Source organism: Thalassophryne amazonica, chromosome 10 (genome assembly GCF_902500255.1).
Source record: "Thalassophryne amazonica chromosome 10, fThaAma1.1, whole genome shotgun sequence".
Taxonomy (NCBI): Eukaryota; Metazoa; Chordata; class Actinopteri; order Batrachoidiformes; family Batrachoididae; genus Thalassophryne; species Thalassophryne amazonica.
Window position 1 is genome coordinate 113,842,580 of NC_047112.1, and position 72,089 is coordinate 113,914,668.

At 42.5% G+C, this 72,089-nt stretch overlaps 1 protein-coding gene across 1 annotated transcript; it reads left to right on the forward strand.

The window, feature by feature from the left end:
- The first annotated feature begins 6,362 nt into the window (after window positions 1–6,362).
- Window positions 6,363–45,862, forward strand: LOC117519381 (60S ribosomal protein L5). Its single transcript, XM_034180726.1, has 8 exons — window positions 6,363–6,456; window positions 6,895–6,964; window positions 7,033–7,148; window positions 14,818–14,952; window positions 15,639–15,841; window positions 26,327–26,504; window positions 31,912–32,000; window positions 45,708–45,862. The coding sequence occupies exons 1-8, from the start codon at window positions 6,454–6,456 to the stop codon at window positions 45,805–45,807; spliced, it is 894 nt and encodes a 297-aa protein (XP_034036617.1). The 5' UTR covers window positions 6,363–6,453; the 3' UTR covers window positions 45,808–45,862.
- The last annotated feature ends 26,227 nt before the right edge of the window (window positions 45,863–72,089 follow it).

The window sequence follows — 72,089 nt, forward strand, 5'->3', positions numbered from 1 at the left end:
GCAGCGCAGTGCCTTTAATACCTATGGCATGCTCTAATCTCTGTAATAAAATTTTATGGTCAACAGTATCAAAAGCAGCACTGAGGTCTAACAGAACAAGCACAGAGATGAGTCCACTGTCCGAGGCCATAAGAAGATTATTTGTAACCTTCACTAATGCTGTTTCTGTACTATGATGAATTCTAAAACCTGACTGAAACTCTTCAAATAGGCTTCTAGTGTAATGAAACTTATTCCCCACTGCTGGGTAGTCCAACAGGGTAAATGTAAATGTTATTAAAAAATGATCAGACAGAAGGGAGTTTTCAGGGAATACTGTTAAGTCTTCTATTTCCATACCATAAGTCAGAACAAGATCTAAGATATGATTAAAGTGGTGGGTGGACTCATTTACTTTTTGAGCAAAGCCAATAGAGTCTAATAATAGATTAAATGCAGTGTTGAGGCTGTCATTCTCAGCATCTGTGTGGATGTTAAAATCGCCCACTATAATGATCTTATCTGAGGTCTGAAAATTCACAGAGAAACTCACAGTAACGACCAGGTGGACGATAGATAATAACAAATAAAACTGGTTTTTGGGACTTCCAATTTGGATGGACAAGACTAAGAGTCAAGCTTTCAAATGAATTAAAGCTCTGTCTGGGTTTTTGATTAATTAATAAGCTGGAATGGAAGATTGCTGCTAATCCTCCGCCCCGGCCCGTGCTACGAGCATTCTGACAGTTAGTGTGACTCGGGGGTGTTGACTCATTTAAACTAACATATTCATCCTGCTGTAACCAGGTTTCTGTAAGGCAGAATAAATCAATATGTTGATCAATTATTATATCATTTACGAACAGGGACTTAGAAGAGAGAGACCTAATGTTTAATAGACCACATTTAACTGTTTTAGTCTGTGGTGCAGTTGAAGGTGCTATATTATTTTTTCTTTTTGAATTTTTATGCTTAAATAGATTTTTGCTGGTTATTGGTGGTCTGGGAGCAGGCACCGTCTCTACGGGGATGGGGTAATGAGGGGATGGCAGGGGGAGAGAAGCTGCAGAGAGGTGTGTAAGACTACAACTCTGCTTCCTGGTCCCAACCCTGGATAGTCACGGTTTGGAGGATTTAAGAAAATTGGCCAGATTTCTAGAAATGAGAGCTGCTCCATCCAAAGTGGGATGGATGCCGTCTCTCCTAACAAGACCAGGTTTTCCCCAGAAGCTTTGCCAATTATCTATGAAGCCCACCTCATTTTTTGGACACCACTCAGACAGCCAGCAATTCAAGGAGAACATGCGGCTAAACATGTCACTCCCGGTCTGATTGGGGAGGGGCCCAGAGAAAACTACAGAGTCCGACATTGTTTTTGCAAAGTTACACACCGATTTAATGTTAATTTTAGTGACCTCCGATTGGCGTAACCGGGTGTCATTACTGCCGACGTGAATTACAATCTTACCAAATTTACGCTTAGCCTTAGCCAGCAGTTTCAAATTTCCTTCAATGTCGCCTGCTCTGGCCCCCGGAAGACAATTGACTATGGTTGCTGGTGTCGCTAACTTCACATTTCTCAAAACAGAGTCGCCAAAAACCAGAGTTTGATCCTCGGCGGGTGTGTCGTCGAGTGGGGAAAAACGGTTAGAGATGTGAACGGGTTGGCGGTGTACACAGGGCTTCTGTTTAGGGCTACGCTTCCTCCTCACAGTCACCCAGTCGGCCTGCTTTCCCGGCTGCTCGGGATCTGCCAGGGGGTAACTAACGGCGGCTAAGCTACCTTGGTCCGCACCGACTACAGGGGCCTGGCTAGCTGTAGAATTTTCCACGGTGCGGAGCCGAGTCTCCAATTTGCCCAGCCTGGCCTCCAAAGCTACGAATAAGCTACACTTATTACAAGTACCGTTACTGCTAAAGGAGGCCGAGGAATAACTAAACATTTCACACCCAGAGCAGAAAAGTGCGGGAGAGACAGGAGAAGCCGCCATGCTAAATTGGCTAAGAGCTAGTAGCTACGCTAAGCTAGCGGATTCCTAAAAACACGCAAAGTGAATAATGTGTAAATAATTTAGAGGTGATTCAGCAGAAGGAGTGCTTTACTTAAGGCACGTAAAGATTACACTGGGAAACAAATCGTAATCTAGATAACTAGATCAATCTAACTGCGCAGATTAAACAGCTAACAGATACAGAAAAACACCGCTGTGCTCCGGAACAGGAAGTCATACAATACCGCAGTGAGAGCCAACCACCAGTAGAGGCCTACTACATGTCGACACACAGACATACACATCAATATACTATTCACTTATAATTATATTTATATAGTACCAGATCACAAGAAAGTCGAATCAAGGCACTTTACGCCAGTAAGGACTAACCTTACCAACCCCCAGAGCGAGCACTAGGCAACTGTGGTGAGGAAAAACTCCCTATAAGGAAGAAACCTCAAGCAGACCAGGCTCTTGGGGGTGACCCTCTGCTTGGGCTGTGCCATATATACCTATATACATACTTATATACTTTACAAACATCAATATATACATACATATACACAGTCACTTATATACATATACACCTACCCATATCTATATATCTACATACGCATATACATACCCACACATTCAAATATACAATGAGTCCCACTTATAAATTGAACATTCCATATAAATCAAATTATATTTGCTTCTTTATGATACTTAGACATAATGTTCTTTTTGAGTAGTTTCTTAAATCTTACTAAGGTACTACTCATTCTAACCTCTGTTGAACATTTGTTCCATTTCCTCACCCCAACCACAGACACACAAAAACCCTTTACATTTGTTCTTACTGGTGGTTTCATAAAAATTACACAACCTCTTAAACTATATCTGGATTCCCTCAATCGGAACAGACTCTGGACATGTCTCGGTAAGGCTTGGTTTTTCGCTCGAAATAAAGTTTGAATTGTAATGTAATCGACCAAATCTATGAATTTTAATAAATTTAAAGACACAAATAGAGAATGAGTTGGTTCACGATATTGTTTATTGCAGATGATTCGTATGGCTCGTTTTTGCAAAAGGAATATTGGATTGGTATTTGATTTGTAAGTGTTTCCCCATGACTCAACACAATATGTCATATATGGTACCATCAGAGAACGATATAAAGTAAGTAACCCTTCTTGCGGCATTAGGTCTTTGGCTTTATACAAAATGGCTATAGTTTTTGACAATTTTGATTTCACATAATTTATATGTGGTTTCCAGCTAAGTTTATTATCAATTATAACACCTAAAAATGTATTCTCTGTTACTAACTCAATTTCCTTATTGTTTATAGTTAAATTTTTACATTTGGGTGCCTGTTTATTTCCAAATATAATACATTTAGTTTTCCCAAGGTTGAGTGACAACTTATTAGCGTCAAACCAAACCTTAAATTTTTCCAGTTCTTTCTCCACTATGTCCAGAAGCTGTTCAAGATTTTCACCGCTACAGAACACAGTTGTATCATCCGCAAAAAGGACACATCTCAGTGAACTCGACACCCAACTTATATCATTTATATAGATTATAAACAACAAAGGACCCAGCACTGAGCCCTGCAGCACCCCACATGTGACATCCCTGAGTTCAGAATTTGTATTATTGAATTGAACATACTGAAATCTGCCTTGTAAATAACTAGCTATCCATTCATATGCCAGACCTCTGATTCCATATTTCTGCAGTTTAATTAATAGTATTCCATGGTTAATTGTGTCAAACACTTTCTGTAAATAAAAAAAAAAACACCTATTGTGTATTGTTTATTGTCAATTGCAGTTGCTATACTTTCCATAAAGTCCATCAAAGCATGTGATGTAGTTCGAGACCTTCTGAATCCATATTGTTCTTCACAAATGATGTTATGCTTCAAATCATTTAATCTTTTAGCAAATATTTTTTCCAAAATTTTGGAAAATTGTGGCAGGAGTGATATAGGTCTATAATTAGAAAATGTGTGTTTGTCACCAGTTTTAAACAGAGGAATTACTTTGGCTATTTTCATTTGAGAAGGAAATTTACCAGTACTTAGTGACATATTGCAAATATAATTGAATGGTTTTACTATACAATCAATAACTTTTTTTAATAAAGCCATATCCAAATTATTAAAATCAGTCGATTTCTTACTTTTTGAACCATGAACCAGATCAAGTATTTCCCTTTCATGCGTACCACCAATGAACATTGAAACAGATTTGTTAAACGTTGAATTATTTACCCAGAAGTTATTAGTTGATGAGTCAATTTTACTGGCAAGATTTTTACCCACATTAACGAAGTATTCATTAAAGTGTTCAGCAATAGACTCGTCGTTATCAATCGTGATGTAATTGTTACTCTGAAAAAATGAAGGATAATCTCTAGTTACTCTATTCTTTTTTACTATTTCATTTAATATGTTCCATGTGTTTTTGATGTTATTTCTATTTTTGACAAGTAACTCATTATAATATATTTTTTTACTGAGTCTCATGATATTGATTAACTTATTCTTATATGTTTTATACTTACTTTCAGCTTCCTTAGTTCGTAGTTTTATGAAATGTTTATATAGTAAGTTTTTCTTTTTACATGCCCTCTGAAGCCCCTTAGTTATCCATGGTTTGTTGCTATATTGATTTCTATATATTTTGTCAACAAATGGACAGTGTTTATTATACAAACTGGAAAAAATGGAGATGAAAGCATCATATGACCTGTCAACATCATCAATCAGACAATGGATTAATAATTTTGGAAACGGAATGGGCCAACAAACCTGGGAGCTAGTTTCCTGGGCAGTCCTTTAAGCGGTTAAATGGCAGATTGAGAGCCAAACCTTCTGACCAGGCTCATACAGTGGTGCAGGAGTATGTCTACGGTCCACAGCAGATTTGAAGGCCAGCGATGATTGCAGCAGAGCTCTTCTTGCCCACTCCCAGGTTCGTTGGCAGCGGAGAATGAGACTGAGTGCAGATGGAACAGGAGAAGTGGACACTGTGGGTGGAAATAGAGAGGGTTGACCATGAGGCTGGGTGTTGTGAGGCGAGAATGTGGAGCCCTTTTTCTAGTTCCTGACTGAGTCTTTCAGACTATCTATTGGCCTGTGGATGGTAGCCTGACGTCAAACTGGCAGTGACCCTGAGGAGACGGCAGAACTCCCTCCAGAAGTTCAACTCAAACTTGGGTTCCTGGTTGTACACAATATCCTGGGGAAAACCATGAAGTTTGAACACTTGTGAAAGCATAACTTCAGCTGTTTCTTTAGCTGAGGGGCAGGGGAATAAAATAAACCATTTTTGACAACCTATCTACCACAGTCAATACCACGATCTTGCCCCTAGAGGGCGGAAGACCGGTTACAAAATCTACCATTATGTGAGACCAACGATGACAGGGTACAGGCAACGGCTGTAAATAACACGCAGGTGGACAATTAGATGACTTGTGAGTATCACAAAATTGACAAGCATTGATATATTCCGTAACATCCTTTGACGAACCAGGCCACCAGAATCTCTGCTGAATTACATAATATTTTTAATACCTGGGTGGCAGCAGAAGCGACTGTCATGAGCCCACCTGATCATGTCCCCCCTGAGAGCAGCTGGAACAAAAAGTTTGTCATTAGGACAACCCGGGGAACACGAACATCACCTGCAGCAGACTAGACTTTTGGACTCAATTTCCCAGGTTCATGCCGAAACGAAACAAGACGCTGGTAAAATGGTTCCCGGATCAGATGTTGTGTCAACCAGATTGCCCTGATGGGATAATGTGTCCGTTTTTTTGAGCCCAGCCGATATGAACAAATTTGAAATGGCTGAGAAAGATTGCCCACCTAGCTTGACGAGAGTTGAGATGCTTGGCTGTACGCAGGTATTCTATAATTTTATGATCGGTGAAAACCAAAAACGACATCTGTACCCCATCCAACCAGTGGCACCACTCCTCCAAGGCCACTTTCACTGCCAACACTTCACAGTCTCCGATGCTGTAGTTGCGCTCAGCTGCGGTCAAAAACAACAACAACAAAACCCCAAAGTGTTCTGTAAAACTGTCAGGTAATGGAATGTATATTTTATGGCAAATGAGATTCCATATAAAAGCGATATTTATGTTTAATTTATGTTTTTTAAGTTTTTGAGAACTGACTTTCTTATGACACCTAAAGAAAGCAAATATATTACCATATTATGAAAGTGAAATGTCATGTCTGAGCACAGCCACAATTACAAACCATTCTCGAAAAGTGAAAGAGTTTTTCATAATGTTAAAAAAAAAGGTTGAGTCTCCGGAACAGTAGGGGGCAGTAATGGATTACTTACGGCATGTCGTTTCCTTGACTTTTTTAAAATGCGCATGCGCGCTATAAACTTCCTTTTCCCGGTGCAGCGGCGTCCAGCCCCCGTTTGTGGCTCCGTGCTCCTTTTTAAGGAGACATAAAGACTGCAAAATGGTTTGTAATTTCTCCCGATATGTACCTGCATCAGTCCTAAGGAAGTCAGTCTTGTGCCTTTTGGGGTCAGATGTGAAAAAACATGTCACGTACGGTCAGATGGAGGTAGATTAAGTCTGGTTAACGCTAATGCAGGGCTCTTTAACGTGGCCTAATGGCTGCCTTTACAAACCTACTGCTTCCTGAGTAGTATTTCTGAAGTGGGACGAGCTCGTTTGTAGCCCTCCATGACCTTAAAGTTTCATGTCCGTACAACTTCACAGACTCCTTAGCATTCATGCTAATATTCTCGTTGGTTTCCATGGGCTCTGCTGTTAGCATAATGTTAATAGTCTATCTGGTGACAATGACAGTACTGTTAACTTTGACACAATGTGGAAGTTGATCTTTAACCTTGTTGTCATGTATGTTGCTGATTTGCTGCACGTGTTGTTGCAGGGTTTTGTCAAAGTGGTGAAGAACAAGGCCTATTTCAAAAGGTACCAGGTCAAATTCAGGAGGAGGAGAGGTAATTGACACATTCACGTGTGCTTTCTGTTTTTCTGCGACTCTGTTTAATTTCAGTTTACTTTATAGAGGGAAAGACTGACTACTTTGCTCGCAAACGCCTGGTTGTGCAAGATAAAAACAAGTACAACACACCTAAGTACAGGATGATCGTCCGCTTCACTAACAGAGACATCATCTGCCAGGTGAGTGAAGAACGCACACGTTAGGTGGACTTCAGTGCTCCGATTGTGACATCGAGGTTGTTGCACGCCACTGATGTAAACATTTGCATTTCTCACCATTTCTGGGTCTCGTCGAGCAGAGCAAAGACGTGTCTGTGTTGACTTTCTGTACTTTTTGTTAGAGGATTTTCACATGCTGTCAAAACTCCGTCCACCCTTGGTAACATTGTGTTGATCATTCTTACCCACAACATTATTGTTGCTGTGGCAGTTTGTCTTGGTTGTGATTTTGAAGAGCTACTTTGAATAATACAATATGTCAGTGCTGTTAAGACATTGTCATGGCTTACTGTATAAAAGCACACGCTTTGTGGGATCGGTGCAAAGATCACACCTTATCCTACAATTTTATCCTAAAGTATAACGTTGAATTTATTTCACAGAAGTTGGCAAATCAGTTGCCTCACTTTACTCAAGACAACTTTGAAATACACATAATTAACAGTATATTAACAGTATATTCATTTAATGTGGATTTTTACTTCAGATGTGACTCAACTTTTTCTTCGGGTTTTTCTGTATGTTTCTCCATCTAAACGAAAAGACATCAGTTTTAAAAAAAAATCTGGTTATTGATATGGTGCCTAATGCACGATCATCGATAAAGCATGACATCATGGCATTGGTGCTTTACAGGGAGGCACTTGATGAATTTCAGGCCCAAAAACTAAGGTTAGGGTTGTGGATGAACCGTGATGTTGGGTTCTTTAAATAACAATTGGTGCAGTGCAAACACCAGTTTGTGGTTTGTGTGCAGTACCACATCAAAAGCAATGGGGAAAAAAACAACAACAACAAAAACAGTGTGTCTTAATAAAAGATAAATCCCTTCGGCTGTTCCCTTGTTTGCACTCGGGGTCACCACAACAAATCCAAGGTGGATCTGCATGTTGAATTGGCAAAACGTTTACACCACATGCCCTTCCTGATGCAGCTCCACATTACATGGAGAAACATGGCAGAGGTGGGGTTTGAGCCAGTCGCTGACTGACACCCCCCCCTCCCCCACAAAAAAAACAGTCTGCCCTGCCTTCACTGTGCATGCATAACTATGGAGCGTCAGCAGCGTCATTTCAGAGCATCAGCAGCGATTCACCGATTATTACCTTGTTTCTGCTTAAAACTGCACTCCAGTCATCATCTCTATCTATCTCAGTGACAGATATCTGACGCTTTTGTACAACAATCATTTCCACATAAATTGAGCATTATTTCATAATAAAAGACAGGAGACTGATGAGCGCACCACAGCAGCACATCTGAGTCTGACGTACTGCTGCTGAGCCTGTATCATTTTGGAACATCAGTAGCAATTCACTGATTGACTAGTTTCTGCTGACTGTGGAATGATTTAAGAGCGTTTAATTTGTCATCTGATGGTTAATAATCACATTATTTCCTTTGATCGCTTTGGGTGTAGAAAGTCAGACTCGGTCAGTCTCAGATGCATGCGCAGTGAAGGCAGGGTGGACCAAATTTTAGAGGGGACCATTCTGTTGGCATCACGGGGAACCTTCCACACTGAAACCATGTAGACTAAACACTTGGCCATCACCCCTGCCAAAAGCTAGCTTATCAACATGCGTTGTAAGATAGCTTGTTGTTGAAACGTTATATATCACGATATAAACTTAACTGTTAAAATTATGTATTTCTGAATGGGTCCCTTAGCAGATCAATAAAAAGACAACCAAAAAAACAAAAAGATATAATGTAACTTTGAAAACATTTATTGTGCAGATCTCAAAATTACAGGTACAATTTGCCGGAAGGTACATCTAAGAAGCTGAGATTTGATGTTTTGGTGAAAAAATTAAATACATTTATGGTCAGTGAAGTTTCATCTCTTGAACACTAGATGGCACAGCCTCTCTGAATACATGAAACGCTTTCAGGACTGTCACTTCCTCATTTACAAACCTCAACAAGAAACCACCAAAACATTTTATAAAAAAAATACTTAATTTACTCATATTTGAAGGCAGTCTGGATAAATTGACATTACCTGGATCATTTTGTCTTTCTAATCTGGTTAAAAAAAATAAAAACCCTTGTGGCACTTTCTCAAATGTTTGATTCAGGTCCTCCAGTGCGTTGGCTGAAATAAATAAACGACTTTGCAAATATCAGCCACAGAACAGGCATCTTACAAATTTACATGAACAGCAGTGAGAGTCAACCTCAGCTCAGAACACCCCTCTCTGCTGCAGCAAACTGGTTCACACACACACAGCCACTTCAGAGCAGTTGTCTTGGATCGAAAAACTCCGCCGGCGTTATTGCAATTAGTCTGTGGAGTCCAAATCTCTACTGTCGGCCAAAATTATACGGTGTACCTGTTAAACTGGCTATACCGTGCAGGCTTAGGCAGTAATATGATCTTTGTTTTAATTCATATTTTCTGTCAATTACAGAGGTTGATCACTTTATTAATTCAATTGTTTGATTGCAAGAGATTTACTGCCCTTATGTAAGCAACTAGTATTGGGCAGTTTATTTGGTGCTTGCGGAGTTGTCATTTTGTTTGCGAGATAGTGGTGTCATAAAATGTTTTTAGATTTTTGATGAGTATTGCAGTGACGAAAGTTTTCTGGAAATGACTGGACATCTGGGTTTTTACTCACGAGATGAACTTCTCTGGGTTATTTTGATAACATGCATCAGAATCCATTCATTCAGTTCTACCCCCAAACAGTTGATGGCGGTAATGTGCTATGTTGGGTTTGCAACCTGCCAATCTCCAAAGAAGGGTTATTTTGTTTTGGGTTTGGGAATTTATTAAGTCATATTTTGGGGGACTGCGCTGTGATTCTCCTAAAGATTTCCTTTTTGTGGACATGAAAAGTTATGAGCTGCGTTTTTCCTCCAGTAATCATACATTAAGTGGACTAAATGGGTGATGCTCCCAGCTGCTAAAATTTTTTTTTACTATCAAGTAATCAAAGGAAAATAGCACTGTGCTGTTTCATATTTCTTTATATTTTAAGAAATGTATTTCTTGTCCCACATCAGAAACATTTCAGCATTTGCTGAATGAATCTACCAGACTAAAAAATGTACACATTTCATACTATTTTGACTAAAAATAAATGCCCAAGGTTCCTTATAATGTTAATAAAGAAACGCCCAGTGTGAAAGGGGCTTAAGCGGTTGTTGATGAGTGAGCGAGTGTGAGTAATCATCTCTAGTGCTAGTTAATTGTTATTGGTGGCGCTCCAAACATACTTTGTAAAGTTGTGTGAGCATGTTAATTTTCTGTCTTGTGTTAATGTTGGAACTATTAAGACAAAATAATGTTTTAACATGACTTTTAAAGATTTATCTCCAAGTCTTATTTAAGTCTTATTGACTACACATCAGTTCGCATATGAAATCCACTTTGTCATCTCGTAAATTGTTCTGTTTGAGGGTTTTTTTTTTTTCTCAACGGAAAATTGGTGTAAATGATCAAAAGCCAGTGAATTGTCTTCGTAGATTGCATCCTCAAGTCTCCTGAGTTTTTAACATTCTCTAAGGGCTTGTCCACATGGAAACGGAACCTTCCTTATACGATCTTTTTCTTTGTCATTTTCAAAGTGTTCCATAAAAACTTCACCTTTTCAATAAATATCTTTGTCCACACGAAAATGTTCAAAACACTGTAGTGCATACGCCAGGCCTGTATATGGCCCTGTAGTACTTATACAAAAAAAAAAAATCAAAGAGAAGACATGGTGCGTGTTTGTAACTGGTGTAAGGAGCTAATCCATGTAGCTGCAGAAGCTAGAACTTTTCAAAGCAGCACACAGAGTAAATATAAAGTCTTAATCTGTAGGGATGTGAATCATACATGATTCAGTTCCGATTCTTGGGGTGACGATTTGATTCAAAGAGCTCTGAAAAATAATTGTTACTTAAAAAATTTTTATGTTTAAGAAAATGCAGCTTTGCAAGGTTAATCAAGTGATTCTAGATGTAAATTTACTTATCTGCTTTGCTCGTTCGTTGGCTGGCAGTTTAGTGAAGCGCTGGTCAGTAGTCGGCAGAGACCGCTGCTCCCCTCTTTTAGCTCCGGTTGATGGTGTCGCATGTGGGCTTGCGGATTTGAAGTATTTCTGAAGTACTTGACTTTCATTTTGCAGATTTTGCACACTGCATACGTCATGTCAAGCTCCTCCTTACGCAGCAAATAATAAAATCCAAAATGCGCCCAAACATTTGCCTTCAGCAAAGACTGTGCTGGCTGAATTAGCTCTTCGTCCGCCATGCTAAGTTGCAGCTCACGAATGTTTGAAGCACGCCGGACCCCCCCCCCCCCCCCCCCCGCGTGTACGCTGTAGTATGGAAACCGTTGCCTGACAAACAGTACACGCAGCGAGTAAGCAAGAAAATGTTTTAAAAAATGCTTTTTAAAAATCGATTCTTGGACAATTTAGATAGATTCAGAATCTTAATAAATAAGAATCGCGATTCGGACGTGAATTGATTTTTTTTTTTTTTTTTTTTTTTTTTTTTTTTTTTTTTCCCCCCCCCCGGCACCCCTATTAATCTGATCTGTTGCCTGCTTTGTGCTAGATTCATCATCACAGCCTGACAAAAGCATGATGCTCTTGTTTTGGAAGACCACATCTGGAATACTTTAATTCCTTATCATGGAAATTACTTGTGAATAAATCCCTTTGGCATTTGTCTGCAACAAGTGCATTTCTTAGCATGAGTCGGTGTCGCCGATCCAAAGTCCCCTCTGCCTTCACTGCGCATGTGTCATTTCAGAGCATCAGCAGCAATTCAGAGTATCACCTCGTTTCTGCTTAAAACAGCTCTCCAGTCATCTTTGACAGATATCTGAAGCTTTTGTACAACAATCATTTTCACATAAATTCAGCATTATGTCATAATAAGATGGGGGAGCGATCAGAGCTCGACAGCAGCACGTCTGAGCCTGACTCTCTATGTCCAAAGCCATCAAAGGGAATAACGTGATTTTTAACCATCAGATGACAAAGTAAAACCTCTTAAATCATTCTAAAGTCAGTTTTAAGCAGAAATGAGGTGATATTAGTGAATTGCTGCTGATGGTCCAAAATGACGCATGCACAGTGAAGGCAGGGGGGACCGATTTTAGGGGGGGGGCATTTGGTCTGCGATGCCAGTACATGCCGGTGCTTTGTCGCTCCACCAACAAGAAGAAAAAATAACTTGAGTTAAGAGCTGAAAGTCCATTCTGCAATTATTTAATTTGTATCACAGCACTCCATTTATTCATGATCAGCACTCACCACAGCCATCTGCAGTTTAGTCAGTGTACTGCTAACGATGAAAAATAAATCCCATTAAGGAGTCACCAAAAAAGAACACTGTCGCCTTGAGGTCGACTGGTATTTTGCTAAAAGGTGAACAAGAGAATATCACGAGGAATGGCTACCATGTAGAGGGACTGACAAGTTCTTTAGATGATCACATTGTGTGTTAAAAGAAGATAACCACAGGGGCATTTTGAAGACAATACTGTGAAAAGACATGTTTAAATGTTGTGATTTGACCCAGTCTTTTCATCATAACATCACTCAGTGACATCTTGCCTGAGCAATCAGAATATCTTTGGAGAGCACTCACTAAGACCTTTCATTTGATGTACCACATGACATGTTTCACTCAAAAATAAAATTTGACCTACGTGTAAGCCACATTTGACCTCATGACAAGCCCTGAAGGTCAAGGTCATGTGCTTTTCTGAGGCAGCAGCACTTTTACAATGCCAACCCCTATAGTTCTCTGATGTTTGAATGAAAAAATTCGAGACAATGCCTTGAGGAATGTTCATCTCCCAAGCTTGGTCTTTGACCATATTGTGACCTTCTTCTTTGTCCTTGACCCCAGTTTTTTCACGTCAAGAGACGTTTTCTTCAAGTTTCTACATGCCCATTTTGAAAATGATCTAAGATGATTTGGACGCTTTTTCACACCCGTAAATGTCAAACTTTTGCACTATTTTTCTCATCGTAATGTCCCCAAATCAATTCATAATGTAAAATGTTTAATATAAGTTTGATATCTCAATCCTCTCACCAAGCCCTATAATTTGGTGTATTACATGACATGTTCTACTGAAATATGAAATTTGACCTACTTGTAGGTCATCTTTGACCTCCAGGTAAACCGTGAAGGTGAAGGTCAATTGCTTATTCCAGGTAATGACTTATGGGCAAGGCCATTCCTCATATTCATGCAAAATGTGGAGGCAAAAAAGCACAAATTGCTATAGAGTACTGACTGTACTGCAGCTAGAGTACTGACGGGGACTAGAAGGAGAGAGCATATCTCACCCATATTGGCCTCTCTTTATTGGCTTCCTGTTAATTCTAGAATAGAATTTAAAATTCTTCTTCTTACTTATAAGGTTTTGAATAATCAGGTCCCATCTTATCTTAGGGACCTCGTAGTACCATGTCACCCCAATAGAGCGCTTCGCTCTCAGACTGCAGGCTTACTTGTAGTTCCTAGGGTTTGTAAGAGTAGAATGGGAGGCAGAGCCTTCAGCTTTCAGGCTCCTCTCCTGTGGAACCAGCTCCCAATTCAGATCAGGGAGACAGACACCCTCTCTACTTTTAAGATTAGGCTTAAAACTTTCCTTTTTGCTAAAGCTTAGTTAGGGCTGGATCAGGTGACCCTGAACCATCCCTTAGTTATGCTGCTATAGACGTAGACTGCTGGGGGGTTCCCATGATGCATTGTTTCTTTCTCTTTTTGCTCTGTATGCACCACTCTGCATTTAATCATTAGTGATTGATCTCTGCTCCCCTCCACAGCATGTCTTTTTCCTGGTTCTCTCCCTCAGCCCCAACCAGTCCCAGCAGAAGACTGCCCCTCCCTGAGCCTGGTTCTGCTGGAGGTTTCTTCCTGTTAAAAGGGAGTTTTTCCTTCCCACTGTAGCCAAGTGCTTGCTCACAGGGGGTCGTTTTGACCGTTGGGGTTTTACATAATTATTGCATGGCCTTGCCTTACAATATAAAGCGCCTTGGGGCAACTGTTTGTTGTGATTTGGCGATATATAAAAAAAAATTGATTGATTGATTGATACCAGGAAAGGATTTTTTGGGGATAATTTTAGTGTTTGTCCTTCCTGTGACCTTGACCTTACATGTTTAGCATACCTAAAGCAGTCTTACTCAAGTTTCTACTTGTCTACTTTGAAGATGATCCAAGTTGATTTGCACGCCTTTTCCACACCGTTAAAAATCTAAATTTTGCACCTTTGACTTGTCATGGCTCAAATGATGTCATAATGCAAAACTGTTGACATTTTCTGAACCCTCTCGGCAAGCCCTTTCATTTGGCGTATTACACGTTTTACTGAAATATGACATTTGACCTACTTGTAGGTCATCTTTGACCTCAAGGCAAACCCTGAAGTTCAAGGTCGGTTGCTTATCTCAGGTAATGTCTTATGGGCAAGCAAGGCCATTCACTAGTCACAACTTCAAAAAGTGCGACCAGGAAAAAAAAATTTTTTTCTTCTTCTTTTTGAGTGGGGGGGTGGTGGTGAGTATGAATTCATTGTTTGTGTGCAGAATGTCAGCAGCGAAGTTTTGCCATTGTTGTTGGTATGAAAAAGCAGCTGAGGTGTTCATTATTTGTGGTTATGTTGCAGATTGCCTACGCCAAGATTGAGGGAGACATGATTGTGTGCGCGGCCTACTCACACGAGCTGCCAAAATATGGCATCTGTGTCGGACTGACAAACTACGCAGCAGCCTACTGCACTGGTCTGCTCCTGGCTCGAAGAGTATGTATGACCTACAAATAAATAGATAAGTCCGTGTATAAAACTTATTTTTTAAACTCATTTGCAAAACATTATCTAGACTTTTTATGTCCATTCACAGCAGTAGTCAGTGCCAAATACCCATGAAAGGTGAAACATCTCTTAAAAACAGAGTGCTAGCTACAGTTGCGACTTCTTTGCATTTTAACACTACAATCACTTTAACAGGTTCTCCACAAAAACCAGTACATGGTCTTTCAGCAGCTCCTGGTTGCTCAGGGTCCCTGCTACAGATCTAGCACAGATCTGCATTGATTTGGAACAAGTTTTACGCCGAATGTCCTTGACACAACTCCAGTTCTACACAGGGAATCGCACACGCAACCCCTGGTGTTCCAAAGTGGTCTCCCAGCCAAGTATTAATCAGGACTGTCTTGATGGCATCAGGAGTAGACAGAGTAGCATGACTGTCACAAGAACCAACATTCACATATAACATTCACAATAACACGACTGCCTCACACGAGTGTAAAAACTTTTTAAACTCATGTTTCAGTTAGTGTAGTTTCTGTTTGCTACTTCAGTGTGAAGGATAATGGAAACCTGCCGAGTGACGTCTTCGCTGATGTTACTGACTTATTTATTTTTCCTCATCCTTGTCCTTTAAGAGCCACTCTTTAAATGAAACATTTTGCTGTCTTTTTCAGTTGCTGAACAAGTTTGGCTTGGACAAAGTATATGAAGGCCAGGTGGAGGTGACAGGTGATGAGTTCAACGTGGAGAGCATTGATGGTCAGCCAGGCGCTTTCACTTGCTATCTGGATGCTGGACTTGCAAGAACGACCACGGGCAACAAGGTGTTTGGTGCTCTGAAGGGGGCGGTGGATGGAGGCCTTTCAATCCCTCACAGGTAACCTGTTCTCTGATATGAAATATATCAAAACATCTTTCATTCCACAATGGGATCGCTTTCCTGCCAATAATTCTTGTTCAAGTGGTACTTAATTGGCAGTGGGTTATATGGCAATCTGGTAAAGTAATACATTTTTATGAAGCACTTGTCCTGATTTGGCTTGAAGATGAAATTCTTATATGTAGCCCTCAACATGTTATGCTACAGGAGTCTGAAGTCCAGGACTACTAGGCTGGCAAACAGCTTCTACCCACAGGCAATTAGGCTTCTCAATAGCTCTCTCACACACTGACCCTCCACTACCTGACTGACTGTTATTTCACTGTCATTCTTCTCCTCATCATTATTACTATCATCCTGTAAGTATTTTAGATAATACTTCTGTTCACTATTTATGCATCCATGCACCTTGCGACTCCTGCACGGGAGGAAATGCTGCTTAAAACTACACAATATTGCACAAAACTGCCAATACTGCATAAACTTCACATTTTCTAAACTGTACATCCTTGAAATAGTGTATATAATACAACCCCAATTCCAATGAAGATGGGACGTTGTGTAAAGTGTAAATAAAAACAGAATATAATGATTTGCAAATCCTCTTCAACCTATATTCAATTGAATACACCACAAAGACAAGATATTTCATGTTCAAACTGATAAACTTTATTGTTTTTGTGCAAATATTTGGTCATTTTGAAATGGATGCCTGCAACACGTTTCAAAAAAGTTGGGACAGTGGTATGTTTACCACTGTGTTACATCACCTTTCCTTCTAACGACGCTCAATAAGCAGTTTGGGAACTGAGGACACCAATTATTGAAGGTGGAATTCTTTCCCATTCTTGCTTGATGTATGACTTCAGTTGTTCAGCCTTCTGGGGTCTCCGTTGTTGTATTTTGCGCTTCATAGTGCGCCACACGTTTTCAATGGGCGACAGGTCTGCACTGCAGGCAGGCCAGTCTAGTACCTACACACTTTTATTACGAAGCCACGCTGTTGTAACACGTGCAGAATGTGGCATGGCATAGGGCTGTCATGATTAGGAATTTCTGGAGACGATTGTCAGACAAATAATTGCGATTGACGAATATATTGTCTATTTTTTTTTTTCTTTTTTCTCTTCTTTATATTCTACTATCGTAGTATAATTACACAACTCTGGAAGAACATTTGGCTTCTGTGAGTGGAGAAACTGGGAATAGTGCAACATTTTTATTTTTTATCTTCATTTTACATACAGTCCCAACTTTTTCTGATTGTGGTTTTTTGTTGCATTTCTGAAATTGTTTCTCCTTATCAGTCACGTTTTGTGCTTAAACACTACATTAAGCTCAAGATTGAACAAATAAATACCTCTGGAAAATAACAGCTGTTAAAGGTCAGAGTTCTCATCTGCTTTTTGTGATCTGTGCATCTGAACATCACCACAGTGTATGTGTAATTTTTGCTCAGTTCATTCATATATTCTCATTTTTATCATATTATATATACTTTTTCTTGAGCTGCTTGGGTGGGTAGGGAGAGTTCCCATGGGATTTAAAAAAAAAAAAAAAGCTTTTTAACCTACCATCCCTGGTTCTCAAGACCAGGCACCTAAGTGGCTCTACTCTACTCTTTTCTACTCTATTTTACTCTTCCTTTTAGATATTTAGATATACCTTTGTATACTGGCATAGTTCCACCTTAGAATTGGAATATAATATATAAGATATATCTTACTGAATTTTCATGACACTCACCTGTTTCCAATTAGGTGTTCTTTGAGCATTCATCAACTTTTCCAGTCTTTTGTTGCGCCGTCCCAGCATTTTTGAAATGTGTTGCAGGCATCCATTTCAAAATGACCAAATATTTGCACAAAAACAATAAAGTTTATCAGTTTGAACATTAAATAACTTGACTTTGTGGTGTGTACAATTGAATATAGGTTGAAGAGGATTTGCAAATCATTGTATTCTGTTTTTATTTACATTTTACACAACGTCCCAACTTCATTGGAATTGGGGTTGTGCATTCTTCAGACTGTGTTTATTTTGAATCATCTGGTGTGAACTTTCCACATGGTATATTTTGTAGATAGAATGAACAGAGCAAGAATTTCATTGTGTGGGATAACTGCCTGTTTTTACAGTGCACGACATAAAAAAACCCCATTAAAAATAAAGTCTCCATGTAAGTGAAGTTCCTGTATGACAGAATTCCTGTGGTGTTAGCAAAACCTTTTAGCTTTGACCTTGGTCATTTTTCCGAGGTCTTGAACTGATGCACCTTTTCTGTAAGTTCTGCATTCCAGAGCAGCCAAGCTAGCAAGGCAATTGTTGATGCCGCCCAGAGCCCGCTCAGCCGCCGGAATGACAACTATACTCCTTCAGCCTATTACAGAGTGAGGGGTAGAAATAGTTGAAATTCCTAACCCATCGTCGCTTCCTCACACCTTTTCTTGGGATTTCATATTGGGGGGAGAGTGTGACATTTGATCATAATTGTAATGGAGACTAAAGCTGGGCATACTCTGAGAGTTGACCACTGGTTTAGTTCCTACTCCAACAGGTTTTTTTTTCTGCACAGAACCTATCACCGCTTGCTTTTTTACCCGAGGGCAAAATATGGCCATCAGGTATTGCGACGACTTCCAACCATCTGTCCAATTTTCATTAAATTTGCAGAATTTGCTCCTATAACAGGGTAAAGGGCCCTCTGTAAGTTTGAGTGCAGTGTGGCAAGCCATTTTGGCTGTAGGTTGCCACCTGGTGGCTAAATAGGAGTTCCTATGTTATGGGAGCAAGTTTCATGAAAATCGGGTCTTCGTGAAGTGGTCCAACAAAACGGTGTAAAAAGGGTCAATACCAAAACCAGCCACAAAACTCTCCCTACCACTGAAACTAGAGATGCTAAGTGACAATATGAGCCGTATTTCATCACTTTTGAGTTGGAGGGCATGAAGAAATCACTTTGCGAAAAAGTTGTAATTTCGCATTTTGGCGGCAGAAAGCACCTCCTGTACTTGTGCGCCTAAAGTCAGCTGCTAAAATTTTCATCGAAAATCATTACATGCATAAAATACCTTGGCTGACTAAGGGCGCAGACCACACTGCCCCTGTGAAAATGTGTACAATTACAAAAAATAGGATTTGCTGCGCCCTGGGTCAGCCGCCAAAATTTTCCCATTTTTGGAGAGTCCATACCCGATAATTAACAACAAATGAAAATCAATTTGACTCACTCAGGGCGCACGGAAATATTAGCATTTGAAAACCTAAATTTTGTGACTTTGCCATTTTGGCTCATTTTGACCCCAAATTTCCAGGACCCCCTAAAAAAGCGGACCCTTTCAAGGATGAATAAAAATGTCATTTCTGTTCCTTTCGAACATATATCTACCCATAATTGGGACAAATTTGAAGGGGTCATGAATCACCCTGTAATAGAAACCTGCCTGATTCTTATAAAAACTGGCTCTTAACATTTAGATATTATTTTGTTTTTGTTTTGGTGGATCATCGGACGTATTTTCATTGCGGGAAGAGTTGGCAGATGACGGTGATAAACGCTGACGTGACGTCAATGAATGAGGTGCTGTGACTCTTTCAGCTTTTAAAATAAGTTAAATTTCTTGTTGTGGAACAAAGTGTCAGCGTTCTCTGGGTCAGGCTGAAAAAACAGACGGGCTTCTTTTAAAACACTGTTTCTTTAGCCCTGACAAGGACCTGTTTTCAGACGTCGTCCACAAGCCGGACTGTTATGTGGATAGGTTTTCATCAGGCTGTGATAATGAATCCGACTTAAATGAACAGTTAAGGTAAGACTTGATATTTGAATTTATATCATGCCTCAGCCAGACTGATAAATAGTCTAGTGTTGAAACTCACCTCCTGCAAAGACTTCTCTGTTGACCTTGCGCTCACGGCAACAGCTGGCTTTGATCTTCTTGACCGGGATTCTATTTCCGGTGGCTCAACCGAACGGTCCCCCCTAAAAATCGGTCCCCCTGCCTTCACTGCGCATGCGTCATTTCAGAGTGTCAGCAGCGATTCACCGATTATTGCCTCTTTTCTGCTTAAAACTGACCTTGTAATGATTAAAGATGCACCGATGCCGATATATCGGCCCGATCTTGTATTCATTTACTCGTACTCGTAATTAGAAAATGTCTCCAATACTCCGACCTGATACCCCTTTACAGCAGCGTGATGTCAACCTCTCAATATGGTATTTTCACATGCACGCTCTGAAATTTCTGGACTATAACCACTACTTTTTTCATACGTTTTGAACACAGTGATGCACCTAATTTATGGATTATTGCAGGCTTTCATGTAATTTACTCATAAGTCAAATACGTCCGTCAGTGCTGTCTACTGATTGGTTTGTATTTGTGTATGTTACCTGTATGTATTTAATTAAAAGTTAAAAATAGTGTGGAGACTGTGTGAAAGACTGTTTAGCTCAATGTTGTAGATAAAAACAAACAGTCTCACAGCTGATTAAGCAGATAAGCTGCTTTTCTTCGAAAAGAATCTGCCCCTCACATTTCCAAAAAAGGATTTTAGTCCTCACAGACATAGGTATTGATGGACAGTTTCAGTTCAGTTCCTGGTGTTGTATATTTTTGTCGTGCTGAAGTCCACAGGTTACATTTCAGTGAGATGTCTGCCAGTGTCATGTTTAAGAAACACAGTTAATGTTAAAGAACAATTTGTTGTAGTCAAAGTGAAGTTACATGATTTAAGTGAAATGCTTGTAAATAAAAACAAAGCTAATGATATTGGTAGCATTTACAGTCAAAGTAAGGAACAACTGATGAATAAAACATGTTTTCAAAGTCATCATAAAACTGTAATGGTAATATGCATATGTCGGGGACAAGACTGAGTGAAGCTCATCAGCATCTCACCATGTCCTTTAGGTCCTTCAGACTTTTTCAGTAAAATTGTTCTTGGGAGCATGAGCATGACTAAAACCTTTAAGCTTCTGGGGGGTCTCTGCCCCCTATACTCCCCACCTTTTTAAGTATTTTTCTTTTTTGCTTTTCACTTGTCCCCCCCAATTACAGCCCTCTGAATTAATATTCCCTTTGAATTAATATTCAAAGTTTGCAGCGAGTTGACAGTAGGGCTGTACAATATGGCCAAATTATTGGATCTCAAAATTGGCATATAAATTGTCATGTAAATGTCACTTATATACATGCTGTCCATATTCTTGAGCCACTTGGGTGGGTAGGGAGAGTTCCCATGGGATAAAAAAGCTTTTCAACCGACCGTCCCTGGTTCTCAAGACCAGGCACCGAAATGGTTATACTCTGTAATATATATTTATATAAGATATTTATATGTACCTTAGTAAACACTAGTAGAGTTCCACTTTAGATTTGGAATGTATAATAGAAGATATGCCTTACTGAATTTTCATATCAATATGATATAATATGACTATGATTTGATACAAAGTGCAGCAACAGTGAAAATTAAACATTCTTAAACAAAACAGTAATAATACCACATTCATTTTGCACTCAAGTATTGGAACACTTTGAATTTCACACATTTTAATTTGTTTATGCCATTTTAAATACAAGTACATCATCAATAAATGCACAAGTTTACGTTGTTATTTTGGACACTTATCCCATCAATTGAAAGGATGTTTGGGGATGATGAAATAATTTTTCAAGATGATAATGCATCTTGCCATAGAGCAAAAACTGTGAAAACATTCCTTGCAAAAAGACACATAGGGTCAGTGTCATGGCCTGCAAATAGTCCAGATCTTAATCCAATTGAAAATCTTTGGAAGTTGAAGAAAATGGTCCATGACAAGGCTCCAACCTGCAAAGCTGATCTGGCAACAGCAATCAGAGAAAGTTGGAGCCAGATTGATGTCACTCTTTAAGTCCATGCCTCAGAGACTGCAAGCTATTATAAAAGCCAGAGATGGTGCAACAAAATACTAGTGATGTGTTGGAGCGTTCTTTTGTTTTTCATGATTCCATAATTTTTTTCCTCAGAATTGAGTGATTCCATATTTTTTTTTCTTCTCTGCTTGGTCTAAAAAAGTAACCGTTACTGACTGCCACAATTTTTTTCCCTGATTTCTTATATTGTTTCTTAAAGCCAGGAAGTTGCCATTTGAAATGACTTTAGTTTTGTCATGTCTGTGATCTGCTTTTTTTCTACAAAATTAAACAACTGAATGAACATCCTCCGAGGCCGGTGATTCCATAATTTTTGCCAGGGGTTGTATAGTGCAGCAGATAGGAGAATATTTAGAATAGAATCCTGCAAATGGTGATATAAACATCAAATTTGGCACAAATAATCCATAGACATGAACGCTTAAAAAAACAAAAAAACTGATTGGCCACTTGAATTTTCAATAGGCAGCCAGGTAGGGGTCAATTGCAGAATTACACAGGTGTCAAAATTGGGGGTGGGCAACTTGTTCCATAAAGGGCCAAGAGGGTGCAAATTTTCTTTGCAGCCACTGATTCCACCAGGTGATTTCACGGATTAACTGATTTCATCTAATATTACTCGTAATCCGTGAAATCACCTGATGGAATCAGTGGCTGCAAAGAAAACCTGCACCCTCTCGGCCCTTTCTGGAACAAGTTGCCCACCCCTGGTCTAAATTAAAAGATGCTCCAATCATATAGAAAACTACACCACATTATTTGCCTGATCATAAAGATTCCAAAAAAGGTACAGTTTGGACAATCTGTGACTGAATGTTATGGAGCTATGAGGTAAAAGCAGCAAGAATGGTGACAAAGGTCAGTTTCAGTTTGTACAGGGGTCAAAAGTTAAAGTTGCTCCATTAATTTTGCTCCAGCTGTATTTTTACAGAATTTGATACTTGTATCACCATTTGAAGGATTGTTTCCGTTATCTGCTGCACTAATAACCCAACATGAACAAGCTGCTGTCTTAGTTTAAAAATGTGTACATAAGGAAATCCGAATTAAAGGAGAAATGCTGCTTTTAACAACCTGGACCTCATTTCTGGCATAAAATACGGTCCTTTACTCACCAATGTAAGTTTGGTGTGATCAGACGTCCATAGTTCAAACGACGTGTTCAGTTCAAATCTGGAGCAAACATTTTTCTTCTTCTACTAAGGTGGATAAGAACTTTTTGTAGTACACAGCACCAACTACTGGACAGGAGGAACCTAGCAGGCAGTGTGACTCACTGATTTGAAAATGCAGCTCTTTCAACCAGACGTGTGGTGCTGTGACATGTCAGTCATGTGTGTGCAATCAGATTTCAAGAGAGTCCAGTGAAACACCGCCCTCTGCTCTAGCTCCACCCATGCCAGCAAGTGTTTGACATTTGAACATTTCCTGTTTCACTGTGACTGAGAATTCAGCACTTCGTGTTTGAGTGTGAGCTTGCCACTGAGTTCCCACGAGATTCTATGGGATCTCGTCTGTCAATCCAAGAAGTGTTTGACATTTGAACATTTCCTGTTTTACTGTGGATTTGAAAATTGGCACTTCCTGTTTAGGACGCCCCATACCATGAGCGAGCTTCGCTCATATTAATTATTCACAACAGTGCTCTGTATCAACGAGTACCAAAATGTATGTACTTGTACTCGGTCTGAAAAAAAGTGGTATCGGTGCATCCATTTTTAAGACGTTTTACTTTGCTCTCTGATGGTTAATAATCACATTATTCCCTTTGATAGCTTTGGGTGTAGAGTCAGACTCAGATGTGCTGCTGTGGTCGCTCTGATCCGTGCCCTCTCTTTTATTATGAAATAATGCTGAATTTATGTGGAAATGATTGTTGTACAAAACCTTCATATATCTGTTGCTGAGATAGATGACTGGAGTGCACTTTGAAGCAGAAAAGAGGTGAATTGCTGCGCTCCGAAAATGGCACATACGCAATGGATGCAGGGGGTCGTTTGGTCGGTGACACCGGGGCTCACATTGGCTGTGACTGGCCCCGCGTTTACACATTTAAGACAAATAGTGTTGGGATTGCAGTGTCTTTCAACTGTTTTTTTTTTTTTTTTTTTTTTTTTTTTTTTCTTCTTTCTTTCTTTCTTTCTTTCTTTTGCCTCAGACCCATTCTTAGCGGGACAAGTGAGAAACTGAGGGTCACCATTATGTTTGTGGTTGCGTCTAATAAGTGAGTGAGTCAGACTCTGTTTTTAGACAAGTGTATCAACAGCTGGTCAAATCTACCCAGATACAGATGTTGTTTGTGACAGTTGTGCTGATTGCACCTGAACATTGTGAACATTTTGTCAGTGCATCTTATCGACATTCTGCCCCTCTTGCACATAGAAATCAATATGGCTACATTAAGACAGGAGCTTGGTCCTCACATGCATACATCATGGGTTAAAGTTCTCTGACACCACGACGGATTTCCGTCATTTGGAAAATTTGTTTGGGTCTGAAATATGATACTCTCACTGTCAAACCAACATCCCATTCTGCGCTAATCAAAGCAGCAGCAATGTCAGCGTTCTTTATTGTATTTTGCTTTATCTTAATTTTTCCCTGCTAAAACCCAAAAGAGCATATGTCTGTGAGTAATTATCTTTTTTATGATGTATTTTACAACTTAAAAATGGGACCGATGCTAATGTGTTAGCATGTCTATGGTGTATTCAATGTTAAAGTTAGCATTAAGTTCGCATCTCAGCACGTTTGTGCATTTGATTTCTGTATAATTAATGGCTCAGCATTTGTCATAAGAGTCAAATGTATTACAAGTTGTAACTTTTTTAAATGTATTTTTATTTATATATTAATAATACTAATAGCAACAACAACAACAATAGTAATAACTAATAATGCTACAATACAATTTTAGAGAAACAGGCAAAGAATCTGATAAAACAGAAAAGATAAAACCAACTAACAATGAACATAAATATAGAAATAAATGTTTCCTGTGAACACCTAGTGACTCTTACACCTCCACTTCATCCCTGTTTTAATATTTATGACAACTTGTCAAACCACATCTAAGCTGTGTTTTTACACAAGAAAAAAATAAAATGCAGTAAATGGCACATTTGTGTTTTTTTTCATGAAAATGTCTTATTAAAGATCACATATTATACTTAACCCCTCGCTCACACTGCCTCCTGTGTTATGGATGCGGGACCCGCAGAGAATCCAGGTCATTAAAAAGATAGAAACCTCTCTGTGTCCATGGAGCTCTGTGGCTGCGGTTACCGAGACCCTGTGGCACTGCGGATTTTTCCGCAAGTAGTCTATCCTTGCGGACTGCTGAAGTGCTCCGCATCAAAACAACGAGCGTAATCTGTTGCCGGAGTTGGCCGCAGCTCCATACACCAGACAGGGGTGCCGCTCACTTAAAGAAATAATGACAAAACTCACATGTAAGTAAAAAACAAAACGATTAATTGAAAAAATAATCAACCGATTACTATCGACGATTACTAAAATAATCGTTAGTTGCAGCCCTAGTTTGTTTTACGAGTGAGAGCATTTTATTGGTTAAATGTGTAACCCAGTTTTGAGTTTCTCTGTGCGCATGCGTTTTCAAAACGGGTGACAGTGTTACTTTGTGCACAGCAGAACAATGTTGTCAATTGCTTTAGGCCCTAATTTTGCATTAGGTGGTGAGAGCGGCGAGGACCTCAGCTCAGCTGCAGCCAGACTGTAAAATGAGCAGGTGTGCGCTCTTGTTTCTCTTCTAGTTTATATTTCTTCCTGTGACTGCGGAGCTGCAGCCAGTGTTCGTGTGCACGCGTGCTTGCAAACTGTCCGTGAGTGGAGGTGGAGACGAGGAGTTATACTGGATGTGGACATGCCCTGTCTCTGGCAATCAGTCTGTGAGCAGGACTTATGGGTTTTATTTAATACAATCGTGAGAGGACTTGAGGTGAGAGTGACGAGCTGCAGTCAGGCTGCCATGAGCATTTTTTTTTTCTTTTAATTGTTTACATGTGCTGTTTGAGTGGTGTAGTTTTACTGTATTATGTACACAGTATACGTTTGACAGCACGCCTGTGTGATTTATAGCTCTGCAACAATGGAGCACAGCAGGAATCATAAATTGGCGTTGGGTAACGTTTTGTATGGGTGTGGCATCCAGTCATGTTAAGTTGCCTCATCTTGCGAGAAAACTACTTCCTTTCTGCGCCCTGTGCTCGACGCAGAGAAAATTAAACATGTTTAAATAAATCAATAAATCTGACATGTCTTGCCACTTTGTTCAATTGAGTCACAAAATCATCAGATTGTGTCTGACACATTCCAGGAGCAGAAATCACTAAACACCCCATGCTTTTACTTCTCCCTCACTTGCATTAGAAAAGGCTAGGGTTTTTGCCATGTGCAATTTTTCTTCTCTGTAAAACTGAAGCTTTCAAAACCCAAAGGTCTGTAATCTTATTAATGCAGTGCACAAGAAAATTGACTCCAACTGGCAGTAATTTGGGACATTCTAAATGAGTAGTTAACATGTCTATAATGCCTTCCACAGCACGAAACGTTTCCCTGGATATGATGCAGAGAGCAAGGAGTTCATTGCCGAAGTCCACCGCAAGCACATCATGGGCATCAATGTGTCAGAGTACATGAGCTACTTGATGGAGGAAGATGAGGATGCTTACAAAAAACAGTTCTCCCGCTTCATCAAAAATGGGGTTACCCCTGACTCGGTAAGTCTGTATTAAGTAGTAAGTCTGTAAGTCACGTCTCCTGCGCCTACCCCAAAAAAATTAGAGCAGACTCTCCACAGTGCTCCTTTTTCCACTCCATGGTCCTTACATTTCTCACACGAGCAATACAGAGAGCTGACAGTAGGGGGCAACAAAGTGTTAAATCTAAAACAAAGCAGGCAGACAAAAAGCTGTAGTATACAACCCCTGGCAAAAATTATGGAATCACCGGCCTCAGAGGATGTTCATTCAGTTGTTTAATTTTGTAGAAAAAAAGCAGATCACAGACATGACACAAAACTAAAGTCATTTCAAATGGCAACTTTCTGGCTTTAAGAAACACTATAAGAAATCAGGAAAAATAATTGTGGCAGTCAGTAATGGTTACTTTTTTAGACCAAGCAGAGGGAAAAAAATATGGACTCACTCAATTCTGAGGAATAAATTATGGAATCACCCTGTAAATTTTTATCCCCAAAACTAACACCTGCATCAAATCAGATGTGCTCGTTAGTCTGCATCTAAAAAGGAGTGATCACACCTTGGAGAGCTGTTGCACCAAGTGGACTGACATGAATCATGGCTCCAACACGAGAGATGTCAATTAGTGAAAATGGTGAAATTAATCTGACCTTTGAGAATGTGCAGATCGTTCTCAGCCCCTGTCATATCACATTTTAAGAGTGACCCCTATAGACCATGTTAATTTGATCAAAAGTTGTTGCATATTTTAAGTGCCAATATGTGTATGACAAATATAGCCATATTTTAAAGAAATGGACAAAATAGTGAAATTTGTGAAAATGGTGAAATTAATCAGACCTCTGAGAATATGTGGATCGTCCTCAGCCCCTGTTATCATACCACATTTCAAGAGTGACCCCTGTTGACCACGTAGCCATATTTTGAAGAAACAAAAAACTGAAAATGGTGAAATTGTTTGGACCACTGAAAATAAATCAGCAGATCATGCATAGACTCTCTAATATCACATGTTAAAAGTGACCACAATACAATGTCATTGACGTCAATGTGCCATTCATTCATAATTTCATTTGCTGTTGACATTGAATCACAATCACCCAATGATTGAATGAATGGATTCAGCAACAAAACTCAGTTCTGTCATCAGCATGATCAGTTACTGTTTACATGACAACTTGAGATAATGTTACAAACCTGTCTTGTCAAATTAGTTCACTTGAAAACATAAAAACAAGCTTACTTCTTCAACTTTCAGTCCTCAAGCTGGTCTGGTCTGGTGATGTTTTCCGCCAGAATGACAAAAACGCGCCGATAAAATATTAATGAAATTCGACTGCACAGCACACTAGGAATGGCAGCAAATTTGGAATTTTGCTGGGCTTCCTGACAAGTATTCCTTGTGATGAGATTGGATTTGGATTTTTTTTTTTTTTTTTTTTTACATACGATGTCTGTTAGAAAAGTATCCGACGTTTTTATTTTTTTCAAAAACCATATGGATTTGAATCATGTGTGATTGCATCAGCCAAGCTTGAACCTTCGTGCGCATGCGTGAGTTTTTTCACGCCTGTCGGTTGCGTCATTCGCCTGTGAGCAGGCTTTGTGTGAGCACTGGTCCACCCGTCTCGTTTTTTTATTGCGAATAAATGTCTGAACGATTTGGAGTTTTGCTGCATCAATTTTTTTTTTCCAGAAACTGAGAGAGACCTCCAGGTGGACACCGTTCGGAAGATTTTATGGGGATTATACAGATTTAAGGAGTGTTACTGCCGCTTTAACATGTCCTGGAAGGCTTCATCACGGCGTTGCTTTGCGCCATGCGGCTCCACCGCGACGCTTCCGCACATCTGTCTTAATGTGCTGAAAAAGTGCTGATGTCCACTTCTTTTCACAATTCCTGTGCTAGTCAGACGACATACCGGATCAAGACAGCGTCCAGTTTAGAAATGAACGGCACATTCCACTGTTACAGGAGTTTTTGTCATGGAAAGAGGAGCGGCTAGAAAGTTGATTGATATGCCTCTTACGGAGCCACTCCTTGGTTATCCTGGCTGTGTACTTAAGGTCATTGTCATGTTGAAAGACCCATCCACGACCCATCTTCAATGCTCTAACTGAGGGAAGGAGGTTGTTCCCCAAAATCTTGCAGTACATGACCCCGGTCCTGTCCCATGTGCAGAAAACACCCCCAAAGCATGATGCTTCCACCCCCATGCTTCACAGTAGGGACGGTGTTTTTGGGATGTACTCAGCATTCTTCTTCCTCCAAACACAGCGAGTGGAATTATCCAAATGGTCATGGGCAAACTTAAGACAGGCCTGGACGTGTGCTGATTTAAGCAGGGGAACATTCCGTACCGTGCATGATTTTAACCCATGACGTCTTAGTGTATTACCCACAGTAACCTTGGAAACAGTGGTGCCAGCTCTCTTCAGGTCATTGACCAGCTCCTCCCGTGCAGTTCTGGGCTGATTCCTCACCTTTCTTAGGATTATTGATACGCCACGAGGTGGGATCTTGCATGGAGCCCCAGTCCGAGGGAGACTGACAGTCATGTTTAGCTTCTTCCATTTTCTAATAATTGCTCCAACAGTTGATCGTTTTCACCAAGCTGCTTGGCAGTTGCCCTGTAGCCCTTTCCAGCCTTGTGGAGGTCTACGATTTTGTCTCTGGTGTCTTTGGACAGCTCTTTGGTCTTAGCCATGTTAGTAGTTGGAGTCTTACTGATTGTGTGGGGTGGACAGGTGTCTTTATGCAGCTAACAACCTCAAATAGGTGCTTCTAATTTAGAATAATAAGTGGAGTGGAGGTGGACTTTTTAGAGGGTGACTAACAGGTCTTTGAGGGCGAGAATTTCTGCTGATTGGCAGGTGTTGAAATATTTATTTGCAGCAGATACATGCAATTAAATTCTTTAAAAAAAATCATACATTGTGATTTCCAGACTTTTTAGATTATGTCTCTCACAGTGGACATGCACCTAAAATGAAAATTTCAGAGCCCTCCTTTCTAAGTGGGTGAACTTGCAAAATCGCAGGGTGTTCAAATACTTATTTTCCTCATTGTATGTCTGATAGCGAAGCTTCTGAGCTTTCATTCAAGTCTTGTTCGTATTCTTACTTCTATTTTGTCTTTTGATTTTTAAATGGAACACAATGGAAATAAGTGTTTTCACTTTGTGTCATTTATGTATTTTTAAGGTATATATTTAACCAGGTTAGTCCCATTGAGATCAAGACGTCTTTTACAAGGGAGACCTGGTTCCAGTTCACCTAACATGCATGTCTGTAGATGTGGGAGGAGGCCAGAGCACCTGGAGGGAATCCACACATTATGTACTTAAATAGAACTTATTAAATAAAATCAATCACAGTGATGGCTTGGCTTTACACAGGATGTACAAACATCCAGGATGTGACACACTTGGAACAGGCAGCTAAAAAAGAAATGCATGGAGACTGCAGCAGCCACAGCTACAAGAGCTAGACAAGCTCACAATAAATCACTGCACAACAAAGCACAGAAAGCAAATGCAAATAAAAAATTAACCTGCGATGATAATGATCATATCACACAAGTACCATAACTTGCAAAGTGGAGCTATTGACAAGCTTGAATATTGAAAATAGGTTAAATGGTGTGAGAAGTATTTTCATGGAAGTTAGTCAAGTTTTCTCACATATCTGTTCATATATTTTCAGAACTTTAGCGTGGAATCCTGTGCACGAGTACATGCATTTTATATCCTGTACAAGGCAGCCATTCTTTTATTAAAGTCATGTGACAATTGCAAGAACCCATCTGGTTAGAGTTGCATGAGGTATGATAGTGGAAAAAATAAAAATTTTTCTCACTGCCCTTTTGACAACACTGTTAAACTAACATGAACCACAATAACATTTAAAACCTTGAACTCCCATGGTGCATTGCCAAACAACGGTCATTGTTTACTGCCTAGATAAAATCGCTCATTTCTCAAGAAATGTTTTCGATCAACTTTGTTTTCTCAGCCTTCATCCTTGACCCAAAATACATACGTATACCAAACAGAAAACGTCAGCTTTCCCCGGTTTCTCTGTGATCAAAGCCATATGCATGCACTCATTCAGAGGCCGCTTGGCTGTTATAGATGACTAAAATGAGCAACAAAATGGGACTGGGATAATGGTATTATTTAGCTTATTCATTGGGCCGAAATGCATGAAGTATTTAAGTTTTTTGGGGGTTGGATCTCCCAGAACACCCCCCCCCCCCCAAACTAGGAGCGGCAGCCCTGACATAAAAAAAATCTCCCCCCCCCCAAGGGTCACTCACATCACTGTGTCAAAAGTATTCCAGAAAGGGCCAAGAGGGTGCAGGTTTTCTTTGCAGTTGCTGACTGCAGCAGGTGATTTCACTCATAAACATCACTTTGAGCAGTGGGCTTATTAGTTTGTCAGTGAAATCACCTGCTGAAATCTGTGGCTGTAAGGAAAGCCTGCACCCTCTTGGCCCTTTCTGGAATACTTAGAACACCACTGGTTTATAGCATTGGCTCGCCTGGCTGTGTCCTGCTATGGTATCTTTAGCAATGTGTACAGAATATGTCAGAAATGTTATAAGTACCAGCTATGATTTCCACTTGTACAGGTATCTTGGAATAAGTGGAATTTTGTGTAGGAAAATTTTAATCTCATAAAATTGTCAGTTTATAGTGTGTTATTTGGGTCCAGTTATGTACAGTTGTGTTAGTATAGCAATCCTAAACCAAGGCAGTTGCACTTGAGGCTATTTTTTAAAAACTGTAAGCGAAGTACTATATGAGTTTTGTATTATTGTTGTTTTGGGGTTAGAAAATGATCTGTTCTGTGACTTTAGGACTGTGATGTGATCTGAATCGGCTTTGCGGTAGACTGGTGGCCTATTCACCTTGTACCACACCTTTGAGCAATATCCGCTGGGATAGGCTCTGGTCCCCCTGTGACCCTTAACTGAAATAAGCAGGTTCATAAAATGAATGATTTGTCAACATGAATCTGGCCTGACAGAGGTTTCTTTTTCCTGACCACTGTTGCCTGTGTGCTTGCTCAGTGGGTTTGGTAAAGTTAGACCTTGTGAGGCACTTTGGGGTGACAGGTTGCGATTTGACATTGTATTAATGAAATTAATTCTGGTTAAGCTAGCGGCCTATACTATTAGAGACACTACTTGATATTTTGAGGGACTCATTCATTTTCCCAGGAGTTCTGTAGGCTTGGCATCATAGCTCCATTGAGAGGCTTTTGATATGCACATTGAGCATAGTGATTCAGTCGAATGATTGTCTGTTGTTGACTTGCGGAGTTCAATGAAATTTTATTTTTTTTAAAGCAACTAGTGATACTGAAAAAACAATTGCAGCACGGGACTCACTTTTTCTCTCCCCCCCCCCACCCCTTACAGATTGAGGAAATGTACAAAAAGGCACATGCTGCAATTCGCGAGAACCCGTCCCATGAAAAGAAGCCTCCCAAGAAGTCAAGAAGGAAGAGGTGAGAATTGTTTGAATTTAACTTCATATGTCATCATCTAATCACAGTGCATCCGGAAAGTATTTACAGCGCTTCAATTTTTCCACATTTCGTTATGTTACAGCCTTATTCCAAAATAAATGGAATTAATTTTTCCCCTCAAATTTCTACACACAGCACCCCATAATGACAACATGAAGAAAGTTTTTTGCAAATTTTAAAAAATAAAAACAAATAAATCAACATGTACTTTAAGTGTTCACACCTTTTGCTCATTACTTTGATGTTGATGAACCATTGGCAGCAGTTAGCCTCACATCTTCTTGAATATGATGCCACAAGGTTGGCACACCCTATCTTTGGGCAGTTTTGTCCATTCCTCTTTGCAGCATCTCTCAAGCTTCATCAGGTTGGATGGGGAGCGTTGGTGCACAGACATTTTCAGATCTCTCCAGAGTTGTTCAATCAGATTCAGGTCTGGGCTCTGGCTGGACCACTCAAGGACATTCACAGAGTCGTCCTGAAGCCCCTCCTTTGATATGTTGGCTGTGTGCTTAGGGTCACTGTCCTGCCCCAGTCTGAGGTCAAGAGCACTTCGGAGCAAGTTTTTATTCAGAATGTCTCTGTATATTTCTGCATTCATCTTTCCCTCAATCCTGACTAGTCTCCCAGTTCCTGCTGCTGAAAACATCCCCACAGCGTGATTCTGCCACCACCATTCTTCACTGTAGGGATGGTACCTTGTTTCCTCCAAACATGACGCCTGGTATTCACGCCACAGAATTCAATCTTTGTCTTATCAGACCAGAGAATTTTGTTTCTCGTGGTCTGAGAGTCCTTCAGGTGCCTTTTGGCAAACTCCAGGTGGGTTGCCATGTGCCTTTTACTAAGGACTAGCTTCTGTTTGGCTGCTCTACCATACAGCCCTTATTGATGGATTGCTGCAGAGGTGGTTGTCCTTCTGGAAGGTTCTCCTCTCTCCACAGACCGAATGCTGGAGCTCTGATAGAGGAGGGAAAATGTCCAGTTTTTGGCAGATTTCTGCTTTTTTCCCCAGTTGCCTGGGTCATTTTTGAGATCAGTGTTCAGTAGGAAGCATTCAGTGCTGAATTTAGGGTTTTTTTTTTTTTACACGTTGGGCAGCCAAGGGGCCCTCTGGGTTTTTGAGCCTTTTCATGTACTCTCGTTCTCTTGACTGTCTGTGTTTGTGATGAAGGTGAGTTACATTGGTCTGTTAACGATTATTCATCATCACTGCCACTCGACATGAGCATGGCGGGCCAGAAGAAATTCATCCAGGCATCTAACCAGGAGGTTGCCAACTGTGTCAGAGCTTCAGCACCTTTCCGTCTTGCGTGTCTTTCCTCTTCAGCTTTCTGTCTGTCGGCCTCAAAGGTCTTGATGCCATCACAAACCGTTCTCCTCCAAACCAATCTATCTGCTGGAGCTGTAGCCCAGTCAGCAGTCTTGCAGTCTTTAAAACTTATTTTAAGGACATCCTTGTACCTCTTTTTAGGCACTCCAACACAACGTGATCCAGTAGAAAGTTGACTGAAGAGAAGTTGTTTTGGAAGATGTGGTGCATCCATTCTCACCACATGTCCGTACCATCTCCATCTGTTTTGGTGTAACATGGCCTCAATACCTGTCAGGCAAGCTCAGTCAAGAACTACAGCATTGGTGACATGATCATACCATTTCACATTCACGATTGTCTGAAGATATCTTTGGTGGAATTTCTCGAGTTGTTTCACTTGATAATAAGGTAGTCCATGTTTTAGAGCTATACAGAAGTGTTGGTAAAATGATGGCTTCATACTTGTATTTTGGTCTCCAACAGAAGATCATGGCTGTCGAAGACACGCTTGCATAGCTTGCTGAAAGATGCTTTGGCGAAGCTGATCCTGTTGTTTACCTCACATTCAAGGGAAACATCACTGGCCACGTAGCTACCAAGATACTTAGTGTGAAACCACCTTGAGAATGGCTCCGTCAACAGTTATTTCAGACTGAGTGACAGGTGGGGAGATGGTATCAGAGGGAGATCAATACAGAACCTCCATTTTAGTGCAGTTCAGTGATAGACCAAGTTGTTTGTAGGCTTCTACAAAGGCATCTGTTATTCGCTGCAGCCCAGCTTCCGTAGTCAAGCAGACGGCAGCATCGTCAAAACCTAAAGAGCATATGTCTGAGTAATACTTACCTTTTTTTATGTTAAACTGACCTGTTGTGGTCTTCTGAAACAGTTAATAGCTGTATTTTATAACTTAAAAATGAGCAATGTTAACACGTTAGCATGTCTATGGCATTTTCAATGTTAAAGTTAACATTAAGCTGTCCGCCATTCAGCATCTCAGCATGTTTGTGTGCATTTGTGTTCTGTGTAATAATATCAGCATTTAACATTTGTACAAGATCTGTGCTGTTTGGAATTTTTCTGTCTAATTTTATTATTTTTTACTTTAAGAAGAGTGATTGTGTATGGTCTTGATAACAGACATTATGAATGACCCGTATTGGCTTTTTTTTTTAAGAATAGTTAGTGATTTTCTCAAACTGCTGTACTTATTGCCCCAGATCTCTCCACAGTAATTGAAGTCCAGTCAGACAGTGGAACAGTATACGAGGTCTGTCAATAAAGTATAGAATAAAGTATAGAAATCCATATAGTTTTTGAAAAAAATAAAAAGGACCTATACTTTATTGACAGACCTCGTAGGATGTGGAGTGATTTATCAACCCGGGCCCAGGACTCTTCCTGGAGCTGGCTGTCCATCTAAGCTTAGCGATTGGTGTAGAAGAGCCTTACTTATTTGACTATGGTTAGTCACCCAACATTATCCGTCTAATCACCGTTTCACATCGACGGTTTTAAACTTGTAGATTGGCTGTCTTGCATTCGTTGAAGATTTTCATGGTCATAACGGCCTCATTAGTGCCGTTACCAAGAAACTCGTCTAATGCATGAGAGTTTTATTTACTTTGTGTCGCCAACCAAACGGTCCTCTCTAAAAATCGGTCTGCCCTGCCTTCACTGCTCATGCGTTATCGGCCGTGATTCACAGATTATCACCTCGTTTCTGCTTAAAACTGCACTTCAGTCATCATCTATCTCAGCGACATATCTGAAACTTTTGTACAACAATCATTTTCACATAAATTCAACATTATTTCATCATAAATACAGAGGAAGTGATCAGACCGCCGCAGCTACATGAGCTGCTAGCTGCTACATTCACTGTGCATCCGTCATTTTAGAGTGTCACCCATTATCGCCTTGTTTCTGCTTAACACGGCCGTGTTCCTGCTTGAATCTGACTTTAGAATGATTTAAGGGGTTTTACTTTGTCATCTGAAGGTTAATAATCCCATTAATCCATTTGCTCACTTTTGGTGAAGAGTCCGGCTCAGAGGAGCTGCTGTGGTCTGAAATGACGCATGCGCAGTGGAGGAAGAGTGGACCATTCGGGTGTACCGTTCGGTCTGCGACACCGGGTTGGTTCTTGTCATGAAGTATCAAGCATGTGTTTCATTAATTGGCTTTATTAACATTTACGGACACGTACGAACTGCAGAATGACGTGTTTGCCTCTTATTCCAGCAGTAGTTCTTCTGCGTACTTACAGCACTTCCGTAAAGCCTTTTTGTGCACACAACGCTGCTCAGTGTAACAGTGACGCCCGGTGGCTAATGTGAACGCTGTCACAAGCGCATCACCATGGTTGTCTGCTGCAACCATGGCCAAAAGCAGAGGAAGCTCTCCTTGTGGAGGAATACAAGCAACACAGGGGTGCTCTTGAGTGTTCCATCAAGTGGTAGTACATGATAGCTGCCATTTCTGAGGTAAGACACTGACGTTTTGTCAACTACAATAACATTAGCATTCTCTGTACTTGGCTAAAAACTTTAGTCTGGTAACACGAAACTTTAGCTGACTAAGCACTTTGTGCAACGACTAACATCAAAAAATTTGTCAACTTTTATTCGACTAAACCAGATTAGGCTGCTTTATGAAACCAGGCCCAGGTGGATCCTGACTTCTTCCATTTATGGATGATGGAAGTCACTGTACTCACTAGCACATTCAAAGCAGCAGAAATGTTTATGTACCCTTCCTCAGATTTGTGCCTTGAGACAATCCTGTCTCTAAGGTCTGCGGTCAATAGTTAGGGTCGGGCCTACGTCACTGTCCGCGTAGTTACAGCCGCCATTTTGGGGTCGTCGCTGAAAACAAACTGTACACGCACTCAACAACCATTGTTGATAGTCATCTTTACTGCTGTTTATTCGCAAAGGCTTGCCAATTTGGTCATGTCAAATGGTGTAGGTACGGTCGGACAGCCGGGTCCCGGATGTGCGCACACGTAGCAACACCCATAGTAACCAGCGAGCCGCTGAAAACAAACCGCTGTCGCGCTCATTTCCTACTTGACGTCCATCACGCTCGCATCATTCTGCCACATTTTTTTCTACTTAATATACACCAGTTTTCACAACAAATGCCACGATCGTGTGCTGCAGTACTAGTGCTTCAAAGGCTGTGAAAAGGCCGCAGCCAAAGCAGAAATGTGAAGCGTCTCAACCAGCCACGCCCCAGGCCAATGAGGGCGAAGTCGAAGCTTCATTTCAGATCACCTCCTGCAGCTGCCTCTCTTGGTGAACCTGTTACAGCAGTAACCTCACCCAGAGAGTTCCTGCCTCCAGCTGACCTGAGTGACCATGAGGACTCACCTTGTCCAACGTCACATGATCACGTTAACATGGAACAGGTGTCCTAAAAGGAGGAGTTGAAACGCCTGAGAGCGGAGAACTCAAAGCTGAAGACAGAATGCGTTCCTGCGAGCCGAGCAGAATGAGGAGAGAAGCACAATGTGGCGCTTCGTAAACTCGAAAAAACACAATTTTTGATCTTTTAACTTATCGTGGTTGGTACAGCGGACTGCAACACAATTGTGGCATTCTCTGTGAAAACTGGTGTAGGTAGAAAAAGCCGCGGCAGAACGCTGCGAGCATGATGGACGTCAAGTAGGAAATGAGCGTGACAGCGGTTTGTTTTCAGTGGCTCACTGGTTATTATGTGTGTGCGCATCAGGGACCCGCATGTCTGACCGTACCCATTCCTTTCAATTAATGCTTGGTTTGTGCTCTGTCAACTGTGGGACCTTATATGTAGACAGGTGTGTGCCTTTCCAAATCATGTCCAATCAACTGACTTTACCACAGGTGGATTCCAATTATGCTGTACAAACATCTCAAGGGGTCAGTGGAAACAGGATGCACCTGAGTTCCATTTTCAGCTTCATGGCAAAGGCTGTGAATACATACAGTGAGGGGAAAATAAGTATTTGAGCACCCTGCGGTTTTGAAAATTCTCCCACTTAGAAATCATGGAGGGGTCTGAAATTTTTATCTTAGGTGCATGTCCACTGTGAGAGACATAATCTTAAAAAAAAAAAAAAAAATCTGGAAATCACAATGTATGATTTTTTTTTTTTTTTTTTTTTTTTTTTTTTGTTACTGCTGCAAATAAGTATTTGAACACCTACCAACCAGCAAGAATTCTGGCTCACACAGACCTGTTAATTTTTCTTTAAGAAACCCTCTTATTCTGCACTCTTTACCTGTATTAATTGCACCTGTTTGAACTTTTTACCTGTATAAAAGACACATGTTCACACACTCAATCACACTCCAACATGTCCACCATAGCCAAGACCAAAGAGCTGTCTATGGACGCCAGGGATAAAACTGTAGACCTGCACAAGGCTGGGATGGACTACAGGACAACAGGCAAGCAGCTTGGTAGAAGACAACAAATGTTATGATTATTTATTAGAAAGTAGAAGAAACACAAGATGACTGTCAATCTCCCTCGGTCTGGGATTCCATGCAAGATCTCACTTTGTGGGGTAAGGATGATTCTGAGAAAGCTCAGAACTACACAGGAGGACCTGGTCAATGACCTGAAGAGAGCTGGGACCACAGTCACAAAGCATTAGTAACACATGATGCTGTCATGGTTTAATCTCCTGCAGGGCAGCAAGGTCCCCCTGCTCAAGGCAGCACATGTCCAGGCCTGTTTGAAGTTCACCAGTGACCATCTGGATGATCCAGAGGAGGCATGGGAGAAGGTCATGTGGTCAGATGAGACCAATCAATCAATGAATCAATTTTTTTATATAGCGCCAAATCACAACAAACAGTTGCCCCAAGGCGCTTTATATTGTAAGGCAAGGCCATACAATAATTATGTAAAACCCCAACGGTCAAAACGACCCCCTGTGAGCAAGCACTTGGCTACAGTGGGAAGGAAAAACTCCCTTTTAACAGGAAGAAACCGCCAGCAGAACCAGGCTCAGGGAGGGGCAGTCTTCTGCTGGGACTGGTTGGGGCTGAGGGAGAGAACCAGGAAAAAGACATGCTGTGGAGGGGAGCAGAGATCGATCACTAATGATTAAATGCAGAGTGGTGCATACAGAGCAAAAAGAGAAAGAAACAGTGCATCATGGGAACCCCCCAGCAGTCTACGTCTATAGCAGCATAACTAAGGGATGGTTCAGGGTCACCTGATCCAGCCCTAACTATAAGCTTTAGCAAAAAGGAAAGTTTTAAGCCTAATCTTAAAAGTAGAGAGGGTGTCTGTCTCCCTGATCTGAATTGGGAGCTGGTTCCACAGGAGAGGAGCCTGAAAGCTGAAGGCTCTGCCTCCCATTCTACTCTTACAAACCCTAGGAACTACAAGTAAGCCTGCAGTCTGAGAGCGAAGCGCTCTATTGGGGTGATATGGTACTACGAGGTCCCTAAGATAAGATGGGACCTGATTATTCAAAACCTTATAAGTAAGAAGAAGAATTTTAAATTCTATTCTAGAATTAACAGGAAGCCAATGAAGAGAGGCCAATATGGGTGAGAGATGCTCTCTCCTTCCAGTCCCCGTCAGTACTCTAGCTGCAGCATTTTGAATTAACTGAAGGCTTTTTAGGGAACTTTTAGGACAACCTGATAATAATGAATTACAATAGTCCAGCCTAGAGGAAATAAATGCATGAATTAGTTTTTCAGCATCACTCTGAGACAAGACCTTTCTAATTTTAGAGATATTGCGTAAATGCAAAAAAGCAGTCCTACATATTTGTTTAATATGCGCTTTGAATGACATATCCTGATCAAAAATGACTCCAAGATTTCTCACAGTATTACTAGAGGTCAGGGTAATGCCATCCAGAGTAAGGATCTGGTTAGACACCATGTTTCTAAGATTTGTGGGGCCAAGTACAATAACTTCAGTTTTATCTGAGTTTAAAAGCAGGAAATTAGAGGTCATCCATGTCTTTATGTCTGTAAGACAATCCTGCAGTTTAGCTAATTGGTGTGTGTCCTCTGGCTTCATGGATAGATAAAGCTGGGTATCATCTGCGTAACAATGAAAATTTAAGCAATACCGTCTAATAATACTGCCTAAGGGAAGCATATATAAAGTGAATAAAATTGGTCCTAGCACAGAACCTTGTGGAACTCCATAATTAACTTTAGTCTGTGAAGAAGATTCCCCATTTACATGAACAAATTGTAATCTATTAGACAAATATGATTCAAACCACCGCAGCGCAGTGCCTTTAATACCTATGGCATGCTCTAATCTCTGTAATAAAATTTTATGGTCAACAGTATCAAAAGCAGCACTGAGGTCTAACAGAACAAGCACAGAGATGAGTCCACTGTCTGAGGCCATAAGAAGATCATTTGTAACCTTCACTAATGCTGTTTCTGTACTATGATGAATTCTAAAACCTGACTGAAACTCTTCAAATAGACCATTCCTCTGCAGATGATCAGTTAGCTGTTTTACAACTACCCTTTCAAGAATTTTTGAGAGAAAAGGAAGGTTGGAGATTGGCCTATAATTAGCTAAGATAGCTGGGTCAAGTGATGGCTTTTTAAGTAATGGTTTAATTACTGCCACCTTAAAAGCCTGTGGTACATAGCCAACTAACAAAGATAGATTGATCATATTTAAGATCGAAGCATTAAATAATGGTAGGGCTTCCTTGAGCAGCCTGGTAGGAATGGGGTCTAATAAACATGTTGATGGTTTGGATGAAGTAACTAATGAAAATAACTCAGACAGAACAATCGGAGAGAAAGAGTCTAACCAAATACCGGCATCACTGAAAGCAGCCAAAGATAACGATACGTCTTTGGGATGGTTATGAGTAATTTTTTCTCTAATAGTTAAAATTTTGTTAGCAAAGAAAGTCATGAAGTCATTACTAGTTAAAGTTAATGGAATACTCAGCTCAATAGAGCTCTGACTCTTTGTCAGCCTGGCTACAGTGCTGAAAAGAAACCTGGGGTTCTTATTTTCTTCAATTAGTGATGAGTAGAAAGATGTCCTAGCTTTACGGAGGGCTTTTTTATAGAGCAACAGACTCTTTTTCCAGGCTAAGTGAAGATCTTCTAAATTAGTGAGACGCCATTTCCTCTCCAACTTACGGGTTATCTGCTTTAAGCTACGAGTTTGTGAGTTATACCACGGAGTCAGACACTTCTGATTTAAAGCTCTCTTTTTCAGAGGAGCTACAGCATCCAAAGTTGTCTTCAATGAGGATGTAAAACTATTGACGAGATACTCTATCTCCCTTACAGAGTTTAGGTAGCTACTCTGCACTGTATTCTTATATGGCATTAGAGAACATAAAGAAGGAATCATATCCTTAAACCTAGTTACAGCGCTTTCTGAAAGACTTCTAGTGTAATGAAACTTATTCCCTACTGCTGGGTAGTCCATCAGAGTAAATGTAAACGTTATTAAGAAATGATCAGACAGAAGGGAGTTTTCAGGGAATACTGTTAAGTCTTCTATTTCCATACCATAAGTCAGAACAAGATCTAAGATATGATTAAAGTGGTGGGTGGACTCATTTACTTTTTGAGCAAAGCCAATAGAGTCTAATAATAGATTAAATGCAGTGTTGAGGCTGTCATTGTCAGCATCTTTGTGGATGTTAAAATCGCCCACTATAATTATCTTATCTGAGCTAAGCACTAAGTCAGACAAAAGGTCCGAAAATTCACAGAGAAACTCACAGTAACGACCAGGTGGACGATAGATAATAACAAATAAAACTGGTTTTTGGGACTTCCAATTTGGATGGACAAGACTAAGAGACAAGCTTTCAAATGAATTAAAGCTCTGTCTGGGTTTTTGATTAATTAATAAGCTGGAATGGAAGATTGCTGCTAATCCTCCGCCCCGGCCCGTGCTACGAGCATTCTGACAGTTAGTGTGACTCGGGGGTGTTGACTCATTTAAACTAACATATTCATCCTGCTGTAACCAGGTTTCTGTTAGGCAGAATAAATCAATATGTTGATCAATTATTATATCATTTACCAACAGGGACTTAGAAGAGAGAGACCTAATGTTTAATAGACCACATTTAACTGTTTTAGTCTGTGGTGCAGTTGAAGGTGTTATATTATTTTTCTTTTTGAATTTTTATGCTTAAATAGATTTTTGCTGGTTATTGGTAGTCTGGGAGCAGGCACCGTCTCTACGGGGATGGGGTAATGAGGGGATGGCAGGGGGAGAGAAGCTGCAGAGAGGTGTGTAAGACTACAACTCGCTTCCTGGTCCCCAACCCTGGATAGTCACGGGTTTGGAGGATTTAAGAAATTGGCCAGATTTCTAGAAATGAGAGCTGCTCCATCCAAAGTGGGATGGATGCCGTCTCTCCTAACAAGACCAGTTTTCCCCAGAAGCTTTGCCAATTATCTATGAAGCCCACCTCATTTTTTGGACACCACTCAGACAGACAGCAATTCAAGGAGAACATGCGGCTAAACATGTCACTCCCGGTCCGATTGGGGAGGGGCCCAGAGAAACTACAGAGTCCGACATTGTTTTTGCAAAGTTACACACCGATTTAATGTTAATTTTAGTGACCTCCGATTGGCGTAACCGGGTGTCATTACTGCCGACGTGAATTACAATCTTACCAAATTTACGCTTAGCCTTAGCCAGCAGTTTCAAATTTCCTTCAATGTCGCCTGCTCTGGCCCCCGGAAGACAATTGACTATGGTTGCTGGTGTCGCTAACTTCACATTTCTCAAACAGAGTCGCCAATAACCAGAGTTTGATCCTCGGTGGGTGTGTCGTCGAGTGGGGAAAAACGGTTAGAGATGTGAACGGGTTGGCGGTGTACACGGGGCTTCTGTTTAGGGCTACGCTTCCTCCTCACAGTCACCCAGTCAGCCAGCTTTCCCGGCTGCTCGGGATCTGCCAGGGGGGAACTAACGGCGGCTAAGCTACCTTGGTCCGCACCAACTACAGGGGCCTGGCTAGCTGTAGAATTTTCCACGGTGCGGATAGCCGAGTCTCCAATTCGCCCAGCCTGGCCTCCAAAGCTACGAATAAGCTACACTTATTACAAGTACCGTTACTGCAAAGGAGGCCGAGGAATAACTAAACATTTCCACCCCAGAGCAGAAAAGTGCGGGAGACGACAGGAGAAGCCGCCATGCTAAATCGGCTAAGAGCTAGTAGCTACGCTAAGCCTAGCGGATTCCTAAAAAACACGCAAAGTGAATATGTGTAAATAATTTAGAGGTGATTCAGCAGAAGGAGTGCTTTAGTTAAGGCACGTAAAGATTACACTGGGAAACAAATCGTAATCTAGATACTAGATCAATCTAACTGCGCAGAATTAAACAGCTAACAGGATACAGAAAACAACACCGCTGTGCTCTGGAACGGAAGTGATACAATACCGCAGTGAGAGCCAACCACCAGTAAGGCAGCAAGAGCAAGAAGACCAGAAAGAGCTTTTGGAATCAGCTCCACTTACCATGTTTAGGGGATGAGAACAACCCCAAGAAAACCATCCCAACTGTGAAGCATGGGGGTGGAAACATACTCTGGGGGTGCTCTTCTGCAAAGGGGACAGGGCGACTGCACCGTATTGAAGGGAGGATGGACGGGGTCATGTAGTGCGAGATTTTGGTAAACAAACTGCTTCCCTTAGAACATTGAAGATGGGTCATGGCTGGGTCTTCCAGCATGACAATGACCCCAAACACAGCCAGGGCAACTAAGGAGGGGCTCCGTAAGAAGCATTTCAAGGTCCTGGAGTGGCCTGGCCAGTCTCCAGACCTGAACTCGATAGAAAATCTTTGGAGGGAGCTGAAACTCCAAAGCTGAAAGATCTACATTAGATCTGTATGGAGGAGTGGACCAAAATCCCTGCTGCAGTGTGTGCAAACCTGGTGAAAAACTACAGGAAGCGTTTGACCTCTGTAATTGCAAACAAAGGCTACTGTACCAAATATTAACATTGATTTTCACAGGTGTTCAAATAGTTTAGTGCAGCAGTAAACATACAAATAAATAAAAAAAAAAAAATTATACATTGTGATTTCCAGAATTTTTTTTTTTTTTTTTTAAGATTGTCTCTCACAGTGGACATGCACCTAAGTTGAAAATTTCAGACCCCTCCATGATTTCTAAGTGGGAGAACTTGCAAAATCACAGGGTGTTCAAATACTTATTTTCCTCACTGTATGTACATTATTTCTGAGTTTTTAATTTTTATTTTTAATAAATTTTGGGGAAAAAAAACTTTCATGTCATTATGGGGTATTGTGCATAGAATTTTTTGGGGAAAAATGAAGCTCTGTGAATACTTTCTGGATGCACTGTAAGATCAGCAAAGGCAGTTTTGATGTCTGTGTTTCAGTTCTAATTGGAGCCAATAGGTGGCACAGTTCGGAACCCTAGTGTACGCAATCATGTAGCATAGACCTCCATGGTTAGGATGACATTTGATTTGTTTTTTTGGTTTTGTTTTGTGTTTTACCTTGCATGAGTGTGAGGTTGGGCTTGGAGACAGGCTGTTTCCCCTTTGAAGATTTGACAGCGCTTATGACAGAAACTGCTGGTTACAATAGTTTAAAACAAAACTGTCCTTGTCTGAAGTTGTTGTATCTATTAGGGCTGCTGCTATCGATTATTTTAGTAATCTGATAAAAAGAACTCTTGTATTTTTACATCATTATTAACAGTCCAGGGCTTCTCCCTAAGCAATGGCACAATGTCCCTGGCGCCATTACGCATTTGTCAAATTTAGTCTATCTCTTTCTGTTTTCCTGAGTGATTAATTTTTTTTTCACGTCTTTACAAGTTTTGGAATCTTCCCAGTGTCTGGAGCTCAGCACTCCCCTGACACTGTGATCCTCAGTCAGGCTGCACGTGAACATGAGCACAGTCTGTGGAAAAACTGGGCTCTGGAGTAAAGCTTTCCACAAAAGCCACACTCATAAATCCGCTCTGCATCCGGTCAATGAAAACTTGCTTAAAGTGTACGTAGAGGGGCAAGTCTGTTCAGCCGGGGACGCAAAGCCGTGTCAAAAGGTCTATTCACCCATTCATCGGCTGAATAAGGCACAAATAGTCTATTGTCTATTCGCTTGACCATGGTCGGGCCAAAGTCTTTTTGAAATGGCGATGGGATGTGGCCTTCTGTCCCCATTTTTAAGTGTTTTTTTTTTTTTTTTTTTTTTTGGTTGGTGGACTGGTTCCCTGCGTGAAATTTTTTGAATCCCTGTCTCTGTGATTCAGCAGATGTATTTCAGCTCAAGGTTAAACATGCAAGTCTTGCAGTCCCTATTTTTTTTTTTTTTTTTTTTTTTTTTTTTTTTTTTAATTTCATTTCACTTACCATGTTTGTGAAGCATTGTGCGTTGCCCAAAAAAGCGAAAATTAAAAAGCAAAACACAGAAGAGTGGACTTCTGCTCAGAGGATCTTCTTTCAGAGACTGTCAGTGTGGCCCGGGATGGAGCTGTGACTCGCCTGGTGTGAGGGGGATGCTAGCCCCCTCACACCAGGCAGAGAGAGACAGCAGCCGGCCTCTGCGCGAATAGCATACTTAGGACTGTAGGTACCCGGGTCAATCATCACCCCCATGTTAGAGCGTAGAGCAGCCAGCCGACCAAACTGTGTTTTTTTTAATAATAGACGAAAACATTGCTTCGCTTTAATGTATTTCAAATGATCAGCATGGACCGTCCTTCTCTTAAAAGGCGTTATTTTACTCTGTGTCTCACGTTGAACGCTATAGCTTTTGGTGGCTACATTGATTAGCTTCTACACGGGCTTATGCACATGCCTTTGTCCTCTGTTTTTTTTTTTTCCGGGGACATTACAGCACCACACACAGGCTAAACGGAGCTTCAAGGCAGACTTTGCCTTGAACATTTTTTGTAATTAAATTATTTGAGTTACTCGTCTAATCGTTTCAACCCTAGTATCTATGAAAACACAAGTAGTGGATCACTTACTCTGTATTAAAGGGCTTCGATTGATTGAGTGGCTTGATTGAGGGGACAAATAAACCCCTTGATTGAGACGTCCTAATTTGGATGTGGACATGGTTGGCTGAATTTGATGGTGCACATTGGTTGAGTGTTGATGTGCACATTATCTCTGTCACACATCCAGTTTGTGATTGCTGGAATCTGTGGCATTTAATTTATTTGTACATTGATGATTACGAGCTGCTAACACTGACGTTTGTTGGGTTGAAAATATTCCTCCACTGCTTCAGTGTTGATGGGTTTTGTCTTCCGGGCGGACTTGGTTCGTTGTGGGTGGTGTCAGGTTTGTTGGAGGTCTTGATGTGGCATTTTCAAATCACAGTAAACCTAAATATGTCGGTTCTCTGTGACCCAGGTGGAATCGCCGCAAGCTCTCTCTGGCCCAGAGGAAAGACCGCATCGCCCAGAAGAAGGCCAGTTTCCTGCGAGCTCAGGAACAGGAGGATGCAGATTGAAGTCCTGATCTGTTCCAAAAGGACAAAATTTGTTCTAATATAAATCTACTGAAAAGTCAAAACTCTCCTCCATTTTTTTTTTTTTTTTTTAAATGTATGTAAGGGCCCTGTCACACCTTGATGATTTAGCCAGCGTATGGTGACGGCCACCGTTTCCACTGAACAGTTTGCGGTGGCACTGCATGACACGGTGCGGGTCGGAACGGTTAGTCTGGCTTGGTTTTGCGTTTCCAACCACTGGCAGAACCCATATGATGAAGACGTCATCAAGCACGTGTGCTGTCGAGCAGTGTCTCTGCTCCCCACAGAGGCTGAGTAATTTAACATTTTTTTTATTCTTATTTGTCTTGGAGGATCATGGGATTTATTTTCGTCTACAGAATGCTGAAGAATCGACTGATGAACGCATCCGTTTTATGATTGTTTTCAAAGTCAGAATTAATATTCAGTGTTTTTTTACAAAACGATTGAAACCAGAGAATTCTGTGGGGGATTTTCTCAATATGATGAGCACCATTTCCTGAGTGAAACGGAAGCGGGAATAAACTTTTTACACTACCTTGTGATTGTTAGGAAATCGAAGCAATTCGGCTCTGAAGTAGCTGGACAGATGCTTGTGGTTCGAGTCACACATTCCATCAGCTTCCTGTGCCGTGTGCTGTTCACTGCGGAATTTGGAATTTATTTTCTTCATTGTAATCAAAGATAAGAACACTACAACAATAATGAATAAGACGTTTCATAATGAAAGAAAGGAGACTAAAACGCAACCAAAAAAATTTGTGTTCGGCATAAGTGGTAAAGCAAACACATTTCGGTGAACCGCGTCAAACTAGTGAACCTGGATGGGGCAGACCCACTGGGCTTCCCCGTTGTCCTCCATGTGCTTTACGCCCACTGTGCCTCCAACACTCTGGTGCAGAGGAGTTGTTGCAGCCAAGTTATTCGCCTGTCCAGTTTTATGGTGAATTTGGGGGGGTGGGGGTCCTAGTGGTTAAAGCTTATGGGCTTGAGATCAGAGGATCCTTGGTCTCAAATCCCACCTGACTGGAAAATCATGGAGGGCCCTTGGGCAAGGTCCTTAATCCCTAGTTGCTCACAGTGCGTAGTGAGTACCTTGCATGGCTGCAACCCTACACACTGGGTGAATGTGAGGCATTATTGTAAAGCGCTTTGCGCGTCTGATGCAGATAGAAAAGCGCTATATGAATGCGTCCATTTACCATTGGTTCCAGTGGCATTCATAGCTCTTAACAGCAGTTGGGTAGAAACTGTTATTCAATCAATTTGTAACCCCAATTCCAATGAAGTTGGGACATGTGTGAAATGTAACTAAGAATGATTTGCAAATCCTCTTCAACCTATATCAACTGAATACGCCACCAACACAAGATATTTATGTTCAAACTGATACTTTATTGTTTTTGTGCAAAGATTTGCTCATTTTAAAATGGATGCCTGCAACACGTTTCAAAAAGCTGGGGCAGTGATATGTTTACCACTGTGTTACATCACCTTTTCCTTCTAACAACACTCGATAAGCATTTGGGAACTGAGGACACTCATGATTGGGTATAAAAGGAGCAGTCCCCAAAAGTCTCAGCCATTCACAAGCAAAAGATGGGGTGAGGATCACTACTTGTGAACATTAAAAAAATAGTCCAACAGTTTAAGAACAATGTTTCTCAACATTCAATTGCAAGGAATTAGTGATTCCATCGTCTACAGTTCATAATGTAATCAGAAACTCCAGAGAATCTGGAGAACTTTCTACACGTAAGCGGCAAGGCCAAAAACCAACATTGTAATGCACGTGACCTTTGATCCCTCGGGGGCACTGCATTTATTAAACACAGACATCATTGTGTAAAGGATCTTACTGCGTGGGCTCAGGAACACTTCAGAAAACCATTGTCAGTTAACACAGTTTGTTGCTACATCTACAGTACAAGTTTAAAAACTGCTCAGACATTGGCCCAAATTGTTAATGAGAAATGGGATGGATGAAAAAGGACAATAAAATAAACACGAGGATTCAACAATTTGTTGTCCCTGACTCATTGAAGTCACAAGATCTATTTTAAACATTTTTTAAAAAACATTTAAAACATCTGTTTTAAAACATTTAAACAGGACACGGCATGAAAAACTCCATTTAATGGCTGGTGATCTGGTAAATTCATAAAATAAAAAGAAACTTCAATTCAGGTCCATCTGGCTCCACACATCTAAACAACATGCATACACCACAGGTGAGCGTACACCACGAGTGCACCAGATACACCAAACCTGAGCACACTAATGTGCCTTGATAGAGAGTGGCAACATGTCAAAAAAAAATTGGTACATGACTCATGGTGCCATCTTGGGTTCAAAATAGCGGTCTCTGTTAATCTGCATGTAAATGCAGATATTTTATTTAGTAGCTGAAAATGTCATGTGCATTTGCAAGCACAAATCAGAGGACAGGGTGTTTCTCCTGTACGGACTGGAGCATCTTCCACAGCCTGGAGTTGAATGAAGCCACAGAGACTATTACGGATTATATACATTTTTGTGTGAATATTGTGGTGCCAAAAAAACATTGTGGTTTTCCCAAACAATAAGAGTCATATAACCAAGGAGGTGAAAGCCAGTATCAACAAAAAGCGAATGGCTTTTAGAGACAGTGACAGCTGCAGCAGCCCGGGCCCAGAAGGAACTTAATGTGCTGGCCAATGCACAGAAAAGGGAATGGGACCGCTTAGAACATGGGCTTAAGTCCTTGGATAACAAAAACTCTGGGGACTCTATGAAAGGATGACGGGCATGAACATAAACAAACAGCAATTAATTACAAGGAATGATGAAGATTTTGCCAACAACTTAAAAGATTTTTCTTGAGATTTAACAGGGAGAATGATGTTGAGTGTGAACCAGTAGCTGACTTGGGGCATGCATCCAAAAGAGTAGCTCTGATATTGATCAGCAATGTAGCCAAGCCATTTTACTAAAGTGTCTTCTACCAAAGCTGCAGGGACCGGACAGCCTGTCAGCTTTTTTACTGAAAAACTCTGCACAGGAACTTTCAGAGGCATGGTTGCCCTATTTTCAAATGTCAGCTTTGAGTTGTTCTGTTCCTCTATGCTGGAAGCGGTCGAACCATTATACCCATACCAAAAATTTCAGCCCCAGCCACTAATAAAGATTACAGGCCCGTGGCTTTAACCAGCATTGTTATGAAATGCTTTGAGAAGGTAATGGTCAATAGACTCAAGTTGGAAGTGTCTTGACCCGATGCAATTTGCATATAAGCAGGGACTTAGCAATGCTGATTGTTACGCACGTGTGTTGTTTGTTGATTTCTTGTCGGCCTTTGACACAGTTCGCCTTCATCTTTTAGTCCAAAACCTGAGAGATCTTAATGTTAGCTCCTCCCTTGTTAGGTGGTTTTACTCTTTTTTAACTAATAGGTCACAGCAATTAGAGTAACAACTCCTTGTCTAAAGCACAATCCTGCAGTACAGGAGTGCCTCAAGGGTCTGTAAGCTCTCCTATTCTGTTCACCCTATACACCAATGGCTGTAGGAGCACAAATCCAAGTACTAAAATCTTGAAATTCTCAGACGACACAATTATTGTGAGCTTACTTTCAGTTGGTGAAAGTCCCGTCAGTTTATTTTAATGAATCGACTTCCTTTCAGTCTTGGTGTGAGGAGCACACTTGACTCTAAATGGGGTTAAAACCAAAGAAAGGTATTTGATCCAAAAAGACCTCCTGTCCCATGATCCAGTAATCATCGGAGACAGGGAGATTAGAACAGGTGGAGTCAGTGAATATCTGGGCCGTCTATGTGGATAATCTTCTGAAGTGGAATGTGCATGTGGATTTCTTATATAAGAAATTTTCCCAAATCAGTCAATCAATTTTATTATATAGCGCCAATCACACAAACAGTTGCCCCAAGGCGCTTTATATTGTAAGGCAAGGCCATACAATAATTACGTAAAAACCCCAACGGTCAAAACGACCCCGTGAGCAAGCACTTGACGACAGTGGGAAGGAAAAACTCCCCTTTTAACAGGAAGAAACCTCCAGTAGAACCAGGCTCAGGGAGGGGGCAGTCTTCTGCTGGGACCTGGTTGGGGCTGAGGGACGAGAACCATGAAAAAGACATGCTGTGGAGGGGAGCAGAGATCGATCACTAATGATTAAATGCAGAGTGGTGCATACAGAGCAAAAGAGGAAAGAAACACTCAGTGCATCATGGGAACCCCCCAGCAGTCTAAGTCTATAGCAGCATAACTAAGGGATGGTTCAGGGTCACCTGATCCAGCCCTAACTATAAGCTTTAGCAAAAAGGAAAGTTTTAAGCCTAATCTTAAAAGTGAGAGGGTATCTGTCTCCCTGATCGAATTGGGAGCTGGTTCCACAGGAGAGGAGCCTGAAAGCTGAAGGCTCTGCCTCCCATTCTAATCTACTCTTACAAACCCTAGGAACTACAAGTAAGCCTGCAGTCTGAGAGCGAAGCGCTCTATTTGTTGTGAAAGTGTAGGAACACGGACCCACAACAGGGGCGCAAATGAACAGACAATGGAGGAAGTCAAATAACAACACTTTACTGTTGTGAAGAAGCACAACCAACACGGCGAATAACAATTGTAGGCACGTAGTCAATTCACAAAAAAATGTGTCACGTGGGCAGGCTCGAAGATAAGAGACGTCCGTCCAAAGCGGAACTGGAACCACACGATTTCCTCTGCCACCGAACCCCGGGAATACTGGAGCCGCCAAGTCCCGAACACCCAGGTGGCCACTGCCTCCGCTTGTCGGATCTGGTACTGCTGGCGAGGAACAAAAACAGTTAGATGTGGGTGCGTGTGCACCCAGCAACACGTATGGTGGGAAAACCACCTCCACCTCTCGTCGAAAAAAGAAACAATATCCAACACCCACAAGCAATAGATATTCCTGTTAGAATACAGTCAGCTGAGATCGTTACCTCCCTGGTAGAGCGATATCTCGGCAAAGAGTGGAGATGAGTCTTGCAGATTATACCGCTGGCGGATCAGATGATTGGTAACAGCTGTCGTAGGTGACAGCTGTCACCCCGGCTGCTCCTGTGAGATGCAGCGCCCTCTGGTGCCTGGAGCCCGCACTTCAGGCAGGATGCCCTCTGGTGGTGGTGGGCCAGCAGTACCTCCTTTTCAGCGGCCCACACAACAGGACCCCCCCCTCAACGACCAGGCTTGTCCGGGTGGCGGCGGTAGAAATCGGCCAGGAGGGCCGGGTCCAGGATGAAGCCTCCTCTTCACCCAGGAGCTTCTTCGGGGCCGTACCCCTCCCAGTCCACCAAATACTGGAAGCCCCAGGCCCATCCTTCGGACATCCAAGAGCCGGCGCACAGTCCAAGCCGGCTCGCCATCGATGATCCGGGCAGGAGGTGGTGCCGGACCCGGAGTACAGAGGTGTGAGGTGTGATGTGGCTTAATTCGGGACACATGGAAAACGGGATGGATCCGCAGTGAGGCCGGAAGCTGAAGCCTCACTGCGGCTGGACTGATGACCTTGAGGATTTTAAATGGACCGATATACCGATCCTGCAGTTAGGGGAGACCACTTGGAGGGAATGTCCTTTGATGACAACCACACTTCCTGCCTGGCCGATACGTAGTGCCGGGGTCCGCCGACGTCTGCATGGGCTTTCGTCCTCATCCGGGCCTCAGCAAAGCAGAACGGTCTGCAACGCCACCACCCGACGGCACTTCCACAGGTGGGCCTGGACCGAGGGCACACCGACCTCTCCCTCCACCACCGGAAACAAAGGAGGCTGGTACCCCAGACACACCTCAAAAGGGGAGAGGCCGGTGGCTGACGACACCTGGCTGTTATGGGCATACTCGATCCAGGCCAAATGGGTACTCCAGGCCGCCGGGTGCGCGGACCGTTCACGCAACGCAGGGCCTGTTCCACCTCCTGATTGGCCCGTTCTGCTTGCCCGTTGGTCTGGGGATGGATACCCGGATGAGAGACTTACCGTGGCCCCCAGTTCCCGGCAGAAGCTCCTCCAGACTTGCGAGGAGAACTGGGGACCGCGATCGGAGACGATGTCTGTTGGGAAATCCCATGCAGCCGGACGACGTGGTAGACCAGGAGGTCCGCTGTCTCCTGGGCAGTCGGGAGCTTCGGGAGGGCCACGAAGTGGGCCGCCTTGGAGAATCGAGTCCACTATCGATAGAGGATGGTGGTGTGCCCTGGGACAGGTGGGGGGCCCGTGACAAAATCCCAGGCCGATGTGGGACCAGGGGCGATGAGGCACGGGTAGCGGCTGGAGCAGTCCCCGAAGCCTGCGATGATCAGCCTGCCCCTGGCGCAGGTGGTGCAGGCCTGGATAAATCCCGGACGTCGGCCTCTAGGGATGCCCACCAGAATCGCTGGCCGGACAACTGCCACGGTTCTTCGCACCCCTGGATGACAGGAGAGCTTGGAGCCGTGACAGAAGTCCAGGACTGCAGCCCTAGCCTCTGGTGGACGTAGAGTCTGTTCTTCGGCCACAGTTCCGGGGTCCGGGCTTCGTGCCAGGGCCTCCCGGACGGTTCTCTCTACGTCCCAGGTGAGGGTGGCCACGATAGTGGACTCCGGATGATGGTTCCGGTGGATCCGACAACTCCGCTTTGACTTCATCTTCATGTACCCCGGGACAAGGCAATCCGATCTCTGGTTTTTGGTCCCAGGACGGTAGGTGATCCGGAAGTCAAAACGGCCGAAGAACAGTGGACCAGCGGGCTTGCCTGGGGTTCAGCCGCTTGGCGGTCCTGATATACTCCAGGTTCCGGTGGTCAGTGAAAACCGTGAATGGCACAGACGTTCCCTCCAACAGATGTCCTCCACTCTTCAAGAGCCTCTTCACACCGCAGGAGTTCTCGATTGCCGACGTCATAAGTTCCGTTCGGCCGGGGTCAACCTGCGGGAAAAATAGGCACACGGGTGAAGGACCTTATCGGTCTTCCCGCTCTGGGAAAGCACAGCTCCTATCCCTGAGTCCGAGGCGTCCACTTCAACCACTAACTGGCGACTAGGATCGGGCTGCACCAGAACGGGTGCAGACGAGAAGCGCAGTTTCAACTCCTTGAACGCGGCATCGCAACGATCCGACCAGGTGAAGGGGACTTTTGGTGAGGTCAGGGCTGTCAGGGGGCTAACAACCTGACTGTAGCCCTTAATGAACCTCCTGTAGAAATTAGCAAAGCCAAGGAACTGTTGCAGCTTCCTAGGGCTGGTGGGTTGGGGCCAGTCTCTCACCGCCGCGACCTTGGCCGGATCAGGAGCGACGGAGTTAGGGGAGATGATAAACCCCAGGAAGGACAAAGAAGTGTGGTGGAACTCGCACTTCTCGCCCTTCACAAACGGCCGGTTCTCCAACAACCGCTGCAGGACCTGACGTACATGCCGGACATGAGTCTCAGGATCCGGAGAAAAGATGAGTATATCGTCCAGATATACGAAGACGAATCGGTGCAGGAAATCCCGCAAGACATAATTAACCAATGCTTGGAACGTCGCGGGGGCGTTTGTAAGACCGAACGGCATGACCAGGTACTCAAAGTGACCTAAGGGGGTGTTAAATGCCATCTTCCACTCGTCTCCCTTCCGGATCTGAACCAGGTGATATGCATTTCTAAGATCCAGCTTAGTGAACATTTGGGCTCCATGCAGGGGCGTGAACACTGAATCCAACAAGGGCAATGGGTATCGGTTACGAACCGTGATTTCGTTCAGCCCCCTGTAATCAATGCATGGACGTAGTCCGCCATCCTTTTTCCCCACAAAAAGAAACCTGCACCCATCGGGGAGGTGGAATTCCGGATCAACCCGGCAGCTAGAGAGTCCCGGATGTAGGTCTCCATTGATTCGCGCTCAGGTCGTGAGAGGTTGTACAGCATGCTGGATGGGAACTCAACGCCTGGAACCAAATCAATGGCACAATCGTACGGGCGGTGCGGGGGAAGGGTGAGCGCCAGATCCTTGCTGAACACGTCCACAAGGTCATGGTACAACACCGGCACTGTCCCGAGATTGGGCGGGACTCTGACCTCCTCCTTAGCCTGGGAACCGGGAGGAACCAAGGAACCTAAACATACCCGATGGCAGGTCTCGCTCCACTGAACCACTACCCCGGACGGCCAATCGATCCGGGGATTGTGTTTTAACATCCAGGGGAACCCTAGAATCACGCGGGAGGTGGCAGGAGTCACAAAAAACTCAATCTCCTCTCGGTGGTTCCCTGACACCACCAGAGTTACTGGAGGTGTCTTATGTGTGATTAAAGGGAGTAGGGAGCCATCTAGTGCCCGTACTTGCACAGGTGAAGTAAGTGCCACCAGAGGGAGCCCTGCCTCCCTGGCCCATTTGCTGTCTAGCAAATTCCCTTCAGAGCCCGTGTCCACTAGTGCTGGGGCCTGAAGGGTTAAATCCTCATAAAGGATCGTAACCGGGAGTCGTGTGGCAATATGGGTGTGTCCCACGTGAATGTCTTGGCCCACCCCTAGTCCAGTTTCTAGGGGCGGGCGTTGGTGTTTTAACCGCTCGGGGCAGTCCCTCACTTGATGCTCTATTGAGCCACAAACAAAGCACGCTCCGCGGACCAGCCTCCTCTGTCTATCCGGTGGTCTACATGTGGCCCTGCTCGTGTCCATAGCTTCATCAGCAGGGGGAGCTGTAACCACACGGAGCATAGAGGCCGTGGAGCGTGGGGAGGGCGGAGCTCGGTTGAAACCGGAAGGGAGAGGGACGGCGCGTGCCCGGCCACGCCCTTCGTCTCGTTCCCGACGGCGTTCTTCTAACCGATTGTCTAATCGTATAACCAGATCAATAAGCCTGTCTAAATCCCGCGGTTCGTCCTTAGCCACCAGGTGCTCCTTCAGGACCAATGACAGTCCGTTTACGAAGGCGGCACGGAGGGCAGTGCTATTCCAGCCGGACCTCGCCGCCGCGATGCGGAAGTCGACTGCATAAGCAGCTGCGCTCCGGCGCCCCTGTCTCATTGACAGCAGCACGGCTGAAGCGGTCTCTCCTCTATTTGGGTGATCGAACACTGTTCTGAACTCCCTCACAAACCCATCATATGTCTGAAGGAGCCGTGAATTTTGCTCCCAGAGCGCTGTAGCCCAAGCGCGTGCCTTACCGCGAAGCAGAGTTATAACATAAGCTATCTTGCTAGCATCAGTCGCGTACATGACGGGACGTTGTGCGAAGACGAGCGAACACTGCATAAGAAAGTCCGCGCATGTCTCCACACAACCCCCGTACGGCTCTGGAGGGCTTATGTATGCTTCAGGGGAAGGTGGGAGGGGTCGTTGAACGACCTGTGGAATGTCAACGTTGCGCACAGGATCGACAGGAGGGAAAGCCGCAGCGGCGCCCTGAGCGCGCGCTTCCACCTGAGCGGCGAGAGCCTCCACCCTGCGGTTAAGGAGGACGTTCTGCTCGGTCATTAGATCCAACCGAGCCGTAAAGGCGGTGAGGATTCGCTGCAACTCACCGATCATTCCTCCTGCAGACGCCTGTGCGCCCTGTTCTTCCATTGGCCGTTCAACAGCCGGTTGACGCCCCTCGGGGTCCATGACGTTGGCCGAGATATCCTGTTGTGAAAGTGTAGGAACACGGACCCACAACAGGGGCGCAAATGAACGGACAATGGAGGAAGTCAAATAACACTTTACTGTTGTGAAGAAGCACAACCAACACGGCGAATAACAATTGTAGGCACGTAGTCAATTCACAAAAAAATGTGTCACGTGGGCAGGCTCGAAGAGACGTCCGTCCAAAGCAGAACCGGAACCACACGATTTCCTCTGCCACTGAACCCCGGGAATACTTGAGCCGCCAAGTCCCGAACACCCAGGTGTGGTACTGCTGGCGAGGAACAAAAACAGTTAGATGTGGGTGCGTGTGCACCCAGCAACACGTATGGTGGGAAAACCACCTCCACCTCTCGTCGAAAAAAGAAACAGAATATCCAACACACACAAGCAATAGATATTCCTGTTAGAATACAGTCAGCTGAGATCGTTACCTCCCTGGTAGAGCGATATCTCGGCAAAGAAGTGGAGATGACGTCTTGCAGATATACCGCTGCGGATCAGATGATTGGTAACAGCTGTCGTAGGTGACAGCTGTCACCCCGGCTGCTCCTATGAGATGGCAGCGCCCTCTGGTGCCTGGAGCCCGCACTCCAGGCAGGGTGCCCTCTGGTGGTGGTGGGCCAGCAGTACCTCCTCTTCAGCGGCCCACACAACACTATTGGGGTGATATGGTACTATGAGGTCCCTAAGATAAGATGGGACCTGATTATTCAAAACCTTATAAGTAAGACGAAGAATTTTAAATTCTATTCTAGAATTAACAGGAAGCCAATGAAGAGAGGCCAATATGGGTGAGATATGCTTTCTCCTTCTAGTCCCCGTCAGTACTCTAGCTGCAGCATTTTGAATTATCTGAAGGCTTTTCAGGGAACTTTTAGGACAACCTGATAATAATGAATTACAATAGTCCAGCCTAGAGGAAATAAATGCATGAATTAGTTTTTCAGCATCACTCTGAGACAAGACCTTTCTAATTTTAGAGATATTGCGTAAATGCAAAAAAGCAGTCTTACATATTTGTTTAATATGCGCTTTGAATGACATATCCTGATCAAAAATGACTCCAAGATTTCTCACAGTATTACTAGAGGTCAGGGTAATGCCATCCAGAGTAAGGATCTGGTTAGACACCATGTTTCTAAGATTTGTGGGGCCAAGTACAATAACTTCAGTTTTATCTGAGTTTAAAAGCAGGAAATTAGAGGTCATCCATGTCTTTATGTCTGTAAGACAATCCTGCAGTTTAGCTAATTGGTGTGTGTCCTCTGGCTTCATGGATAGATAAAGCTGGGTATCATCTGCGTAACAATGAAAATTTAAGCAATGCCGTCTAATAATACTGCCTAAGGGAAGCATGTATAAAGTGAATAAAATTGGTCCTGGCACAGAACCTTGTGGAACTCCATAATTAACCTTAGTCTGTGAAGAAGATTCCCCATTTACATGAACAAATTGTAATCTATTAGATAAATATGATTCAAACCACCGCAGCGCAGTGCCTTTAATACCTATGGCATGCTCTAATCTCTGTAATAAAATTTTATGGTCAACAGTATCAAAAGCAGCACTGAGGTCTAACAGAACAAGCACAGAGATGAGTCCACTGTCTGAGGCCATAAGAAGATCATTTGTAACCTTCACTAATGCTGTTTCTGTACTATGATGAATTCTAAAACCTGACTGAAACTCTTCAAATAGACCATTCCTCTGCAGATGATCAGTTAGCTGTTTTACAACTACCCTTTCAAGAATTTTTGAGAGAAAAGGAAGGTTGGAGATTGGCCTATAATTAGCTAAGATAGCTGGGTCAAGTGATGGCTTTTTAAGTAATGGTTTAATTACTGCCACCTTAAAAGCCTGTGGTACATAGCCAACTAACAAAGATAGATTGATCATATTTAAGATCGAAGCATTAAATAATGGTAGGGCTTCCTTGAGCAGCCTGGTAGGAATGGGGTCTAATAGACATGTTGATGGTTTGGATGAAGTAACTAATGAAAATAACTCAGAACAATTGGAGAGAAAGAGTCTAACCAAATACCGGCATCACTGAAAGCAGCCAAAGATAACGATACGTCTTTGGGATGGTTATGAGTAATTTTTTCTCTAATAGTTAAAATTTTATTAGCAAAGAAAGTCATGAAGTCATTACTAGTTAAAGTTAAAGGAATACTCGGCTCGATAGAGCTCTGACTCTTTGTCAGCCTGGCTACAGTGCTGAAAAGAAACCTGGGGTTGTTCTTATTTTCTTCAATTAGTGATGAGTAGTAAGATGTCCTAGCTTTATGGAGGGCTTTTTTATAGAGCAACAGACTCTTTTTCCAGGCTAAGTGAAGATCTTCTAAATTAGTGACACCATTTCCTCTCCAACTTACGGGTTATCTGCTTTAAGCTGCGAGTTTGTGAGTTATACCACGGAGTCAGGCACTTCTGATTTAAAGCTCTCTTTTTCAGAGGAGCTACAGCATCCAAAGTTGTCTTCAATGAGGATGTAAAACTATTGACGAGATACTCTATCTCACTTACAGAGTCTAGGTAGCTACTCTGTACTGTGTTGGTATATGGCATTAGAGAACATAAAGAAGGAATCATATCCTTAAACCTAGTTACAGCGCTTTCTGAAAGACTTCTAGTGTAATGAAACTTATTCCCCACTGCTGGGTAGTCCATCAGAGTAAATGTAAATGTTATTAAGAAATGATCAGACAGAAGGGAGTTTTCAGGGAATACTGTTAAGTCTTCAATTTCCATACCATAAGTCAGAACAAGATCTAAGATATGATTAAAGTGGTGGGTGGACTCATTTACTTTTTGAGCAAAGCCAATTGAGTCTAATAATAGATTAAATGCAGTGTTGAGGCTGTCATTCTCAGCATCTGTGTGGATGTTAAAATCGCCCACTATAATTATCTGAGCTAAGCACTAAGTCAGACAAAAGGTCTGAAAATTCACAGAGAAACTCACAGTAACTACCAGGTGGACGATAGATAATAACAAATAAAACTGTTTTTTGGGACTTCCAATTTGGATGGACAAGACTAAAAGACAAGCTTTCAAATGAATTAAAGCTCTGTCTGGGGTTTTGATTAATTAATAAGCTGGAATGGAAGATTGCTGCTAATCCTCCGCCTCGGCCCGTGCTACGAGCATTCTGACAGTTAGTGTGACTCGGGGGTGTTGACTCATTTAAACTAACATATTCATCCTGCTGTAACCAGGTTTCTGTTAGGCAGAATAAATCAATACGTTGATCAATTATTATATCATTTACTAACAGGGACTTAGAAGAGAGAGACCTAATGTTTAATAGACCACATTTAACTGTTTTAGTCTGTGGTGCAGTTGAAGGTGCTATATTATTTTTTCTTTTTGAATTTTTATGCTTAAATAGATTTTTGCTGGTTATTGGTGGTCTGGGAGCAGGCACCGTCTCTACGGGGATGGGGTAATGACTCCAAAGACTCCACTTCCTCAGAAGACTGAGATTGTTTGGTGTGAGCACCCGAATCATGGTTTGTTTTTATAATGCGGTGCTGGAGAGCCTCATTAGGTATGGAATAGTGGCCTGGTTTGGCTCACTCACAGTGCAGGGTAAAACCAAAATAGGACAGCTTGTAAAAAAATGCAATGAAAATCATAGGACAGAAGGAGTTTCCTTCTTTCCAGATAATTTTTGAAACCTCTGTCCTGGCACAAGCTAAAGCCGTAACCAGAGAACCCTCCCATCCACTGCACAGTGAATACACTCTGCTACCTTCTGGGAGGCACTATCGAGCGATCAAGCACCGCAGTAACAGGTTTAAACTCTCTTTTGTTCCCATGTCAGTGGTTTTGTTAAATAAGACAAGACGGTAGGAATGTGGTTTTTTTTTTATTGTTGAATTGTAATTATGTTATTTATTGGGCAGGTGCAATATACTGAAGTCAATTTATTTGCAAATGTACTTTACTTGGGATTGTGCAATATCATGACATGGTCATATTCCTTTTGTTGAAATTGTGCAGACCAGCTGACTGTTGTAATGTTGTCTGTGTGTTCGGATGTTAAATGTTGTGAATGTTGTTTATGTGTTAAACAACACTGTGAGCCCAAGACAAATTTCCCCTGTGGGGACAATAAAGTTTAACCTAACCTAACCTAAATAGACACAACAAGGGCATCAAGATGTACAGATTCCCTTCAAATCCAAACAGAAGAAAAAGTTGGGAAAATAAATTCAGCTGTGCGCGATGGAAGCGACTTATCGTCAAAGCTTTAAGAGGTAAATGTATTGTTCATTCCCATGTACGTACAGTAAAAATTGACTAAACCGTCATTGTATACACCAGATACTCAGTCACCAGACAAAAAAGTCCCAGTTTTTGTATTGTTTTCCATGTAATAAACAGTATATAACGGATTTTTCACTCACATCGTTTAAAATGTCCTGTCCGATCGCAATGTACAGTGAGGAAAATAAGTATTTGGACACCCTGCGATTTTGCAAGTTCTCCCACTTAGAAATCATGGAGGGGTGTGAAAATTTCATCTTAGGTGCATGTCCACTGTGAGAGACATAATCTAAAAAAAAAAAAAATCCAGAAATCACAGTGTACAGTAGTGTTCAGAATAATAGTAGTGCTATGTGACTAAAAAGATTAATCCAGGTTTTGAGTATATTTCTTATTGTTACATGGGAAACAAGGTACCAGTAGATTCAGTAGATTCTCACAAATCCAACAAGACCAAGCATTCATGATATGCACACTCTTAAGGCTATGAAATTGGGCTATTAGTAAAAAAAAGTAGAAAAGGGGGTGTTCACAATAATAGTAGCATCTGCTGTTGACGCTACAAACTCAAACTATTATGTTCAAACTGCTTTTTTATAAATCCTGTGAATCACTAAACTAGTATTTAGTTGTATAACCACAGTTTTTCATGATTTCTTCACATCTGTGAGGCATTAATTTTGTTGGTTTGGAACCAAGATTTTGCTTGGTTACTAGTGTGCTTGGGGTCATTGTCTTGTTGAAACAGCCATTTCAAGGGCATGTCCTCTTCAGCATAAGGAAACATGACAATCTTCAAGTATTTTGACATATCACAATAAGAAATATACTCAAAACCAGTCTTCTAACTGTCACAGCACTTACAGGTAACTCCAGACTGTCTTTGGTCATCCTGGAGCTGATCAATGGGTGAGCCTTTGCCATTCTGGTTATTCTTCTGTCCATTTTGATGGTTGTTTTTCGTTTTCTTCCACGCGTCTGTTTTTTTTTTTTTTTTTGTCCATTTTAAAGCATTGGAGATCATTGTAGATGAACAGCCTATAATTTTTTGCACCCGCGTATAAGTTTCCCCTCTCCAATCAACTTTTTAATCAAACTACGCTGTTCTTCTGAACAATGTCTTGAACGTCCCATTTTCCTCAGGCTTTCAAAGAGAAAAGCATGTTCAACAGGTGCTGGCTTCATCCTTAAATAGGGGACACCTGATTCACACCTGTTTGTTCCACAAAATTGACAAACTCACTGACTGAATGCCACACTACTATTATTGTGTGGTACCTTGTTTCTCATGTAACAATAAGAAATATACTCAAAACCTGGATTAATCTTTTTAGTCACATAGCACTACTATTATTCTGAACACTACTATATGATTTTTTTTTTTTTTAAATAATTTATTTGTATGTTACAGTACTGCTGCAAATAAGCATTTGAACACCTACCAACCAGCAAGAACTCTGGCTCACACAGACCTCTTAAGCCCTGTTATTCTGCACTCTTTACCTGTATTAATTGCACCTGTTTGAACATGTTACCTGTATAAAAGACACTTGTTCACACAATCAATCACACTCCAACCTGTCCACCAAGGCCAAGACCAAAGAGCTGTCTAAGGACACCAGGGACAAAACTGTAGACCTGCACAAGGCTGGGATGGACTACAGGACAACAGACAAGCAGCTTGGTAGAAGACAACAACTGTTATGATTATTTATTAGAAAGTGGAAGAAACACAAGATGACTGTCAATCTCCCTCAGTCTGGGATTCCATGCAAGATCTCACCTTGTGGGTTAAGGATGATTCTGAAAAAGCTCAGAACTACACAGGAGGACCTGGTCAATGACCTGAAGAGAGCTGGGACCAGAGTCACAAAGATTACATTAGTAACACATGATGCTGTCATGGTTTAAAATCCTGCAGGGCAGCAAGGTCCCCCTGCTCAAGCCAGCACATGTCCACGCCTGTTTGAAGTTCACCAGTGACCATCTGGATGATCCAGAGGAGGCATGGGAGAAGGTCATGTGGTCAGATGAGACCAGAATAGAACTTTTTGGAATCAACTCCACTTACCATGTTTCGAGGATGAGAACAACCCCAAGAAAACCATCCCAACCGTGAAGCATGGGGGTGGAAACATCATACTCTGGGGGTGCTCTTCTGCAAAGGGGACAGGATGACTGGTCCATATTGAAGGGAGGATGGATGGGGTCATGTATTGCAAGATTTTGGCAAACAACCTCCTTCCCTCAGTAAGAGCATTGAAGATGGGTCATGGCTGGGTCTTCAGCATGACAATGACCCCAAACACACAGCCAGGGCAACTAAGGAGGGGCTCCGTAAGAAGCATTTCAAGGTCCTGGAGTGGCCTGGCCAGTCTCCAGACCTGAACTCAATAGAAAATCTTTGGAGGGAGCTGAAACTCCAAACCTGAAAGATTTGGTGAAGATCTGTATGGAGGAGTGGACCAAAATCCCTGCTGCAGTGTGTGCAAACCTGGTGAAAAATTACAGGAAATGTTTGACCTCTGTAATTGCAAACAAAGGCTACTGTACCAAATATTAACACTGATTTTCACAGGTGTTCAAATACTTATTTGCAGCAGTAACATACAAATAAATTATTTAAAAAATCATACATTGTGATTTCCGGATTTTTTTTCTTAGATTATGTCTCTCACAGTAGACATGCACCTAAGATGAAAATTTCAGACCCCTCCATGATTTATAAGTGGGAGAACTTCGTAGGTATCGCAGGGTGTTCAAATACTTTTCATCACTGTATTTCCATTAAACCCCTCGCATGTGGGACCAGAGTCATTTCCATGATTAAAAGCCAGATTGTTTATTTTTTTCACACCGTGCTCAGACTCTGAGCCGCCAGCTGGACGTGCGTGTCAGGCTGAGGGCTGCACAGTGTAAGCAGCAAACATTGATAATGGATCAAATACATTTGGCAGAAAAAAATTTCTGAGGAAATTTTGACCTGGTCATTCAATGAGGCACAGGTCCTGATTCAGGATTCCCTGTAGATGTTCCGCGCCTCCTGACTGTAAGTAATCTGTTACATACATATCGCTCACACTGGATAAATGTCCCGTCCGATCACAATGTATTTCCATTAAAAACCCTGAGCAGTCTGGGCGTGCAGAGGTACAAATTAATGTTCAGCTCTGACACTCACCAATTTGAGGAAAGTGGGACCGGAGTCATTTCTGTGATTAAAAATCCGACCATTTATTTTTTTCAAACAGTTTTCAGACTGGGATCTGACGTGCACCTGTTAAATCAGACACATTTTCTGCTTTCAATCCTTCCTCTGCCATCATATTATAATAGTTTTTAAAGTGCTCGCTGATTTACAAATGATCAGAAAAGTATATAAGAGGAAAATGTACAGTTTACCTGTAGAAAGAAAAGCTTGTTGAGGGTCAAATTAGTCCTGAATAAAGCATAATCCAGAGACAGAGATCTTTAAAACCGTCGCACACGGCACTGCATGACACAGAGTTACAGCTGTGCAGCTCCATAAATCTGACTTTAAATTACAGTAGTCAGGGTCAGTTTTCAAAAAAGGCTAACCTTGAAGGCAAATCATTTTTAAGGGTTTTGAAGGGTGCTGAATTCAAATCGTCTGTATGCCAGGCTCAAAAACTACCCATAATGGATAATAAACCCTCAAAATGGAGAAATCCAATATGGCCACAGCCAGGTCAAAATCGAATTAATCACTTATCTTTTTGACTGTGGAAGGTAAAAACCTGAATATAATGTGCTTTTATAGGTTTTCACATATGGGGAATTCAATGTCATGCTCAGATTAAAGATCAAGACTAAAGAAAATGCTTTAAATGGTTGTACATGGTTAAAAATGTTGTCTCGAATAATGAATATTCATGAAAAAAAGTGGACCATGATACAGGTCGATGCATTCTGAAGAATTCACTTGAAACATGTTAAGGAACAAGGTTGATTGCCATATTTTAACTATTTATATTTTAAGTAATCCTATTTATTTTGTGATAAAATGTTTCAAACTATTAGCTTATCTAGACTAGGCTACTAGGACACTATATTTGCCTACCACTGAACTATATATATGAGGTCTATTAGAAAAGAAACCGACCTTTTTATTTTTTTCAAAAACTATATGGATTTGAATCACGTGCGATTACATCAGACAAGCTTGAACCCTCGTGCGCATGCGTGAGTTGTTTCGCGCCTGTCGGTTGCGTCATTCGCCTGTGGGCAGGCTTTGAGTGAGCACTGGTCCCCCCCTCCCGTCGGAATTCCTTTGTCTGAGAACTTCCTGAGAGACTGGCGCTTTGCTTGATCAAACTTTTTTCAGAAACTGTATGGCACATCCAAGTGGACACCATTCCAGAAATACAGACGGTTTTCGGTGAAAATTTTAACAGCTGATGAGAGATTAAGGAGTGTTACTATCTCTTTAAGGACAGCCCACGGCGCTGGATGGCTCGCTGCGCCCCGAGCCGCCATCGAAAACTTCCAAATTTAAGCCTCTGTTGACCCAGGACGTCGTGAGAGAACAGAGAAGTTTCAGAAGAGGTCGGGATCGGCAGTTTATCCGGACATTCCACTGTTAAAGGAGATTTTGTAATGAAAGACGTGCGGATGGATTCGCGCGTCGGCACGCAGCCGCTCATCGCACGGCGCCACACTTACAGTAACCTCTCTACGGGCTGACCATGAAGAAGCTGACACACGCCTGATTTTACACTGCATACATCCTCACATGAAAAAAGTTGTCATGTCAGCATGAGATACAGATGTGTTTCTTCTGCTTCTGGCACATTATGAGAAAATGTAAATATCTGTACATGAAGGCTGGCACCTCAAAGGCTCCAAAGTATTTGCCAGTGCATGAGATTCATAAGTTGCTGTCTCCTGTTCAGTTGCAAACTTTGCTTGCTTTCCATGCTGTCACTGGTTGTGATAGTGTGTCTCAGTTCAGTGGCCACAGCAAGAAAACAGTCTGGCAGGTGTTCCTCAATCATCATACTGATCTTCTTGGCCTTGGGAAGGGCCCTGTAACAGTACTGAGGTCAACTGAGGCATTCATCTGTAAGATCTATGTTGTGCCTGAGGTTGACACTTGTGATAAAGCAAGAGTCAAGTTGTTCTGCACTGGTCATTCTCAAGACACTCTGCCACCAACCTCTGATGCAGCAAAATTCCATGTCATGTGTGCCCACTACCAAGCCATGATCTGGAATCAAGCTGACATGTCAAACCCTGATCTCCCTCCAGTGACTGAAATGGGATGGATCAACGTGGATGATCACTTAGTATCACAACTGCTATCTCTGCCACCCATCCGTAAAGCCTGCAAAGAGATCACCTCCTGTAGTTGTGTCAAGGGATGTAACTCAGCCACATGGGGTGTGCAGCCAGTACATTCTGAGTGCCGCTCCCAAGCCCGGATAAATGAGGAGGGTTGCGTCAGGAAGGGCATCTGGCGTAAAACAAGCCAACCCAACTATGCAGACTCAGAATCGAATTCCCATACTGGATCGGTCATGGCCCGGGTTAACAACGTCCGCCACCGGTGCTATTGCCCAACAGGGTCCCGGTGGAAATTGGGCTACTGCTGGGCGAAGACGATGAAGAAGAGGAGGAAAACGTTGCCAAGGAACAGCGGGAGAAGAAGAAAACTAGAAGGGTGGAAATGAGAGTGGGGACTTTGAATGTTGGTAGTATGACTGGTAAAGGGAGAGAGCTGGCTGATATGATGGAGAGGAGAAAGGTAGACATATTGTGTGTGCAAGAGACCAAGTGGAAGGGAAGTAAGAGCAGGAGCATCGGCAGTGGGTACAAGTTGTTGTACCATGGTGAGGACAGGAAGAGAAATGGTGTTGGGGTCATTTTAAAGGAAGAGTATGTTAAAAGTGTGTTGGAGGTTAAGCGAGTGTCTGACAGGGTGATGAGTGTGAAGTTGGAAATTGAAGGGGTGATGATGAATATCATCAGTGCATATGCCCCACAGGTAGGTTGTGAGATGAAGGACAAAGAAGATTTCTGGAGTGTGTTAGATGAGGTGGTGGAGAGTGTGCCCAAGCATGAAAGAGTGGTGATAGGAGCAGACTTCAATGGGCATGTTGGTGAAGGGAACAGAGGTGATGAGGAAGTAATGGGTAGATATGGTATCAAGGATAGGAATGGGGAAGGACAGATGGTAGTTGATTTTGCAAAAAGGATGGAAATGGCTGTGGTGAATACCTACTTTAAGAAAAGGGAGGAGCACAGGGTAACATATAAGAGTGGAGGAAGGTGCACACAGGTGGACTACATTCTTTATAGGAGATGAAAGCTAAAAGAAATCAGACTGTAAGGTGGTAGCAGGAGAGAGTGTCACTAGACAGCAAGAAGAGAGTGAGAGCTCAACAAAGGATCAGATGGTGGAAGCTGAAGGAGGAAGACTGTTGTGTGAAATTTAGCGAGCAGGTGAGAGAAGCACTAGTTGGAGAGGAAGCAATTTGGACAACTGGAAAAGTACTGCAGATGTGGTGAGGGAGACAGCTAGGGCAGTACTGGGTATGACATCTGGACAGTAGAAGGAAGACAAGGAGACTTGGTGGTGGAATGAAGAGGTCCAGGAAAGCATAAGGAGAAAGAGGTTGGCGAAAAAGTTTTGGGATAGTCAGGGAGATGAAGAAAGTAGACAGGAGTACAAGGAGATGCGGCGTAAGGTGAGAAGAGAAGTGGCAAAAGCAAAGGAAAAGGCATATTGCGAGCTGTACAAGAAGTTGAATAGTAAGGAAGGAGAAAAGGACTTGTACCGATTGGCCAGACAAAGGGACAGAGCTGGAAAGGATGTGCAGCAAGTTAAGGTGGTAAAAGATACACATGGTAATGTGCTGACAAGTGAGGAGTGTGTGCTGAGAAGATGGAGGGAATATTTTGAAGAGTTGATGAATAAAGAAAATGAGCGAGAAACAAGGCTGGATGATGTGGTGAGAGTAAATCAGGAAGTAAAAGAGATTAGCAAGGAAGAAATGAGGGCTGCTATGAAGAGGATGAAGAGTGGAAAGGAAGTTGGTCCAGATGACATTCCAATGGAGGCATGGAAATGTCTAGGAGAGATGGCAGTAGAGTTTCTAACCAGATTGTTTAATAAAATCTTGGAAAGTGAGAGGATGCCTGAGGAGTGGAGACGAAGTGTGCTGGTTCCTATTTTCAAGAACAAGGGTGATGTGCAGAGCTGCAGTAACTACAGAGGCATAAAGTTGATCAGCCACAGCATGAAGTTATGGGAAAGAGTAGTAGAAGCTAGGCTTAGAAAACAGGTGAAGATCTGTGTGTTATGTGTCGGACGCAGCCCGGAGAACCGACCAGCGTTTGAAGGACCCAGTATAAAATAAGCAGAGCACGGTACAAAGGATAGCAGAGTTTAATGAACATAACAGTGCTGTGAAAAAATACAAACAAATAAGTGCGCGGTCTGGCGTGGCGGATTTGCGGTGTGCTCCCAGCAGCACAAAACGGTCCGGAGCCAGAACCAGTTCGGACCCAAGGACCCCGCCGACACCCCCCAGGTGGCCGCGACAAACCGAGTCTGTGAAAGAAGGAATCCTTATGTGAGTCCACACTCAACACACAGAGAGACCACTCAAAGGTGTACAAACAGCAAACACTTCCTGGCTTAATTGCAAATCAGCTTCCCACCCTGCAGGCATAGAACACCCTGTTCACAAAACTCCACTGCAGTGGAAGCTGATTTAAACGACCAACATACAGCTCAATATAATAAAGGTGTGAGGGACACCACATTTACTGACTGTATAAATGTTAGTCACAAAATCTAACGTACCTCAGGAAGTGTGCTGACGAGCGTGAGACCTCACCCCCTCCTCTTTCACAGACCATGCATCAAACCTGGACGTTCTCTGCATCCACTGATGATGAGATGGCTCTTGAGACGACAATCTCACCCGTCTGGTGACAAGGTCGAGTCTCTGGCAAATACACACTGTGTACTTCAGTCTTAAATGCCACCATGTTCCAATCCATGTAGATGCACCACAGCTGTGAGTCCTGACGAGCCGCAGGTGATCAGCCTCAGGTGATCAGGGTGAGGTCCTGATAAACTCAGCTACACAGCCACTCAGTCCCAAATGCAAGCCACCTGGAAGGAAAAACAAAAGACAGAAACAAAAAGGCAGCCAGGCCCCCCCAGCCATACAACACTGTGAGCAGCAATATGGTTTCATGCCGAGAAAGAGCACTACAGATGCAATGTTTGCTCTGAGAATACTGTTGGAAAAGTACAGAGGACAGAAAGAGTTACATTGTGTGTTTGTGGACTTAGAAAAAGCTTATGATAGGGTGCCAAGAGAAGAGTTGTGGCATTGTATGAGGAAGTCTGGAGTGGCAGAGAAGTATGTTAGGGTAGTGCAGGACATGTACAAGAATAGTGTGACAGTGGTGAGATGCGCAGTCGGAATGACAGACTCATTCAAGGTGGAGGTGGGATTACACCAAGGATCAGCTCTGAGTCCTTTCTTGTTTGCAGTGGTGATGGACAGGTTGACAGATGAGATCAGACAGGAGTCCCCATGGACTATGATGTTTGCAGATGACATTGTGATCTGTAGTGAGAGTAGAGAGCAAGTTGAGTCTAGTCTGGAGAAGTGGAGATATGCTTTGGAGAGAGGGGGAATGAAAGTCAGTAGAAGCAAGACTTAGTACATGTGTGTGAATGAGAGGGAGCCCAGTGGAATAGTGCAGTTACAAGGAGTAGAAGTGGTGAAAGTAGATGAGTTTAAATATTTGGGGTCAACTGTTCAAAGTAATGGAGAGTGTGGTAGAGAGGTGAAGAAGAGAGTGCAGGCAGGGTGGAGTGGGTGGAGAAAGGTGGCAGGAGTGATTTGTGACCGAAGAATATCAGCAAGAGTGAAGGGGAAAGTTTACAAAACAGTAGTGAGACCAGCTATGTTGTACGGTTTAGAGACAGTGGCACTAACAAAAAGACAGGAGGCAGAGCTGAAGATGTTGAGATTCTCTTTGGGAGTGACAAGAATGGACAAGATTAGGAATGAACATATCAGAGGGACAGCTCAGGTGGGACGGTTTGGAGACAAAGTCAGAGAGGTGAGATTGAGATGGTTTGGACATGTGCAGAGGGACCCAGGGTATATAGGGAGAAGGATGCTGAGGATGGAGTCACCAGGCAGGAGGAGAAGAGGGAGACCAAAGAGGAGGTTCATGGATGTGCTGAGAGAGGACATGCAGGTGGTTGGTGTGACAGAGGAAGATACAGAGGACATGGTGAGATGGAAACGATTGATCTGCTGTGGCGACCCCTAACGGGAACAGCTGAAAGACAAAGAAGAAGGTTGTGTCAAGGGATGTCTAAGCCAACGCTGCAATTGTAGGAAAAGTGGATTGTTATTCATGGAGTCATGCAGCTGTAGAAGACCAGGCAACTCCTGTCAGAACACTGGAGAGGAGGAGGAGGATCTGGATGGTCAAAGTGTGTAGCCTACATCTTCACACCCATAACTTTAATGAATTGAATTGTTGATAAATAAGTAACATACCATTAGTAAATCAATAGTAACTGTAGTTAAATACTAACACAGATAAGTTAATAATAAAAGCAGTTATAGTTAAATAGTAATGCAGATAAGTAAATAAATAGTTAAAATATGGCAATCAACCTTGTTTCTTAACATGTTTCAAGTGAATTCTTCAGAATGCATCTACCTGTGTCATGGTCTAATTTTTTTTTATTGAATATTCATTATTTGAGACATTTTTAACCATGTACAATCATTTAAAGCATTTTCTTTAGTCTTGATCTTAAATCTGAGAATGACATTGAATTCCTCATATGTGAAAACCTATAAAAGTACATTACATTCAGGTTTTTACCTTGCACAGTCAAAAAGATAAGTGATTAATTAGATTTTGACCTGGCGGCGGTGGCCATATTGGATTTCTACATTTTGAGGTATTATGGGTAATTTTTGAGCCTAGCATACAGAAGATTTGAATTCAGCGCCCTCCAAAACCCCTAAAAATGTTGTATGCCAAAAATTAACATGATTTGCCTTTGGGACTTTAAATAAGCACATTTTCCAAAATCCTGCCGAGTCTACAGTCATTTGCCCAGTTCTGGATCACTTTTTTAAAGTCCCACTATACAGAGCCATAATGCAACTGAATGTCCTTTATTGTGTATTGTTGTATTGGGTATTTGGGATGTTATCTACCTGAAAAAGTCTGGGTGGAGTAGCCCTCACCCAATCCTCTTTCACAGACCGTGGCGTCAAACCTGGAGCGGTCTCTGCGTCCGTAGTGGTGAGATTGTTCTCCCAACGTCGATCTCACACGTCTGGTCACAAAGTCGAGTCTCTGGCAAATACACACTGTGTATTCCAGGTTTAAATGCAACATCCCCTGATCAAGACCGATGCACCACAGCTGTGAGTCCTGATGAACTGTACGTGATAACAAGCCTCCAGGTGATCAGGGTGAGGTCCTCAAACTCAGCCCCACGTCAGCCACTCAGTCCTGAACGCATACCACCTGGTGGGAGAAACAGAAAACAAAAACAAAGCCAGCCAAACACCCCAGCCCACAACAGTACCCCACCCTCACGGGAAGCCTCCCGGTGACCACATGAACCTGGGCCAGAAAAAACCCCCCTCCAGGGACCATGGCTGGAATGTTGGCCGGGAGCAAAAAACACCTCCTGCAGCTTTAGTTTCAGCTCCGTGTGCTGACGATCCAGCAGGGAAAGGCCTGTCTCCAGGAGCTGAGTGTTACTGACAGCTCCATCGTCAGCTGCTCAACCTATAACGTTAATCTCATTATGCGGTCATTGACCATCTCAATGTTGAGCTTCTCCTCCTCTAGTTTTTCCTCCAGCTGGATGATGCGAGCTTCCAGCCGCCTCTTCTCTTCCAACAGGGAACCCTGTGTTGAGACTATAGATCTCATCTTGGAGCTCATCCTTTCACTCCCCGAGCCTGTCTGCAGTAGACTTATAGTTAGGGCTGGATCAGGTGACCCTGAACCATCCCTTAGTTATGCTGCTATAGACGTAGACTGCTGGGGGGTTCCCATGATGCACTGTTTCTTTCTCTTTTTGCTCTGTATGCACCACTCTGCATTTAATCATTAGTGATTGATCTCTGCTCCCCTCCACAGCATGTCTTTTTCCTGGTTCTCTCCCTCAGCCCCAACCAGTCCCAGCAGAATACTGCCCCTCCCTGAGCCTGGTTCTGCTGGAGGTTTCTTCCTGTTAAAAGGGAGTTTTTCCTTCCCACTGTAGCCAAGTGCTTGCTCACAGGGGGTCGTTTTGACCGTTGGGGTTTTACATAATTATTGTATGGCCTTGCCTTACAATATAAAGCGCCTTGGGGCAACTGTTTGTTGTGATTTGGCGCTATATAAAAAAATTGATTGATTGATTGATTGAAAGCCGAGTCTCTGGCAAATACACACTGTGTATTCCAGGTTTAAATGCAACATGCCCTGATCAAGACAGATGCACCACAGCTGTGAGTCCTGATGACCTGCACATGATAACAAGCCTCAGGTGTTCAGGGTGAGGTCCTCAAACTCAGCCCCACGTCAGCCACTCAGTCCTGAACGCATACCACCTGGTGGGAGAAACAGAAAACAAAAACAAAGCCAGCCAAACACCCCAGCCCACAACAGAACACTTGGTATTTCATACATATTATGTTAGAATGATTAAAAAAAGAAAAAGAAAATAAGATTATAAAATCAAACCTTCAATGTCCCTTGTGATAGAATCACTATGATGACTGGTCCAAGATGGCGGCCGCATTTCTTGCATCTCAGCAACCAATGCGGCGTCTACTACTCTTTATAATGTCTATCTCACTCTACCATAGAGCGAGCCTCACGCCGCGCAGCTCGTATAAATAAAAATAAAAGTCGAGATGAACATAAAAGCATTTAAAAACACAGGATGGACTTCTCATCTTATTTATATTATTGTTCGATTTCCTGTTTTCTGTTTCTTAGCTTGGTAACACTTTGTAAAACCTAAGAATGGCCTCAGCAGTGGGTTTATCTCTGAGGTCAGTATCATCAGAGGGAGTTTTTCTTTACCAATGTTGCCTGTGTTCTTGCTCTCAGGGTTGGTAAGGTTAGACCTTACTTGTGTCAAGCGCCTTGAGGCAACCTTTTTGTGATTTGGTGCTTCTTCTTCTTCTTTGTCTTTCGGCTGTTCCCGTTAGGGGTCGCCACAGCAGATCAATCGTTTCCAACTCACCCTGTCCTCTGTATCGTCCTCTGTCACACCAACCACCTGCATGTCCTCCCTCAGCACATCTATAAACCTCCTCTTTGGCCTCCCTCTTCTCCTCCTGCCTGGTGGCTCCATCCTCAGC

Coding starts and splice junctions, on each gene's coding strand:
- LOC117519381 (XM_034180726.1), top strand. Junction 6,965..7,032: donor CAAATTCAGGAGGAGGAGAG/GTAATTGACACA, acceptor TTTACTTTATAG/AGGGAAAGACTGACTACTTT. Junction 26,505..31,911: donor ATGGGGTTACCCCTGACTCG/GTAAGTCTGTAT, acceptor CACCCCTTACAG/ATTGAGGAAATGTACAAAAA.